The sequence below is a fragment of the Castor canadensis genome, chromosome X, assembly GCF_047511655.1.
Source record: "Castor canadensis chromosome X, mCasCan1.hap1v2, whole genome shotgun sequence".
Classification (NCBI taxonomy): Eukaryota; Metazoa; Chordata; class Mammalia; order Rodentia; family Castoridae; genus Castor; species Castor canadensis.
In genome coordinates, this window is record NC_133405.1 from 139615113 (window position 1) to 139687201 (window position 72089).

Genomic DNA, 72089 nt, shown 5'->3' on the forward strand with positions numbered 1-72089 from the left:
CAAGAAAAACTTAGAGTTAAATCAAAATATGCATGAGGGCTATCATAGAACTAAGGAAATGAAGACAAATTCTTAGTGTCTATTTTTATGGCCTTTCCAATTAAAATTGACTATCATTCAAGATTACAGATAACAAAAAGATGAATTAGTCTGTAATCATAAGCATGGTAAAAATGCCTGGAGGGATTCCTATGGCCACATAAGTTTCTGTCATTTCTCTTGATTTTCTATAATGACTCCTTAAATATTCAAACTTTATTTTCAAAAAAATTTTTGTGGTACTGGGATTTGAACTCAGGGCTTACACCTTGAGTCACTCCACCACCCAATTTTTTGTGAAGAGTTTTTTCAAGATAGGATCTCGCAGAACTATTTGCCCAGGCTGGCTTCAAACCATGATCCTTCTGATCTCTGCCTCCTGAGTAGCTAGGATTACAGGTGCAAGCCACAGGCTGCCATATCTTCTTTGTTATGTCATTGTTTTTTCAAAAGAAAATTTATGGCAGTATGCAACTCAGAAGATTTTTAGAACCCTGTATAATATAATATTATGTATGAGGCAAAGTCAGATTATATCTCTGAACTTTATCTTTAACCACAGCCAAGATATTAACATCTTTTCAGAAATGGGAATCATTTTAGGATAAAACATGAATTTTGGAGATGAGGATTCATGACAACCACTGGGGCACCAATTAAAAATGTAAATTAGGTGTCAGATATTTTAGATGCCTGTTATTAATAAAATCATAAACAAATTTAGACAATAGTTTTGACAAAGCCCAGAAAGAAAAAGAAACCCACTAATTAACCCATGCCTGAAAACACAGCTAATCAGGAGGAAGAGATCAGATGGATTGGGGTTCTAGGCTAACCTAGGCAAAAGCTTTGCAAGACTACATCTCACCCAATGGGTGGCCATATACAGTGGGGCACCTGGCATCTCAGCTATGCAGGGGACTGAAAATAGTATGGTTCAGGCCAACCTGAGTGTAAAGTGAGAAACTATCAAAATAATAAACACAAAAAGGGTTGGTCAAATGGCTCAAGTGGTAGAGCTTCTAGCTCACTAGCAAAGGTGAGGCTCTGAATTCAAACCTCATTATTTCCTAAAAAGCAAAAAAGAAAAGAAAAGACAAGAAATCCACAGACTGGTAAATATGCTAAGATAAGGGACATAAATCTACTTTATTCATTCTTTTTTCCAGTTAGTCTTTTTGATAACCTAGAAATTTTTAGTATATAGAAGATAAAAATAGATTTAGATCTTTTCACATATAGGACAAGGAATATAGGATAAGAAAAGAATGACGGAGAGTGAATAATAATGAAATACATCACACAATGAAACCTACTGAAACCTGTTGAACAATACAGGGTAGGAGGCAAAGGGTAAGGAAGAGCAATGGAGGGGATTAGACTAATTTAAGCACAATATATTTACAGGTAAGATACTAAGGCAAAATCCCCATTGAACAACGAAAAGGCACTTAAATAATGAAGGACAAAAATGTAAAACGGGTCATATTTAGGGGAGGGTACAAGTGGAAGGGGAGAATAATGGAGAAGATAAAAGAGGGTGAACATGGGTGATGTATTTTCTATACAAGTATGACTATGGACCATTGAAACTTGTTGAAGTCATCTTAAGAAGGGGCTAGTGTAGGAGAAAGAATTATGGAGGTTATAAAGAAAACAGATGTATAGTATATGTATATATGGAAATTTCACAACAAAATCTCCTGTGTAACTATCATAAACCAATACAAATGTTTTAAGAAGTAAGAGACATTAGGAAAAGAAATTAAGTATAAATAAAATACTTGTGTTTTTCCTTAGATAAAAAAGAATACAAAACACTTGCAGTAAGAAATCTGTCTAAACACTATACTATCTTGTAAAACTGTGACAGGTTCCTCACTATATATTTGACATATCCCTGATTTGCTAAATGTGCTTCAGTCCTGTGAATTTCCACAATTTTAAAAACAATGAAGTCTAGTTCATCTCAGGTTTCTCACACTGCCTGTTCCCATGCTCGAACTGTTATTTCTGCCTCTCATGATATAACTACATCTATCTAAGTGCTTAATTCTTGCTGTAAGTATTAGAGGTCTTTGGGATCACCTGAAACTCTGATCTGCTTCCTTTTCATTTACTTCTTCAAAGTTTGCGATCATATGTTGTTGACTTGTCTTTCTTCAAATTATAAACTCCCTTAGGCAAGAACCACATATATTTGATGTGTTTATGCACAGTCCGCCCCTGCTGCTACAATGTTTATGATTTACCGAGTGCTCAATAGGTATCTCTTGAAGGAGTGAAATCTGAAAAAAGATTTTCCCTCATATAAAATAATTGACTAATTCATAATATAATTCCTTATTTTGCCTTGGCTTTAATGAACTCTGGTATTCAATATAGCCATAAGTCCTAATTAATTAATTTTCACTAACCTGTTCAGGCTACTTCAATTTAGTTGTCTGTCCTAAACATATGCCTTGGCTGGGAAAGTGAGTTTTAGTTCCCTTAACTTATTAACCTAAAAACTAATCTTGTTCTTTTTTAGAAGGGCCTTTATGTCATTCTTATCACTAATGTTAATACTAAACTCCAGTGGACTTTAGGAGGGCACTAAACACTGGATTCATATCTTTTAATTGAAAAGATGCAAAATAAAAAAGAAAATAGGTCAACAATACTCTGCATGGAAATGTACCCCAAGTAGACACTTACAATCCTCAGCAGCAGACAGCATCCTATACTAGGCAATTTTCTCAAAAACCTAGAAACAGGCAGATGACATTGAGATGTAGTCTATCAAAGATGTCTCCCTTAGAGGTTTCTTATCTTCCTATCCTTGTCATTTTTTCTAATCTTTTTAGCTATATCTCATCTTTGGTTATCTGTATAGATTCTGCCATATTATTCTCCATAATAATATATTTAGATTAATTAATCCTTATCATCAATAAGTTGTTTATAAATTAACAATTCCTCCACCTCTTTATTGAGTCTCAAGTCTATGATACTTCTTCATACAATTCAGGTAACATTCTCATAATCCTTTGCTGGTTTTTTATCACCTTTTCTGTGAATATCTCACTTCACCTCAAATTTTTATGCTTGTCTCAAGATAAGGGTATCGTTTGTTTTTATATTCACTAGGCCTTTAGATTTTCTTTCTAGACTTCACAAAAGGACCTCTACTAACTTTATTCCTTATCAGAAACAGCAATCTTTTTTCCATTGTAACATAACTAAAAACTATTTTAGGAGTCTAATTTTTCTCAGATACTTCATTGTCAATACAAATATTTACAGTGTTATTATAGGGGGAATGGTCCATACACTTTGCAGTATATTTTATATAAAATATATATGTATATTTTATATACATAAACTATAGCCAAATAATTATTATTTCACCTTTACTTGTTAAGGTCTGTCCTGTATCCAAAAACATGAGAATTGTCTCTTCCTCACTTACATGGACATCTAAAATGAAAGGACTTATATAAATTTGGGAATTTAAATTCATGGGAAAATTATCTTTTTATCAGTCTAGATACTCCTAATAGGCATATTTTTTAGAAAATTATGTCTATTAATATTTGCCTATTAATAGGAATAGATCATATTATCAAGTTAATAATTATTTTAGTGTCTGTGAGATACTTTGCCAGATTTCCTTACTTTGACAACTAATCACAATCTTTGATTTGAGTTTTTCAAGTAATAATTGCAACACTTATTAAATGCATTATAGCTATAGCTTTGGAAACAAAATTCTACGCCCTGCAGAAGGTTGCAATGTTTATATATCTCCAAGTTCTAAGGAAGCCTTAGAATAAGATGCTAAGATGTTGGGAGTATAATATATGTTATAAATTCCTAAAAATATGAAATAAAATAAATAAATATATAAAATAATAAATGGGCAACAATTGTCCTTGGTGATGCAAGGACATCAGGAAGTTCATTAGAACTTCTTTATTTTCATGCTCTCATCTGGGAAATAGCTGTGACTGTGGGCATTTTATTAAAAGCATCAACATCATTGCCAGGTAATCATCATTCCAGAACTCCACTGAATTGTCCTTCATAATTATTTGGTATTGTATGTGATTCTGGTTTCTGCAGAAGACACTTTAGGATTGTAGCAGTTGCTTTGTGTGATTCCTGAGACCTCTTTGATGTCTATGTCATAACCAAAACATTTAGCTTACTAACTGGGAAAATCATCACATCTGCTGTGTTATATTAATTCTGCCATAAAAGGATGCCTCAGGCACTCTCTCCTAGAATTTTCTTAGCTGGCTTCCTTCAGGCTCAAGTGTTGATTTTGGCTACTTCTCCAAACTTTAATAATTATTCTCTCTTTTATGTTTTAGGCATAGTTTACATCAAGTTCTTCCTCTAAAATTTCCTCCAATAGTTGTCAATTCAATAACAAAGTAATTGTCTTGAGGAACAAAAAAGAATATGAAGCCTGTTCTTCATACATTTCCCTGACATGCACTCAGATTCTTATGTTGAATATGGCTAACTTGGAATATGTCTTGAGCTCTATAAAAGTGTTTAAGTATCCAGGAAATAGGGCTGTTCTCAGCTGAGATGGGTTTCTGAATCCCTTTGTGAGTCTAGTGTCTCCTGAGGTTAGTTAATATTGACTGAGAAGAATAAAAGTCCCCTAAAGTGCATTTGTATTCCTTTGAATTGGGTATGACATGTAGTGAAGTAATTATTGGATCTTTTGAGCTGACTGATGGATATAATGTCCCTGGTATTCCTGAAATGAGGCTGGATTTAGAGTCTCTATACCACAGTAGTAGATCTGAATATCTTGAGGTAGATTCCAAAATCATCTAATTTCTCTCCTCAGTGGAGGCTGCAACTCCTGAGTTTAATTTGACATCTCCTGTCATTTCCCTAGTTTAGGTCACTGAAGTGAGTTGTTGTGTGCAAGTGTTGTCTTCTAAGATGATTTGCACACTGCCTGTGTGTTTAATGTCTACAGCCCTGTGATAAGTGTCTGAGGTCTCCTATTAGAATATTGACCCCTGAAGTGGGTCTGCGACCTCATGATGTGGGTTTGGGATCACAATTCTGTTGTCTAGGATAAATTGTTTTCTAAGATGAATATGCATTATTTGAGCAAATATAGTGTTACTATAGTCAGTCTTGTTTCCATGGTGTCGTTTTAGTAGGGTCAGTGGGAGCTAGCATAGTCTGTGACTCAGCTATGTATGAAGTCATCTAATGGGAATGTGAACCCCAGAAGTAGTCTTGATTCCCCAACATGTTCTAAAGTCTTGTAAATTAAGACAATAGAATGGCGGTGTTTCCTGGAAATTTTTTAGTAGTTCCTGCATCCTTGAGGTAGATACAGGGTTTGAGAAGGTTGGGCCTTGTGGTGAGAAGGTGAGGATGGCAACAGCTTATGGGGCTATTTCTCTACCTGAGTGTTTTCTATGGACTCTTGTGCTGAGTTTTGGCTTGCTCCCTGATCTAGAGATCCCATAATAGTTTGAATTTGGATCTTCTGAGTTAAAAAACTATCTTCTCTGGTAGGTTTGGACCTACTTAGGGCTACTGAGGGAGGTCACTGTCCCTAAAAGCATTTAGTGGACGTAATACTTAGATAAGGTGATTAACTCAGGTCAGGCAAATGCAGACCCACCACAATCAAACTAGACTCATCTTAATTATATTAAGACAGGAAACAAACAAACAACCTTGTTCAAATTACACCATATGCATATATGGAATTGTCACAGTAAAATCTGAAATCTCCTTTATTATTAATGTATGTTAATTCAAAATAAAAATAAATTAACTTATACTATTCCAAGGGACCACTGGCCAAACTCAGTGACTCTAAGACACATTCACAAACTGTAGTTTCTGAATTTTTGATCTGGTTATATTTGAATTGAGACTGGATGGTGTAAAATATATGTCTGTAGCTACCTAAGTTGTTTCTTCTATTTCCTATGAGAACAGTGGATAGTTCTGGCAATCAGAAGGACTGTATATGGATGCCTGAAACGAGACTGTACACTGTGAGGTGGGAAATTCCTAGTAGGTCTTGTTCCATTTTCTTTAACCTGTGTCTATCTGTTCTTTAATATGAGTCTACATTGGTTTGTGACAATTATTGGATGTCAAGCCCCTTGACCTAAATCTGGAGACTCCTGACATATTGTTAGGAATCTCTGAGCTGATCCCCTGAAGGTCTGAATATGATCTGAGTTCCCTGTATGTACCCCTTACTATATTTTCTAGGATGACTGGCCCTAGGTTTCAAAGGATAGGGTACCCTAGAATGTTCCCCAACTGAGACTCTAATGTGGATCTGTGGATTGCTGGAATATTTTCTGCTATCCCAATAGTATGTGGATTATGATTACCAGAGGTTGATTGGCATTTTCAATTCTTAAGTTTTGTCTTCGATCTTTTGGCTATGATACTCCTTCATATAGTTCTGTGATCTAACTAAGGTAGCCAGGAGCTTCCTATGGGGCCAGGATCTTCTGAGCTAATTGCATGTGAATCTGAGGTACTTTAGATGAATGGTGTCTGGGTTTCACTGGAGTGAGTAAATAGCTCCGACTTGCCAGTTTTCTATCCCTCTGACAAAGAAACATTTATTGTGTCTTGAAGTTTCATTACATAGAAGGTTTTCTCCATTATTTTGTGTCTTGTGGTAGGATAAAACATCATTGTAGGGAAAGTATGTTGGGGGCAAAGCTGCCCAGTGCACGACAACCAGGAGCAAAAAAGTAAAAGTCCAGGGTCCAAATACTCCCTTCAAGAACACACTGTCATGATACAACTTCCTTGCTTTAGGCTCATCCTTCTAAAACTTCTATTACTTCATAATGCCACAGACCCTTGAGCGTAAAGGTCTTTCGGGGACATTTAGATATCCACATCATAACAAGTCCTAAATTTTATATTATATTATAGAAGTGAAGTATTCTCTTAATATAGGCATGAATTACATAAATTTGAGTGCCCACTGAACTGATTCTGGATTTCCTGAGGTTGTTAAGTGATGTTCAGTAACTTGTCTATGCATTTTTAGTAGTATATAAAACTGCATTATATCTAGCTATGCTCCAGCTGAGTCTCTGTCTCCTGAGATAGGTTGATGGTCCAGTGAGTGAAGTTAAACCATCCTGATATTGGAATATGGGTACATCAGGGTCTTCTTTTGCTAACTATAGATCAAATGTATATTTTTCTTTAGCCCCAAGTCTTACCTGTAGGACAGTTTGAGGAGCCTTTTCATACCTGAGATGTTCTTGGTCCCCTATGGAAAGTTTACAGTGTATCTTAGTACACTGTGTGTCGATAGGGTCTTCTATACAGAGTACAGTCACTTGTGTAAGGCTGTGGTCTATTGGCACATTGTCTTTGGAGGCCTGAGTAGAATTTGTCCTTTGAGGTGGGTTTGAGTTTCTTGGTTGTATGTCTAGAATCTGCTAAACTGAGTCTAGGTACCCAGAAGTATATCTGGGTTCTTCCAAGCTGAGTCTTGTATCCCATGATATTAGGACTTGAGATTGGTTTGGGCTTTAGTGAAGAGAGTTGAGAAACTGAGTCATCTGATATCTGAGTCATCTTATAATATTACCCTGAGTAGGAGAGTAGAGACTAGAAGACTTGAAGTAGGGAGAGGCCTTCTCATTCAAATCTGTAGTCTCATGAGTTGATTACAGGGTTCTGTCTCCTTCTCTCTCTCTCTCTCTCTTTCTGACATGTGTGTGTATGTCTCCTTTTCTCTCTCTGCAATACTGGAATTTGAACCAAAGATTTCATACTTGCCATTCACACTTGTGAGGCTGCACTTTGCCGCTTGAGCCATGTTTCCAGCACTTTTTGCTAGTCTTGCTTTTTGCCTGGGCCAACCTGGATTGTGATCCTCCTATTTTATGCTTCCCATTATAGAATGACAGCCACACATGATATTATTCCCAATGTTTTTTCCTTTGAGATGGGGTCTCATGAAATTATTTTTGCTTAGGCTAATCTGGGAACATGATCCTCCTAATCTCAACTTCTTACATAATTTGGGATGACAGGTACACATACTGCCCAGCTATTGGGTGAGATGGGCCTTACTACTTTGTGCTGGAAATGGCCTCAAACCAAGGCTCTCCCCATCTCACCCTCCTAACTGGTTAGGATTACAGATGTGGGCCATTGGCATCTGACTGGTTTTATCTCTCTTGAGTATAGTTTGATTTACTATCTTGATTCTCTGATCTTTTATTGTAAGTCCTTGGTCTACTAAGTTTGGTCTTAGACTCCTTGTGGTAGGTCTAGAGTGCTTTGGTCCATCTCGTCAAGGTATGCACAGAATAATTTTGGATTTACTGAAATGGTTCTATGATTAAGCTAAATCCTAATCCCTAAAATGAGGATGCTGTTGTTTGTTTGGTTGATTGGTTATTTGTTTTAGGGTATGTGGTATCTTCTGAATCATTCATTGGTTTCTGAGATTGGTCTCCCAAGATGAGTTAGGGTCATTTGAAGTTGTTGTGGAACTCTCTGAGGTTTGGGGACAGTATCTTATGTGAATCTGAGTTATTCCAGGTAGGTCTGTACATCCTTAAATTGGATGTAGGACCCCTGAAGTATGTTGAGATTTCTCTGAGGTATGTCCATAAATCCACTTGGGTAGGTCTAGGGAGTGCTGGTAGGAGACTAAGTCCTGTGAGTTGCAATTCCAGCTACCTGCAATTATTGTTAAGCTAACTAATTATGTCACAATTGAAACATATCTTGTCTAATGTGAGCCAGATTCACTGAAGTAGATCTGTGATGTCTTATGCCGAGTATGAGTACACTATAGACAGTATGTATGACATCCACTGAGCTGTGAAGGGTTCATTAAAGTAGTTAGTGGTTACCTGAGCTGAGTTTGGGTCCACGAATGTGTGTTCCCTGAGGTAGCAATCTGAGCTTCCAAGCTCACTATTAATCTTCTGAACTGAGTTTGTCATTTACATTATTTCTGGGATTCCCTTAGGTTATGGTTTCCTTGTGGTATTTTTCAAGCTGTTTGAGGATGACTGAGCCATGTGTGTATGAATTCTCTGTTAGCTTGGTGTTTTTGTGAACACCAAACCTAGTCAATGAAAGAATGAAAGCGGCTCTAACTCCCAAGAAAACTGTGGCTGGAGTTTTGCCAGGTAAACTTGAACTGAATCTGGGTACACTGATGTAAATGTTATCTCCAACGACATGAGTTGAGGCTTTCTTGTATCTTTTTTCAGGTATGGTATATACTGAATTGAATATGCAGCTAGCTAGTAAGGGTTTTTTTAGATTTAGGACCATAGGAATGGTGTCTAAAAGGAAATCCTAGCTTCTCAGAAGATAGAGATTGGGAGGATCACAGTTTGAAGTCAGCCTGGGCAAAAAAAAGTTCATGAGACCCCATCTCAAATTATGGTTAGGCATGGTGGTATGCAACTGTCATCCAAGCTAAGTGGAAAAGCACAATTAGGAGTTTTATGGTCAAGGCCAATTTGGGCTTAAAGTGAGACCATATCTCAAAAATAGCAAATGGAAGCTTCCATAAGCATTGAAGTTCCAATAAACATTATTTTAGAGTAATTTCTGTAAATTTACCTTTGTCCTAATAACTTCATCTTTGGTATTTGCTTTTGAACGAAATTACCTAGATAAATTCATTTTTAGTACTATCCCTCAATAATGTCAGGATTTGCCTAAACAGTTCTTCTTTCCCTTTCTCTCCTCAGACTCTAGGTAATGACACATTCATCTATTTTAGAAAGCATTTAAAATCCTCAGGTTAATTAATTAATTTATTTATTGAGACAGAGTCTCATTATGTAATCCAGGAAGTTGCTAAGTAACTCAAGTTGGTCTCAAAACACATGATGTCCCTGCCATTTCCTCACAAAGGTTGGGATTGCAGATATTCACCACCACACTCAAGCCCATTTATCTCATATATATATGTTTAGATAGTAATATATTTTAATGTATATTCAATATTTTTATTATCATATATGTATATTATATGTACATGTGTATATGTATTATACAGGTATGCATATTCAAGTACACAAATATGTATATATAATAACATATATGTAGAAAAATACATGTACATATAGGCTTTAAAATGCATTCAAGTCAAAGCAAATTTGCCTCACTGAAAATACTGTCTCAAAAGGATGACAAAAACTTTTTTTCTCTGTTCAGAGACTCTCTTCTTTTTCTACAACTATGAAACTCTAAGCTTAACTAGATTATTTTCCCCAAATTTCTCAACTGCTAAACTGATTCTTTTCCATAATAGCTATTTTTATCTATACTGAGCTTTAATATAAAATACAGAGAAATGACAGCAGGAAAATTTCCTGTTTTATATATAAGTAAAGCCACTTATAGTTTGTACTATTTGTATAAGCAAAATATAAAATTACAGTGTGCTACCAATCCTCTGTGCTAGAGGATGGATACTAACCTTATTTTCAAGGACAAACAGTTGAGAAGAAGAGAATCTTGTTCAGACTTTGTTACAATTTAGTCAATTGTCTAAATTGACTAAATTGTACAATTTAGTCTTTGATTAAATACTGTTTGTGTAATCCATCATATTGGTAATTGATTCTGCTTCTTTGGTATTTCCACTTACTTCTGAGTGTGCCTGTGTGAAACCTGTGTTATAATTTCCTGTTGTATACATTAAGTTAGGATTGTATATGTTATACTGTGTTTACTTCTTTCACCAAGTTCTGAGCCTGAAAGGCTGCATACCCAGTCACTTTTGGGCATAAAGATAGGTTATTAAGAGACCTGACAAAATACAGCAGAAAATATTTAAAATATGTGTCATTATTAGCTTGCCCAGATTTCTACCTGTAGTGTCAATTTAACATTAACATGAAAGAGCTTTTTTAAATGAAAATTATGAATCCATTTTCCCTATGTATTTGTTTCACATCCATAGAAATATATGTATCATGAATATATATTTTCTACAATTGATTTTTAAGAATTCTATATTTATTGATTTTGAGGAAAATGGGCACTACTAGGATAAGTAGACCTGAATTTGCTAAATGTATGTGATAATTAATCTACATTCCTCTTTATTTGAATGAATCATGAATACATTTTGCTAAATAAATTCTGTTAAAATTTGGGTAAAGTAGAAATAAAAATGTCTTCCCAATTGTTAAAATACAATTGATGTGCTGGCCAGACAGAGTGGAATTTGTCTTTACTAATGTTTTAGGTGTCAGGATTTGACATAAAAGTCATTAAATCTTGGTATATGGGGTAAAAGTTTATGCATTAGCTTTCCATATAATTTTAACTTTTCAACTTACATATAATTAAGTAAAAGATATTCAGAAAAGGTGAAAATGAAGAACATTTTATTTAATAAAATCAGATACAGAAAATGAATACTACACTGTCTCCCTCATATATGGGATTTACACACACATACATGAAGTGCAATGTGCTATCATTGATCATTAAAAAGAAGTTCCAATCATTGTCCACAACATACATGAAGACAGAGGGCATCTGCCTAAATGAAACAAAAATACTTCATTATCTCATTTCCCTGCAGAATTTAATAAATAAAAAAGTTGAATAGATATAGAACAAAACAGTGAGTACTTGGAAGATGTAGATGGAAGAGGATGTCAGGAGATATATGTCAAAGGGTACAAACTGAAGCCTATAGGACAAGTCTAAAGATCTAAAGTATAATTTGAGGGTTATAGTGAAATACTGCATTTAGCATGGATATTTTAAAGAGAATGAATTGTATGTTCTCTTATCATAGATTAAGGTAACTATGCAAAATCATGGATATCTGAATTCGATTCACTGTAATAGCCATTTATACATACATCATACATACATACATAGGAACATGTCTGTAATCCCAGATATATGGATGGTAGAGGCAAAAAGATGGTAAATTCCAGGCCAGTCTGGACAAAGTTAATGAGGCCCTATCTTACAAACAAAATACAAAAGAAAAACAAAATTAAGTCTGGAAAAATGCTTGTCTCATATACAGGAGGCCTTGGGTTCAATACCCAGTGCTACAAACAACAAAGATAAAAAGAATGAAGCACATTAATTTGTTCAGTGTGTCAATGTATGTACATATAAGTATATGCTTGTTTAAAAACTTTGCCTTCATTTATATACATGCAATATACTTTATATGAAAGTCGCCTAGTAAAACCTGTCAAATACAGTTTGTAAAATGTGGGAGGAGAGAGGAAAGGAAAAATGATGATTTTGAAATATATGAACTTGTGTCTGCCATTTTTTCATTTTCTTCTAAATGTTTTGAGTATTCTTTATGCATTTCTTCTTGCCTTACTCATCTTTATGGTATGATGGATGGTTATTGCATTAGTAAATTTTGTTTTTTCATTTCTTCCTTGTGAATCTGTTCTTGTAGTGGGATTTGAACTTTCACATGCTATCATGATTATAGTTAAATTTCTCCACTTTGGGATGTAGGGCTACTTAAGCATCTTTTGGAAGACTGGTGATGTTATCATGATTACCTCCAAGGTTTGCTGATTTTGTAAGTTCTTTATTTCTCCTTTCATTCTGAATGGCAGGCTTGCCTCATATAAAATTTTTGGTTAATAATCATTTTCTTTTAGAACTTAGAGTTTGTCATTCCATTGTCTCTTGGTTTATAAGTTTTATAGATCTGCTTATCACATTAAATGTAGTTTGGTATTTCCTCTTGCATTTTCCTCAACTTATCTTTGTCTTGCACACAATGATGTAACACAACTCCCTCACTTAAGTGTGTATATGTGTATATCTATCTATCTATCTATCTACCTATCTACCTATCTATGTATCTATCTATGTGTGTGTGTAGCTGTGTGTGATATTTCAAAAGAGACTGTCTTCAAGTTTAATTATTCTTCTTACTTCATCTAGTCTGTTGTGGGGGCTTTCATCTATAATACTTAATTTTTATTAATTTGCTTTATATGCTGGTGATTGATAACAGGATCTTACACATACTTATCAAATTCTCTCTCAATTGAACCCCAGGCCCTAAACTCATGTTTGTTTGACTCATGGAGTTTTTCCATTTCAAGATTTCTAAACTCTCCCTAAATCAATGAACCAATAAAGAAATGGGCAACTGAACTAAACAGAACTTTCTCAAAAGAAGAAATTCAAATGGCCAAAAAGCACATGAAAAAATGCTCACCATCTCTAGCCATAAAGGAAATACAAATCAAAATGACACTAAGAGTCTATCTCACCCCTGTTACAATAGCTATCATCAAAAGCTTAGAGGACTATCAAAGCCCCCCAGGCCTCCTCAGTCCTCCACAAAGTCATTATCGATCCCTTTGATATCTTTCCCCACCCCTCCCCTCATCACTATTGCCAGACTGAAGAGAAGCACAGAAGGAAAGGTGGGAGGTAGCTCCACATCAGCAAAGGCTTTATTCGAAGAGAGCCTGTGGAGTGCATCTCTAGCAAGAGAGCTAGAGCCCACTGCCACATACAGGCTTTGGACGGATGTAGCGGGCTAGTGGAAAAGAACCAGGGAGGTCACTAAGGAATACCATTGCTGGGCAAACAGGAAGGTAAGCTGTGATGAGGCCACTGTCTGCTCAACTGACCTGGGCACCCACCTGGAGGTAAAGGTTGACAACTATCCCTTTGTCAGTCTTTGGGGTCAGATGGGGAGTTTCCAGTAAGTCATCAGAAAAGGGGGAAGAGGTATGGTCCTAACCTGTCTGTCCTCTCTGTTAACACTACACTACTACCTGGGGCTTCTGAGGGAAATGATTGAAGCCAAGAGAGCTGTGGAGGCCCCCAGACCTCCTTAGTCCTCTACAATGTCATTATCAATCACTGCCTTCTGATATTTTGGCTAAAGTCAGTCCATTTTATTTAAGAGTTTGGAGCAATAACTTTTCCAAAGTTCATCTTTATTACAGTAGGAACATGGATTCTTCTCAAAGGCCTCTTTCCTTTACAAGTAGGGCCACTCCTTCAAGGTTTCCAACCCTGGGAATTTGGATGAAGATGGTGGCTTGATCATCAAAAACACCACCAACAACAGGTGTTGGCGAGGATATGGGGAAAAGGGACCTGCGTAAACTGCTGGTGGGAATGCAAGCTAGTGCAACCACTCAGGAAAACGGAGGCTTCTTAAAAATCTAAACATAGATCTGCATATGATCCAGCAATCCCACTCCTGGGGATACACCCAGAGGAATGAGACACAGATTACTCCAGAGGCACCTGCACAGCCATGTTTATTGCAGCACTATTCACAATAGCCAAGTTATGGAAACAGCCAAGATGCCCCACTACCGACTAATGGATTAAGAAAATGTGGAATTTATACACAATGGAATTTTAGTCAGTCATGAAGAAGAATGAAATCTTATCATTTTTAAGTAAATGGATGGAACTGGAGATCATCTTCAGTGAGGTTAGCCAGGCTCAGAAGACCAAAAATCATATGTTCTCTCTCATATGTAGACTTAGATCTAGGGCAAATACAGCAATGTATTTGGACTTGGGTCACATGAGAAGGAAGAGCACATATGGGAGGAATGGGGAAAGGTAGGAAACCCAAACCATGAAAATGTTTGATGTCCCCACTGCAGAGGAGATAATACAGAAGACTTAAAGGGACAGAGGTCAATATAAGAAGGGGATCAGGAACTAGGAAATAGGTCAGGTAGAGATGAATCAACTTGGGTTGTAATACACTTGTGTGGAAGCAATACTAGGAATCTCTATAGCTGTCCTTATCTCAACTAACAAAAATGCTTTGTCTTTCTTATTATTGCTTATGTCTTATCTTCAGCAAAATTTGAGAAAAGGGCAGAGCAAGTTCTGCCTGGAAGTGAGGGGGCTTAAGGGGGGGAGAGAGTGGGGGTGGAGGATGGGGGGCAGAAATAGCCCAAATGTGAATAAATGGATAAATAAAAAAAGATTTCTATTCAATTATTTTTCTACATCTCTTATTTGCTGAATATTTATTCATATCATATATTTTTACTAATTTCATTGTTTTTGTGTTTCTTGAATTTCCTTACAATCATTTAAAAAATACTTTATCTGGCATTTTTCAATATCTTTTTCTTTGAAGTATGTTGATAAACAATTTTTGTTGAATAAATAGAATTATAGCTTTTACCTCTGTTCCCCATGCAAGAGTAATATCATTCTACCTCACTTTTTTCATATTTTTATGACTCTATATTCATATTTTTGCCTTTCTTGTTGATCATTTTTCTGTTGCTTTTATGTTATTTTCAATACACATGAATTTCTTTTGAAGAAAATATGTGGTATCATTTTGATAGGCTACATTTGTTTTGGATGTTATAATAAAGCCTTAGTGTATCTTTTCCAGCTGTATGAAGGAATTACTCTAGTGGTCCCGGCAGGTATCATATACAAGAAACAGTAAAAGTGACTGCCCAGTCACTGTTAATCACTCTGACAGTGAACGTGGTGATACAAGCACATCAAGCACAGCAGTAGTAGTGTGCCCTAGAGGCAAACGGTGACTGTCATTGGCAGCAGAGGTCATGATGCAGGGAATACACACTCAGGTCCAATAGTTTCTGGTGACATCTAAATAGCCCAGACTATTGCAGCAGCTACTCAAGCCAGTTATGAATTTGGTAAAGGAGGGCACACACTCTTGATTTATTAGATTAGCAGTTTAGCTGGCCCTGGAGTTTGATAGCTTATACTGGTGGTTTAGGTTGATTGGGGTGGCAGCTCAGCCAAGCAGTTTCTTTCAGATACACTGTGGTGGAATCAATACCAGCAAGCAGTATGAGACAATATTGTCATTGTTCTCCAGGGAAGTAAATCCCCTTGGAGTTGTCCACTTTATAGCAGCCTTAATTCTAGAATTTGAGGGAAGAATAACGCAAGTTCCTCTTTTTTGTGTGGACTGCACAATTCCCCTAAGTGGTTTTACAGGGTTGTCTGTTCTGTAGCTAGTTTCTGGTGTCTACAATGATAAAGTCTTCTGTAACTTTCCCATTTACCCGTGGTGGGTAATCTTTTGTGGCTCAAGAACAGAAATCAGTGTTCTTTATTTTACTCTCTATGACTTTGATCCTGGTCTCTATTTCTTATATGGCTCCTATCTCTTTCTCTCAATGATTTCCAGTTCTACCCATCTTAAAATATAGATATGTATTTGCTAGTTTTGTTTTGTTTTATTTTTTGTAGAGGAAGAGATGATCATTGAGTGTCTCTATTCAGGTAATATAAGGGATGTTGAAACTTTTATGGTAGGATATTTTAGTAAATTTAACTGGTTCACTAATACTTTCCTCTAAGTCCTTTTGTTTTTTGCCATTTTATGTGAGAGCATGAAGATTAATAAAGAAGTTAATTTGAAATCATTCTCAGGTTGCTTTCGGAGGAAAATGCAAAGTAGAATGATGAAATAAAATTGATCTCTGACATCATGACATTTCCTCCCTGTTACCTAATGACACACATCATATGAAATGTAAATTTACTTTTATAAAATTGATTTTAGTTATTCTAGGCTGTTTAGAATAAGTTAACTTTAGTAATACAATTTTCTTCCAAGCTGAAACTCTACTAGGACAAAGGATACTCTATATGAGACTATACTCTATATGAGTTTATATAAATGCCAACTGAACAGTAGATTTTTCTTATGCCAGATTTCCATTGGTAGGAAGTGAATTTCAACATAGAGATTGTTTCCTCTATATTGTATGTAAGTTTTTAATTGAGAGATGGTGGTGGATATGTGTGAGTAGGTGAATAAACATGTAAATATGGTTTCATATTGATCTATAGGTGATTGTAAACATTATCAACATTTCATTAACTTATTTTTAATCAGGTCACATAAATCTATAATTAGCTTTAATTAGTAGTTATTATATGATAAATAAAAAGTGTCCCAAAGGAAGGCCAAGTATACCATAACTTTTTACGGTATGTGAAACTGGGAAATGTTAATATTGAAATAAAGAATAAAAATTCAACTCAATTTTAATTTTAAAAAGCACCTTTTCCTTTAATACCATTTATTTCTTATGTGTATGTTCCATTTGATCATAATAAAAGGAATACATATGTCTCATAAATAGCTTTTATGATGTCAGACATTCTATAGCCTGAAATTTCAATCTCAACCTTTGTAGCTATCTCCTAGAAACTTACCTTGCATTCACACTTTCTTGAACCATGAAGAGAGCTCGACTTTTCTTCTATAAGTTTTGGGGATTGGTTTTTTACTGCTGCCGTGGTAAGTTATATGTAATTGGGAATTTTTTCATGACTTTACTAAGACTTTGTCTTAGTACTTGGTTTTTGTTTTCCATCCAACTTTAAAGTATGTTCCTTTTTCTCCCCTTGTCTTTGTCACTTAGCTAATTTCCTATTTTTATTTCATGATCCTATTTTATCTTATCCTACATTTTGTTCCCCCTTACTTTTACCTCTTCTCATTCTTCCTCCTATTTCCCTCTTCATCAAACAAAAAAAAATATAGGTTGACATTTCTCATTAATCATTCAACAAGATTTTTTCTATGGTATGTTTACCTCTTCCCCATCTGACCCTTTATAGTACCTAATTCTCAAAAGCAGTGGTTAAACTCATTGACCCCAATGATTGCCCCATTGTCAGCAGCCAGCAACATCCCATGGCTAGTGTCCATGGATGAAACTTGCCAAGGCATTATTCTGAGTCGGTGGTGGATCCTGTCCACAGCTAGCTGTCTGACTAAATTGTGAGTATAGCTAAAACCATAAGAAAAAGAACCATACTATGTACACATTTTAGAACTGCTTTATTATTATCTACATTCACATTGAACTTTAATGCAGTAAAGGGTTTTTTGTCTTGTGTGAAATTACTGTAGGAATGTTTGATGGCTTAAAACTTAAACACTATTCAAGGTAAAAGTACAGTAATACAAAGTAGAAAGTTATTGGATTACACTGTTAAATAAGTAAGAACATTACACTGGCAAACAGTTATGTTTAAATGAGACCTTATTGATTTTTTTTACTTTAATATTACTGTATTATTCTTCACCTTTCTATTCCATTAGGAAGCACTTGCTCTCTGATATTTCAGGAGTCATTGACCAAGAAGGTATTTTACTTGGCCATAAAATCTGCCTGCATCCCAGTTTTAATCCACAAGATGGAAAAGATCCAGTCAAAGGAGGCATAGGAGTGGTCCTCCTGCAGTACCCTATTAGGAGGAAAGAAATTCCACTTTCTCACACTCATAATATCTTCTGGAAAAGCTGTTATAACTGCCTGTACAGACATTGCAGAGTATACCAATATCAGAGTAAGCCACAAAAATCATATTCTGCTGTATCATGTCGTTCATAAAATTGATATTTTTTAAAAAACAAATTAGTGGAGAAATAAAACAAAGTTCATGAAAATCTTATAAACAGTTGGGTCCATATTACTCCACTTTGCAAGAGCAAACACAGATAATATCAGTGCTTAAAATTAATGTCTACTCACTATAAAGAAAACAGAAAAACAAGTATATGAGAAATACAAGTTGAAATAAATACATATGAAATAACAAGGAATTAAATGTCAAAGTACTTCACAAAATCCATGTAATGATTTAAAGATATACTCTATGAATCTTAGGAAGGTATGCTATAAAATGAGTACAAGACAGAATAACCCATATCTCACATCCTTCCATCTCTGCTCCTTCAGAACACAATAACTTTGGGACCAGTATCAGGAAGTTATCAGTTAAGCTTCTCGACCTCTCATTCTGCCACCATCAACATATCCACATGGCTAAACATAATAACTTATGTATCTGGAGTCAGCCCCAAGAAGATTGCTGGGTACTTACTGTAAGGGCAAAGTTACCATTGGGGTTGTTTATAGAAATACATGTAAAATTCTGTAAGGATTGATAGAGACATTTATACTAAGATAACAAAGCAGGAATATTTTCATTGAGAAAACACTGAGAAGTAGGGAACTTACAAAAATACCTTTAGAAACAATGAGAAAAATAAATTGGTGGTTAGCGTCTGGGATTGGGTTTTTAACTCTTTAGCAGGAAATCCATTGCCAGAGCCTTTGTCTGACAAAGTCATACCTTTTAGGTCCCAGACTGAATCTTCCTCAGTAAATCTATGGCCACTGATGGTATCTGATATAATCACACCACTACGGTTTCAGAGTGAACCTGTATCTAGAAATCTGTGGTCAGAATCTGTAACTGATACAATCACACCAACAAAGCTTCTTCTAGAATCTCCACCAGTAAGTGTAAGGACAGCGCCTTTATCAAATAGAATAAAACCACCTTGGTTCCAGGCTGAATTAAAAGGAGTACATCTATGGACAATACTTGTATCTGATACAGTAACAATACTGTGGACTCAGGCTGCATATCCAGGAAGAATTTCCTGGACAGAACTTATTGCTGATATATTCACAACATGGACTCAGTCTGAATTTCTAACAGGAAATCCCGGGATTCAATCTGTCTCTTCTGCATTCACACCGTGGCACCAGGCTGAGTCTCCAACAGTAAGACATTGGACACAACTAACATCTGATTCAGTTTTAGTGTGGAACCAATCTGCTGCATCTACACTAAATCACTGGACACAATCTAAAACTGATACATTTACAGAGTGGACAAATAGTCAATTCACAAACGTCAAGCATCCAACAGAAGCTGTATCTAATATATTGAATCAAGCTGAAATTGCAAAAACAAATTCCTGGACAAAACTTGAAGCTGATACTGTGTTACAGGTGGCTCAGTCTAATTCTGAAATCATCAATCCATGGATACAAGCCATAGATAATACAGTAACACCATTGGTTCAGAGTGTTTCTTTAGCAAAAAGTCCTTGGACACAGTTTGAATCTGATATAATCACAACGTGGACTCAGACCCTAATACCAGCTGTAAATCCATTGACGATGACTGTAACTGGTAGAGGTACCCTGTGGAGCCTAGCTGAAATTATGTCAGTAAATTCTCAGGTACAATCTGCAACAGAAATATTCACACAATTGATTCAAAACCAAACTATTGCAGCAAATGTCTTGACACACTCTATATTTAATCAAGTCATTCTTTTTAACAAGGCGGTTAGCCCAACAACAAATCACTGGACAAAGCCTGAAGCTAATACAATAGCAATGTGGACACTGGCTAAGTCTCAGAAACAAAAGGCCTGGACAAAAGTTAACTATGAAATAGTCTCATCATGGAATCCAGGCGAAGTCTCAGAAGTAAAGATTTGGACACTGCCAGAGGCTGGTATATTCAAGCATCAAGCTGCATCTAAAGCAGTAATTCCTATGATAGAGGATACAGCTAAAATTGTCAAACAGTGGACACAAGCTGAATTTCCAGCAGTAAATACTTGGGCAGAGTCAGTAGTTGATATAATTACAACATGGACACAGACAGAATCTTTAGCAACAAATCTTTACACATTTCTACTTGATAAAGTCACACTGAAGACACAGACTAAATCTCCATTAATAAATACTTTGAACCAAGAAGAAACTATAACTGCAGCCACAACTTTTAAACAGACTGCCTCTTCCACTGTAAACTTTTATGTACAGATTGGAACTGACAAAGGCACAATTTCAACAATTCTTGAAACTAAAGCCAAGAAATCTTGGCTATTGCCAGAAGTTAACACATTCAGAACGTCAGTGCAACATCAGACAGATAATACCAAACTCTTGGTTCAATCTGAAAATCAAGCATCTCTTCTGTGGACACATTCTGAAGTTGAAAACAGTAGTCCATGGACCTTACCTGAATTTGGAACAATCTTATCCTGGATAGTACCTGTGCATGCAGCAGCCATATCTTTGCTGCAGCCTGGCTCTTATATTAGCAAAGCTTCATTTAAAATTCAGGCAGAAAAACCATGGATTCAAACAACCTTTCAAACACTCAGTACTTTCACATCATTTAGTGACAAAGTACAGCTCCAGGCCACACATAAAATCGCTACAGTCATGTCATGGATCCAGTTCAAAATAGGTACATTAGACTACTGGACCCAGTCAGAATATACAGTAAAATTGTGGACTATTTTTGAAACTGGTACAATAAGACCATATAGCCAAAGTGAAACAAACACAGTCAACCCCTGGACCCAACCTAAAACTAGTACAATCAGAGCATTGACACAGGCTGAATCTCAACAAGTTAGGTACTTGTCTTTGCCAGTACCTGAAACAGTGACACTATTGTCACAAGCTGAAATGGAAGCAGCAAAACACTTGACCATGTCTGATATGAATACTGTTGCACCATGGTCCCTAACTCAGAATGATACAATAAAGCAAATGACTCAAATTGAATCTAAAAAAGTTCTTTCTTGGTTTCAGCCAGAAAGGACAATAGCTCATCCCTGGATCCACCTTGAAACTAATGTAGTCAGACCTGGATACAATTCTGAAGGCAATGCTGTCCAAACAAGAATCACTACTGAAACCAATACAGTCAGATTCTGGACCTCTTCTGAAATAAAACTTTGGACCCAGTCTGAATCTCAAGCAGTAAGTATGTGGCCTGAAGATAGCAGAGCCACACTTTGGTCTCTAACTCAGAATGATACAATTACATCTTGGTTCCAATTAGAATCTCAAAGGATACTTTCTTGGGCCCAGTTTGAAGGTGGTATAACCAACCCTTGGACTCAGCAGGAAACTGCTACAACTAAACTATGGACCCAATTTGGAACTTTAAAAATTCTTTCCTGGACCCCACCTGATACAATAATATACTGGTTCCATACTCAAATAGATTCAATCACACCCATGAGCCAGCCTCAAACTCAAAAATTCCAAAGTTGGATGCAGACTATAACTCAAGTATGAAAAATTTCACCTGTGACTGAAGTTGATACAGTAATACCTTGGTTACAGTTTCAAAGTAACACAGTTAGATCCTGGATTCAACTTTATTCCCAAACAGTGAGTCTTGGGACCCATACTGAAGTTGGTATAATTGGGCACTGGACTCAGAAAAGAATTGCTACAGATAACCTTGGGACCAACTCTGAAACTCAAGCAACCAGACCCTGGGACAAGCAGGAAGCTAACACAGTCAGAACTAGGTTCTACCTTCAAGTAAAAACTGTCAGACTGCAGACTTATTCAGAATTCGGTACGTTCAGTACTTTCATCCGATCTGAAATTGGCACAATTCATCATGATTCTTTTATGATCCAGTCAAAAACCCAAGAAGTCAGACCCTGGACCCAGTCTGAAATTGTTATGACTAGATACTGGGTTTTGTCTCAAGTAGTTAAACCACAGACAATGCTTAAAGGAGGAGCATTTACACCCTGGATCCAGTCTGAAACTCAACCAGCCACACCATGGACCAAGCCTCAAGTTAATATAACATTCTTTTCTATTCCTGTATCTGATAAATTCAGAACCTGGATCCAACCTAAAACAAAACTACTGCATTACAAAGCTGACATAATTGTATCGCTGATTTCTCCTGAGACTGGAACAACTGGAAAAACTCTGCTAATTGATCATTTGGATAACAAGTCTAAGCTTGTCACATTTTTACCTGTTGAGACTATTTCTACCGCACATCAGTATTTTATAACTTTGTCAACAGAGATAAGTACCATAGAAAGAAAAATTAAAAGCAGTTATCTCCAGCCAAGCCAGCTCACAAGCATTTTCCTTCTTACCCTGTCAAGCAAGTGGTTTCCTAGTATAATTGGTCACAAGAACTTTGGCAGCATATTAGAAATTATTGACACAAAAGGAAGCCTTGATGTCCTTTCTGTCTCTCTTAGTTATCTTTCCCCAGGCTTTTCCTTCCTTGTTTCTTGTTCTCTTACATATCCATGTACATTGTTCCCTTCCTGTTTAGTCTTTTCTTCTTGTCCTTATCTTTCACACTGTGTTTTCCCATCTTGCTTCAACTTTTCTTCTCTGGCCTTCTCTCCTGTGCTTTTGCCCTCAACCTCTTCTGATAATCAGCTCCAGGAACTGTCTTTCTCAAAGTTTATTGAAGATACTATTTTTTCTCACACTTTCTCATCCCTGCATGCTCCTCCAGCAATAAGTTTAACAAAAGAGTTTCCCCTAATGCCTGGATCTCTATCTGGACCCAACTATAAGCATCAGTCTGGACAACAGCCTCTCAATGTTTCCCTGGCTGAGTGTCGCCTAGATATGATTTGGAAAGACAATCTCCAGGCTCTCTGGCTCTTCAAGACAGCTGCTGTTTCTCACGAGACCACAGGCAAGTTAAATATAGTCATCTGTTTGACTTACTACCTTAGATAAACAGTCTTTTTGAAGCCAGCAACCAAAATTTCTGAGTAGATCACAAAAGGTTTTCATAGATTTTTGTAGGATTAAATTGAAGATATTTTTCTGAACCAATAGTTAAGAGATCTCTAAATATTGAGAGATTAATACCTTATTTTTCCAGTAAGGGCTTATGAGTTAAGTTTTATAAGTACCACTCCTTTCAGAGCATAATATTACAAAAAATATCTGATTGCTTAAATAGATTCTATTATTCTACTTGAGGAACGAACAGAACAAGTCAAATTATCTTTATCAGGAGAAGTATACAGATACCCTCTGTTACTATACCTAAGTTTATTGTGAATTAGGAAAATAATCCCAAGCATTTCCTCAAAGTTCAGGACATCAAATTTTCAAACTCGTTCCTAAAATAGAAAGTCAGGAAATTCAATGAAGAGGATAATAATACTAACTTTACTCTGCTATACATGTGGATTCATTCTAGAGTGCGGATTACGCCCTGGCCTTGTCTCCCGTTGTCCCAATTGCTGGGAGGCAGAAACAGGTGAATTTCCCTGGATGGTTTCTATGCATCTCTCTTTCTCCCATTTTTGTGCTGGCTCTATTTTGAATGAACAGTGGATTCTTACCTCAGCAAGATGTGCCAATTTCATGTAAGTCTGGGTAAGCCATCTCAAGGTTAATGTATCATAATAAAGTGATGAAAAATTTATGATTTTTAATGGATACATTTCTTTGAACAAACTAGATGTTCTTTATTTATATAATCAAATTTGATGAGTCTCCTTTTCTATAGAAATGATTGAATTGTTTTCTTAACAACCATTTCCGATTTTATTCTTTTTTCCTCATATACCACTAAAATTTATGTTAATATGTTTCTTGGGGTTAATTTTAGTATCCAAATAAAAAACATTGTGAATTGTAAAATTATGTCTTGCTTTTATATAATTTCACCTATCTAGAAGATGGCAAGCATGCTATTCCTTTAAAGCATGCTATAACCTTAAATTATAACCTATACTTACACATATTACTTTTTGATTTTATAAAGAGGCAAAAGCAACATGGATTCAGTAGAAATCATACTTTATATTTTGAACTTTGAATATTTAGTATGTATTATGATATTCTGTTATGATACTAGTCAGTAGTAGTGAGTGGTAGCTCCCAGTAGGCCATGCAATCACATAGTCATTATGACAAGCATCTGTGTTACCCACTGTGTTGCTAAGCTATGCATGTTAACAACCACTGCTGTTAATTAAGTTTGGTGTATGACAGTATTTTCAACTTACAATGTTTTCAACTTAAGATTGGTTTATCAGAATGTAACCTCATAACCAGTGGATAGGCATTTTATTAGAGTTTCTGTTTAGCTTTTTATAACTCCAGATATGCTGTCTTAAAAATTCAATTTATCAATCTATATTTTGATACTATTTAGCTCAAAAGATTTCTGGCAAACATTTTATTTTCTTATTTTAGCGTACTGAAGTAGAACTATTAATATAGATAAGAGAAACAGGGCTCATGTAGAAAAAGTGGTCGAACTCTCACATGTTCTGTGAGATATTTCAGTTCCTAATTTTCAAAATTCTTATGAGTAAGTATTAAGCACTTTAAATATTAGGGAGTACAATAGTGTAGGTTAATACTTTTTAATAAGGATACTGACAAAGTAATTTACTTCTCATTTCTTTTTTTGATGGTATTGGGATTTGAACACAAGGCCTCATTCTTGCTAGGCAGGTACTCTACCACTTGAGCTACACTCCACCAATACTTTACTTCTCATTTCTGAAGATGTTCATGCCTACTGAGCCTAGGGATGACCTAATATCATTAATAATGCCCTAGTGTTAAATACATGTGCTTACTGAATAGGGAATAGGAATAGTATTTTGGTGCTTACATGGACCCTATCTGATTCATATGATCTAAGGGGTTTTTTTTCACATTGAAATTTAGAAATAATAATATTTCTAATGAATTTTCCTTCCAGAAAAAGCTCCGAAGCTCTGGCCTTGGTCCAAGTGGGTCTTATTGATCTACAGGATCCTACCCAAGCTCAGACTGTTGGTATTGATCGTGCCCTGCCCTTCTTAGGACCCAAAGGACCTCTTGGACCTGGGCTAATCTTTCTGAAGCAGCCACTACATTTTCAACCCCTGGTTCTTCCTATTTGTCTGGAGGAAAGTTTGGAGCAAGAGAAGAATATACAACTGTATGACTGCTGGTTACCCAGCTGGTCCCTCATGAGAGGTGAATAATGAAAAAGGCACTGGATTAGAATGGAATGATATGTTTGGAAAAATAGTAATATCCTTTCTTGAGTAACTGAGCATTTATTATATTTCTCTAATCTAGTCTAAAGCAAATCAACAAAATTCACAAACATTTCTTCTCTGTTTTCCATCAGGAAGTCCTGGAATTTTGCAAAAAAGGCACCTAAACATCCTGCAAGCCAGCACTTGTGCCCAGTTTTGGCCCAAGCTGAATGAATTTACTTTCTGTGTGGAGGCCAAGAAAGCTATGGGGGAGGCTGGCTGTAAGGTGACAATTAAAGGGAATGTGAAAGTCAGAAATAAAAAGGATTATCCTTCAACACCAAGATACCTCCTACCATCCTTCAGATAATCAATTGATACTCTGTTCTGTTCCCTCTTTCTTACAGGGTGACTTGGGGGCACCTTTGGTGTGCCATATACAACAAAAGGATACATGGGTACAGGTGGGAATCTTGAGTCACTTTGATGAACATTGCACAAAGCCCTATGTCTTCAGCCAAGTGAGCCCTTTCATTTTCTGGATCCAGGGAGTTACACGGCTCAGCCATGCACCATGGTCCCAACAAGGACCCATAACTACCTCTGCTTCCATCTCCCTTTCAGTCTCTCCTGCAAGGAATGCTTCAGTTTTAACCTCTACAACTGCTTCTATTCGACCACACTTCATTTCTCTGCCACAACCTCAGAGTAAGGCCCAATAAAATTATAGTAAGAGAAGTATAAGAAGGAAATTAACAAGGGATTGGAAATACAAAAGAGTGAAAGGAGAAGAGAAAACTCTTTTCTTGAGAAATGATAAATGCATATTTTTAAAATTTATGAAATCTTTGGAGTGATTTATTTATTGGTCTAAAAAGGACCGTCATAGTTAACAATACTGTTTAACTTTCATAATGTTATAGAATATAGATGCCAGTGGTTATTAATATAATTATCTTGATTGATTATTCTGACATGTAGAATATTGCAATAACTTATCAACTTCTCGGGAGCAAAAAAGAGTAGGGCTAACAATGATACTCAAAAACTTATTCTTCTAACAGAGAGTACTCTTCTACTACTATATAGCACCTTGCATATGTGTTACAATAATTTTTATTAAAGACGTTTTGTTTTGTTGTCAGTGATAAATAATGATTTGTAGGCTCTTGTGTGCATTTATTTTACATTAGGGTTATTATCTTTCTTCTTCCCTTGACTATTCTGAAACCTATCACAATATCATCAATGACTATTTCTCATTGTTTACTTGATCTTACTGCCTTTGAAAAATATTTCAGTCCCAGAGTCTGTGTTTTAATCTGCTTAATAAGTATTTACTAGCTATCTCAAGTTGCCATATTATAGTGAATAATGATTTTTAAGCATAAGTGAGGCCATATCATTTCTTTGGTGATATTCTTCAAATCCTTTCTCACACAGATGAAGAAGTCTACAATGAGGATCTTATTTATGATTTTACCTTCATCTTTATCACTTTATTCTTTTTATAGTCAGATTGTTTTCATAAATTTTCTTTTTATCTAGGATTCATTAATCGTACAAGAGGATTTCAAGTGAAAATTCCATATATGCATACATTATATTTTGGTCAAGTTCTCTGTGCCCCCTTCTACTGCATATGAGTGAAAATGTGATACTTGGCTTTTTGAGAAGGGCTTATTTCACTAAATGTGATGAGCCCTAGTTCTACCCATTCCTACAAATAGCATAATTTCATTCTTTTCTATGGAGCAGCAATCTTTCATTGCATATATATTCCCACTCGTTGACTAGAGACAATTTAAAATTGCTCTATAAATAAACAATGGGTATAGAAAGATAAGAGGAACTTTTTTTCAGGGAAATATCATAGCTGCAAAAGATACAGAAGCTCATGTTTCTAAGTCAAATTTTGAAATGTCAATGTGTTTTAAATGGATTGAAACATTTAAAATTAGAAAGCTATAACATTCTATGAAATTTATTCTTACTGGCTTTTTTTGCTTCTTTTTTTTCATTTGTTGGTTGGTTGTTTTTGCTCAGCTTCAGCAGACCGTATTTCTCTGCGATATACTATGCCTTGGCAGGTTATGATCATCAGTTGTGGCAGTCAAATCTGCAGTGGCTCCATAATTAGCAGCTCTTGGGTTCTCACTGCTGCCCATTGTGTCAAGAACATGTAAGTTTATGTCCTGCTTCTTCAAATACTATATAATCCATTACCACCAAGTCAGTTTGTTTAAGCCTTCTTTGGGCAAATTTTACTTTCTTTGTCCCCAAATCACCTCTTAGGTCCATTACTTATTTGTTTCAGGCAAACATTGAGTTGATTTAACATGTACCTCTATTAGTATTTTCTTCCGAAATCCTATTTCCCAAGTACTAACTTCTTGGTATCTTGATTTCTGTGGAGGTGAAATGCAAGGCTCATGTACCATATCTTAAAAAGACAAATGTGGTTTTTAAGAGTACAGGTTCTGTAGTGAATCCATTTTAAGTAATTTCTATGTATCCACATAGGAATCCAGAAGACACTATAGCGATACTGGGCCTTAGGCATCCTGGGGCACCTCTGAGAGTTGTTAAAGTAACTACGATCCTACTTCACGAGAGATTCTGGTTGGTGAGTGGAGCAGCAAGAAATGATCTGGCTTTGGTACTCCTTCAAGAGGGCCAAAATTCCATTCAGATGTTAGCACCATTGGGGCACTTGAAGAATCTAAATAGCTCAGAATGTTGGCTTTCTGGGCCAAGAATTCTTAAACCAGGTTAGTGATTGTTTTGCTCATTAGGAGAGTAGCTTTAAAAAAATAAGGATTATACTTTTAACTTAAAGTTTAATAAGTCTTACAACAATTGTGCATATACCTAATTTTAGGAACTTAATTCAGATTAGAAACCTATTTGTACATGTATTTTTATTTCATTCAATGATTGTTTTGATGATGATTCAATAGGATTTTAAGGATATCGTAAGAGGAAGTTTATATGAACATTCAAATGTTGTAAATAAAACAGGGATGATTAGGTTCCAAACTCTTCTAACTTTGGAAAAAAGCTCTGTTTTGTTTTGGCATGTTTAGGAAATTGAATATTCACTTGAATTGGAATTTGGAGGGCTTTTTTTGGGGGGTGGTTGCTATATTAGGTTGAATTCAGGGCATTCACTGTGAGCCACTCCACCAGCCCTATTTTTATAAAGGGTTTTTTGAGATAGGGTCTTGTGAACTATGTACTTGGGCTGGGTTTGAACCACAATCCTGATCTCTGCCTCCTGAGTAGCTAGGATTACAGACGTGAGCTATCAACACCCAGCTGATTTATAAATCAAAATATACAACTTAATTTTCAGGAAATGAAATTTAAAAGTAATTATATTTGCTAAAATGACTCAAAAGAAATGTAAAATGAATGGAATGATTTGAAGGTAAGAAGCTAATGGTAGTGATAAGAAAATCAACAGAACTTCTTAGCATAATAACTTAGAGGTACATGTTTAAATCATCTTCTTAGCTGCTTCACTGTAACCTATATATTTAACTATTTGTATATTCTATTTTCCTAGGAGAGACAGATGAGAACCCAGAAATATTACAGATGCAGGTTATGGGAGCTTCAAGCTGTGCCGACCTCTACCCAGACATAGGCAGTTCTATTGTTTGCTTCATTACTCAGGCCAAAGGCTATGACACAAATATGGTGAGCAGATGAGGTTTATTTTCTTTCCTTTTTTTTCAGAATCATGAAACTATAGCTTGTCCTTCTATAAAAATTTATCTTTGAATGATAAATATAAGAAAGTGAACACTTACTCAGTAAGAGTGAACACATGTTAAATAAATTGTAGAACTTCTAAATATGCTAATAATCTATATTATATCTGACACATGCTCTTTATAATATATTCACATAAAACAACTGTTGGACATTTTTGTTATACTACACACAAGTTAGACATTTTATATATTTTTTCTTATAATTACATTACCCTTTATCTTAAGGTTCACTAAGTCCAACATTTTCTATTTTCTCAATTGTACAAGAGAACTGTATAGTTTAAATATCAAATATCTTATTTGTCATAATGATTTAGAACATATTTGGGATAAGAACAATATACTTAATCATCTATATTACATCTATAAATCATAAAATCTAAGATTAAATAATAAACTAGGTTAATTAATTAAATCTGTCTCTACATTTGACTTTACAGGAGCCAGTGAGTCCAGGCAGTGCTGTTATGTGCAGACCAATATCTGGCAATGGCAAATGGAGACAGATAGGCTTCACCAGTCTCAAATCTCTAGCTACCATAGTGAGCCCACACTTCTCCTGGATTTTATCCACTTTAGCAAAGGCAGGCCATCCCCTAAGCCAGGACCTTATGCCTTGGATAGAAAAACCTAAGTCCTCTGGTTTCCTTAAATATCCATCCACACTGCTACTTTCCTCAGCAATTATTATTGAAGCACAGATGTTTTTGTAGCCTGGTGACTAGAACAGGTAGTATACATCTGTTCATACTATGATAGCCAAGATACCTGAGGAATAAAGAGAAAATATTGATTTATGCCCTATAAGCTATTCCTACATATTTCTTTTCATCTTTCCCTGCATAATAAATGACTTATGCTTACTGCCTGAGTTAATGACTGTTCTTTGATTAACTATATTCATTTCAAATAAATCAAAGTTGTTATTTAACAAGTAAATGACTCCAGGTATGGGTTACCAGAAAATAAAGTTTTTACAAAGATAGGGAAATCAAACCTCAAAAAGACATTTGTAAATCTCCTAATCTACAAATTTATAATTTACAACTATTAACATACCTGATCTATTTTAAACCATCTGCATTTTCTTTTAAGACACAAAACAGTGATTATCCCTTTAGCAATTTATAAGGACTTGATTTGGAAAACATATAATGTTTTATCCCAACAAAATAGCACCTTTAATGAATAAACATAATTAGTTTGCATACTGTTAATAAATAATGCACACATGAATGAATACTATGAATAGTTTTAGTTACCTGCACTCAACCATGATCATTCATAGGAAAGAATACTACGTTTACATACTGTGCTATTGTGAGCAGCATGAAAAAATTGCCTGGAAACATGCTTCAACCTACCTAGGAGGCAAATTATCCTTTAATTCAGGATATATATGTGTATATGCTACTTGACCATTAGTCTCTATAGGAATTATCTCACTAACCACAACAAATCTAGTAGTATCACAATATAAATCATTCCTATTTAATTTAATAATCACCTCAAAGAACAGACTTTAATTATACTGTATGATACTACATTTAATTATTTTATATTTTATTTAGTTATTTACAGTGCCTGATGTATTCATTACATTTTATACATATTCATGTATATAAAATAATAGAAGAATATAAGCTTCACCATTAAGTACAGTTGTACATCAATGAATAGTATCAAAGTAAGTCTCCATTTTGTAAAGAAAGGAAGGTATGGTGAATAAAGATAAAGAAATGATAAAAGTATTATATAACAATAAGGAAAATATGAAAATATTGAAAAATTAAACTTGTGTTTGGGAGGGAACTGATTAAAGACAGTTCCACATAAAAAAGAAGTGATGATTACAATGGGACAGAAGAGAACTTATCCAAATGAAACTGACAGATAAAAAATATATGGTAGAAATATAGGATTAAGAACACTAAATCCCACAAAGACAAACATTAAATATAATAAAAAATAATTAGCAACTATGTCTATTCCTACAGGAATCTATGCATTTCAGTTCTCATGTAAGCCTAATAATTTAGTGAAACAAAGAAAAGAACACATTAATAAACTGTGAATTTAAAGTGGCATAATTATGATGCTAGATTTAAAATGTGCTATAGTCTTAAACTGAGGGTCTCATCAATAATGAAGAGGAAGGGTGGAAGGAAAAAAATCCACCAAATGTTCAGTCAAAAAGACTTCTGAAAGTATAGTACATTCTCACTAATGATGCCAAATATGGGGCATCATGTTTGTGTAACTGACACAACACTGTGAGTTTTCAAATTTTCTGCCCAGTACATGAGAAACACTGACAATATTGATCTATGCAGAAACTACTTAATTCTCAAAGAGAATCCAAATTAGTGTGGCAAGATCCAGTGTACCAAGTTGCCCCTGGATGATACTCTACTCATAATACTGATCCTAAGCAAAGATATGTGTGACAAAAGCAAAGCTTGAAGGACCTGGTCTCAAAGATCCAGCACTCTAAAAAAAGGGCTTATTAGTGGCAGGTGTCCAGGATTTAACCCCTCTTTGTTCATATAAAGTGCAGCTGGGAGTGGAAGCATGAGATTCAGGCTGTTAGACCAGAGGTTTAGAGCCAAGTTGCTTTGAATCAGAGGTGGAGATCATTTCTAGCCTATACAAACATAGAACATCACAATTGTCATTACGTATTACTCAGATTCTGCTTTGGAGTAGGGAACTGAGTGGCAGCACCACACATATGACCTTCTGTAAGAAATAATTATGTAGGAGTCTTGAGGTTGAAAATAGAGAGCAAATATTGTGTTCCTGCAGAGAAAATCCCAGTGACATTGGCCAAATAGTGACTTTCTTGTGACATGTCACAATGCAACCTAAAATTAAAATTAATGACCTGATGTTTGTAGTAACATGGGTAGTTTTTACCATATAGGTTGTAGTTGGGCTCTAGGTTTCAGCTTTCTGCAGTGGAACTAAGCTGTGCAAAAGGTCAGATACCTGCCTAAAAACTTTCATATGGAGAGCCTTAATAGTCCCTTTATTAAATAGCAAGTGACCTAATGTCTCATGGGAGTTTTTGTCCTGCATGAGGTCATTGGGTCACCTAGTGGTTCCAGGGATTGGAGTTTGCTACACTGTTCGTTTCTGCATTGCCAACTCTGGCAATGTGTAGTATTTGCCCAGGAATCTGAGCTTCAGACCCTGGGGGTACTGCCTGATGGTTGGACAAGGCTAATGACTGGACCTTCTGTTCCTTTCTTACAGGGTCCTAACAGCACCCACACTTTCACATTGAAACAGTACCTTTCAGATAGAACCAGTCTTATATGAATGGTGGGGCCTGGAGGGCATCTAGGGTCACACATTGCTAATGTGCTTGTAACCCAGCAGGGTACAGTCATATGTACACATTGGTTCAGCATGAATCAGCCTAGGTGTATTAGGAGGCTACACAACCACACAATAGGGTACGTGACACTAACAGTGCATATTGTAACCCATTGCCAACAAAAAACAAGAAGAAAGATAGGGCTAGCTCTCAATGGCATTGCATGGCGTTATCCTGTGAGATTCCCTGCAGGATGTTTCTTTTCAACTCTTTCAGTAGACAGTCAATAATTTTACTACACTTCCTTTCCAAGCTTTCCCTTTTGTCTGAGGTCACTATCCCAGGTCGCAAAACAAGTACCAATCAAGAAGTTGTCCCATATTTATACCTAACATAACTATGACAATGCCATAAAACCACCCATTTTTTTTCTGATTGTGCATGCTGTCCAATAGAGTGCCTGCACACTCATATTATAAAGCCTCTGAGCCCTCTTAACATGAGAATCCTTGTGCACTGGTGGCACAGTGTGACAGTAAGAGAAAAAAAAAGAAAATTATCATCCAAAATGTAGGATGGCATGGAAAATGGGCTACCTGTGATCAAAGAGATGTCTGCACCTCTGGGCCATCTTCCCTTTCAGTGGAGACTATGCTTGTGCATTCAGTAAACTGGGCTGGGCTTGGAGTTCCTGCAGCTGCTTGATTGCCCCTTCCTTGCTGTGCCATGTGGTATTCCACACAGGGATAACTGACGACATACTCTTCCTGCTACTGCCCTGCTCCACTGCCGTTAAGACCTCCACCACCTCCATGACCTACAACACCACCAGCCACTTCCTCCCATAACACCGCCCACTCCATCTCTACCAAGGCTTCAAGTTGCATCAGAAGCTCTTCAGGAAACAACCTGTCTCATCTTGGACTACAGACATTAACTTCATTGCCTAAGGCTCCCACCCTGGGGTTCTGTTCTGTAGCTTGAGAAAGCCCACTCCAGATGAAAGGCCACTTGGTGGGCAGATCTTGTCCTGAGCTCCTTTGGAGTCCCACAGTGCTCATACTCCCTTCTTGGCATCATGCTAGGGTGCTAATCCTCAGCATGCACAACTAGTACCTAGGTAACAGCCTGAATTAGCAGTTCTCCAAGTCTATCACTCAATGGAGACTGCTTATGGGACATACCTTGTGAAATTTAACAAGTCTCTGTCTTGACTGCCTATATTCACCCATTTGTGAATCATCTTGTGCATGAACGAATTGGCTCTTGCTTTAGTTTAATGAATGGATGTGGCAGTGTGTGATGGTGTTACTCCTCATAAGTCTCTAACAAATTTCTACTTGTGTCTAACACACAACATACTGCATATTTGAAATTTGTGTCCTGATAAGAAGTTGCCACCAGGGATTGCTGTGATACTGACTGAGGTTCTGACTAGCAGCATTTCATAAGCATCATCTGGTGTTGACAAATATACATTGCTGACCTTCGAGATTTTGGGGCATATCTTAACCACCACTCCTCCATCCACTGTCATGGTGAACCAGGAAGATCCTGATGTTGAATCCTTGTTGATATTTCAACATGAATAGCAGAATAGTTGCCTGGTGAGCATTGGAAGACAGATTAAAATCAATAGACCAGGCAGTAGAAGAAATGGAGACTGGAGGAGAAGGGAACAGGAGAATGAAGAGAGCAAAAAGAAAACAATTGCAAGGCAAGAACAGGAAGGTAAACCCAGTGTAGTTGGGGAAAATTAAGGTTGGTAATTTGTGACCATCCAGAAGGATGCAGCTGGTTGTGATAGAAAGTGTGAAAACCAGTTTCAGTGTTGTCTTTATGAAACAGGAAGAGAAATAAATGCACTGTGCTTACCAGAGCTTTAAAATTACATTGCATGAGAATTTTGGCATTCACAACCAAAAGACCTGTCTTTTAGTCACTTTTGGGTTCATTGCCCAGTATGTTTTTCTTGTGCTTCCACTTGCTGTCTCTTTGCATTACTGCAAGTGTAATTAAGGGCTCAAAGGAAATAGGTTATATGTACACAGAAAGACCCTGATGTAAAGAAAGCACTTAGAGGATAAGTTTTGTGTTAGTTTTGGAATTCCATTTACTTTTGTCTACTGGAGAATTCCACAGGGAACATACAAAAACCTGATCTGTTGTCTGGAAAGTGTGCTTTCTCATAGTGGGAGCTGCATTCTTCTACATTTCTCAGTCTAATTCAATGGAATCCACACACCAACAGAATTACCCTTCATAGAGAAAAGGTGAGATCAAGAAGAATTAACCTAGAAGGTAACACACATGCACAGGAAATCAATGCGAGTCAACTCCCTGTATAGCTATCCTTATCTCAACCAGCAAAAACCCTTGTTCCTTCCTATTATTGCTTACACTCTCTCTTCAACAAAATTAGAGATAAGGGCAAAATAGTTTCTGCTGGATATGGAAGGGATGGGGGGGAGAGGGAGAGGGTAGGAGGGGTAAGGGAGGGGATGGGGGCAGGGGGGAGAAATGACCCAAGTGTTGTATGCAGATATGAATAATAAAAAAAAAGAATTACCCTTCAACAATTCCATTGGCACAACCCTTATTTGTTGGATACACACACACACATACACACACAGAAAACATTCCTGTTAAATCACCTGCTGTGACCACAACCTCCATTCACAGTAAATCCTGAAGTCTCCCTAAGGATGTAACAATCTTCTAGGTGTTCTACTCGCCACACAAAAACTACAAATGAAAGTGTTTGTGAAAATTCATCTATGCTTTGTCTTGACCCAGTGATGGGAGATCAGTTTTGTTAAAAAAATATGTTTCTGCACACACTGATGTTTTTTCTTTCCCTTTTTTTTTTGTGTGTGCCTAAAGCCTTCACTTCCAGGAAGTGCTGATCAAATAAAATGGGCCAAAAAAATTGTGATCACCTAGATTTTAGGTTTTAGAAAAAAAGAACTTAGTGTGCTTCTCCCAATAAATTGGACCGTGACAACATTTTCCTATTTCCAGTTAAGGGGAGTCATGGGCTAACTCTGAAAAGCACATAGAGGCATGGAGGTGGTAAAGCTGTAGCAAAAAAGACCTATCAATTCCTGTACATGTGGAAATTGGTATTCTAAGAAGACAGACCATATATCTCATGCACTTCATTTACCTGCCTGTCTACTTGCCTCGTGTCTGAGAGGATCAGCAGTGATCAGTATTCATGTCAAAGGTTGCAGGACAGCTGCTTATCACTAGTGAATTGACTGGAGAGGATAAATATGCAGCACAGGAACTACCAGTTAGGTGATTTGTGTCTGCTTTCATAGATTTTGTGTGCAAAATATGTGGTTAGAAGGAATTCCTCATGGTGACAAAGTAAACATGGAAAGGGAAGGAGTTTAACACTGGTGTAAACACATCTTAGTCCAAAGCAAGAAGAAATGTCCAGCCCATACTGTGCAAAGCCCAGCCTCAGCTGTGGTGGAGGAAATCCCTTGCCTGGTGGATTGCTTCTCCCAGGATCACATCTGCTTTGGCAAGGCAATTGAGGGTTGCCAGGTTTAAGTTTAGTCATGGTATCCCTAATCAGTATTCACATTCTGCAGTCTAATGCAAATTGACATCAGTGACAGGGAATCCACTCAACATTACTGGCTTGTGGTACTTCTGTCTTCCTGACATTTCACAAGGGGAAAAACAGGTTAGTGCAGAATCCACGTGACCCAAAATCACTGAAAGCTACCCACATATTTTTCAAAGCGGGCAGACAGTGTGTCTAGTAGAGCAGTGGCTTAAAAGAACACACATCCTGTTGTAATGTGGAGGGAAGCATGGGTTCCCCACAGACTACCCATGGGGCAACCCTCACTTGATAAAGATTAGCCAAGTTCTTTTTCTTATGTCCTCCCAATACACTCCATGCCTGAACCTCAGGTTGATTCATGACATCAAATCCAATGAGCTAAAGGCTTATCACCCTTATAACTGGCTTCTTCTCGGTAGTATCCCTTGTAATCCTTGGACAGAACAGATACTGCAGACACCTCTTTCCTTCTGAGAATAGATGTCACCATATGGTAGTCTCCTCTTCTTGGAGAGAATCCTGATCTGTGACCCCTACACTGTTACAAAAATCAGCTTGTGCATCCCTTTCCCAGGCTTGGAACTCTGCACATAAGGACTGCCATGCAGTAAATAAAACAACCACAAATTGTGGTCTTTATCCTGTTGGTCCTCTTCATTTCTCACAGAAAGTAATAATGATGTAGATGCATTTATCAAGGACTCAGGTCATGAGAGGTGGATGGTATAGTCTCTGTACACCATTTGACAAGAGTGTGACCTTCCTGCCATCTTGTCTATGCTTGAGAGCTTTGATGCCTGTGTTGTGCAGCTATTTCAGAAGAACTGATGGAGAGTATCCAAAATTGTTGCAATTGTCTTTATTGAGAGAGCTGGTTTGTCATGTATGGGAATCAACAGAGCAAGGTAAAATATAGACCTACTCACAGTTACAGTGCCACACAACTAAAAACTTCATTTAGCTTGATTTCTGATTAGAGAACAGTGATACTACTCTTCTGCCCAATCTGGGCAAGGAGGACATACCAAAATGTGTTCTCAATAAACATTCTCATGAGCAAATTTCAAATATACCCCAGGCTAAGGAAAGAATTCCAAGAGTAGAGTGCATTTTGTTGGCACTGGCAGGATTCAGTTGTTCTCTCACAATGTAATTGGGACACTCTCAGAGAATGTGAAGACTCAGGGTACTATCTTTGTGGCAGTGTGTAAGTAGATATAGTAAGGGCCTTGGGGAAATCATATCTACAGTGAGGTAGGTCTTGCTGTAGATCCTAAAGCATCTTCAAATGGAGTTCAAAATCAATTAGCATTCATGCTAGCCCATATCACAGTGTGGTCCTTTACAGTGTATGAGTTCCAAATAACTCCCAGTTCAAATCCCACTGCACTTCCTTTGGCTACTGATTTTGTGTCTACACACAGTGCATGATTTGGGGTCATACACAGGATGTATAGTGGGGCCTTAATGATCATGCTGACAGGTTTGCATGCCCAGCTTGTTTTTCACCTCTGTTGCCTTCCATTGTTTCTCAAGATGCCTTCTCCCTATGGTTGTAGGCAGGGTATTGAGCCACAAATAGTTGATGATGATCTGGTAGGGAGTGGAACAGTGTAAAGGGTATGGGGCCCATCCCAGTGAGATTGGGAAACCCCAAGTCTCACAACACTACATCCAGAAACTCAACCTCAGCAATCCTCTTGGAGCCTGGGCCCTTGTGGGCTGTTAGCCATTCCAAAAAGGTCAGGTCTGTGGCATGCAGTCACCAGCTGGAACTTCACCAGATTATGCTTGAATTCCCAACCCACCAGATTATGCTGGAAGCCCCTTTTCACATCCTGAAGTGTCAGAGTTCATGCACTGTGAGTTCAGAAATAATACTCTAATATCTAGGAACCATTCCAGTAGAAATGTCTTACCATTGACACTTAGATCTTACTCTTTAATGTTCATGAGATTCTGGAAGTAGGTGTTCACAAGGAAGAAAAGCATCATGTTCCTCCACCAGTGAGACTGGGAAGGAATGTAGGAACGTCTTCTCCAGGTTGACTCAATGGAGAGCTTGTGTGCTGATACAGCGTACTTTGTATTCCCAGTTATCAAAGTTAAAACACAGACCTCCAAGATCCACATAAAATTGAGCAGGTCCTCATTTTGGTCACAGATGGTGCCTGACATCTCTGGGCAGTTCACCAGCTATAATTTTGATCAAAAGTCATGCTGAGATATGGGTGGAATTCCGTAAGCAACTGAGTCAATCTGTTGGGCAAGGAGCTATGGGGCCCAGGAGCTGACAGGCATTTAAAAGAAATTTGTATGCTACAAAGGATCTTCTGTGGTCCTTTCTTATGGAATCCTATGAGTACCTTCACTATCACATAGAAATAGACCCTTTTATGTGGAACCAATCCAAATTCCCACATGGTGAGGCCTTGAAATCATCTAGGGTCATGCATTGCTAATGTAATTACAATCTGGTAAGGCACATTTACATGCTTACATTGGTCCAGGCTGAATCCATCCCAGGCATCCTAGGTTGCTACACACCCAGGAAAGAGAGTGTGTGAACCTGACAGTGCAAGTTCTTGCCCATTGCCAACAATAAGGGAGAGAAAGATGAGATAAGCTCTCAGGAGTGTTTCATGTCAGAATAATGGCTATGCTTCTGAGATATTCCCTGTAGTTCTCCTTTCAAGTAATTATGCTAGGCTTCCTTACAAGCTTTATTTTGTTCCTGCATCTCTATCCCAAATCATAAGACAGGAACTCACCCCAAAATTCTCACATACTTTCTCCTCATAATTATGCCAATGCCATCAAACAACTGGTTGTTTGCTCTGATTGTGCATCATGAGCAGTGGAGCCTTCTAATCCCAGCACTGCACTGACCCTCAACAACACCTACACCAGCAACCTTATGCTTGGGTTTGTAACTGAAAAAAACTTTATGCTGAGTTTGTAACTGAAAAAAAAGAGCTCTCTTCTAAAATGCAGGGATGTCTTGGATAATGGGTGGTCTGTGACCAAGGTGACAGCTATACCTCAGGGCCATCTTCCTCTTCAGCAGAGCATATGTCCTGTTGGTTTTTGTATTCTGTGTTCTGATCAATGCTTGGAGGTCTTGCAGCTTCTCCATGGCAGAATGGAATTGGGGGAGCCCCTTTCTTTGTTCCTAGGATCACTGAAAATATGCTCCTCCTACTGCTGCCGCAGCCAGCTGTATTTTGGTTAGGCTCTCCACCATCTCCACATCCTCCCTTAGTGCCACCCTCTCTATCCCTATCAAGCCTTTCAGTGCATTGGACCCACATGAGGAAATGCAGGTCCTGTCTCATTACAGCCTCCAGACCCTGAATGCATAGCTCAGTCCTCCCCAGCTCTGGGGTGTTGCTCAGCAGCCTGAGTATGGCCACTCTAGCATGACCACCAATGTAGAATTCATTGCTTGTTTCCTCTGGAACCCCACAGAGAGAGTCCACATTTCCTTTACTCACCATGCAGGGATACTGACCCTGAGAACAGCTGTGACCAGGGCAACAGGCTAATAGAGCAGTAACCCTCTGGAACTCCTGGGAGACTGCAGTGGAGGTGGGTCTTCAGGGATTAACCCCTCTCAAATGCACTTAAATCACCAGTTGGGTGATGGCAAGTCCTGCAGGCTGTCACACTTGTGGTTGGCAGATGAATGCCTTCTTAGAAAGGTGGGAAGTTTCTTTAGGTACCAGTCAGCCTCTGTTTTGGAACAGGATGCTGAATGACAGTACCATGTCCAGGAAATGACACTGGTGGGTCTGCACTGAATAAGAAACTGTGAACAGTGGGTCTCTGAACAGTAAAATTCCATGTGTCTGGTCAAATACATGTTTTCTGTGTCATGTCACAGTGCAGCTAATGGCAGCCTAAACAGTGTAGAACAAGTTTGAAATGACATGGTTAGTTTTCACAGGACTGCCAAAGAGAGGGGTTGGTGCCGGTTTCAGCTTCCTACAGTGGAATTCATCTGGACAAGAGGGCAGATAGCTGTCAAGACACTTTCAGGCTGAGAACCCTAATGGTCTTAGGGACTGTTCCCTTCTTTTGCAAAACCAAGATCCTCATGCCCAGTGATCTTAGTTGTTGCTAAGTGATGATGGAGATTCTTGACTGCCTGTGTTCACTTCACTATGAAGCACCTTGTGGATGAGAAAAAAGGACTCTTGCTTTTGATAGAATAAATGGATGCGGCAGTGCCTCCTGGGACCCCTTCTCATGGGTTTTGACCTAAAAGAAGTGTTCTTGTTCATGTCTGAAACAACAGCATACTGCATGTTTGTAACTTGTGTTTCCATGATAACATGTCACCTGGGATTGATACAGATACTGACTGAGGTTCCAGGATGGTACCTCATATCCACATTGTGTGAGCATGGTCTGGTGCCATGACTCCTGCATGGACTACACATATGGATCAGACACTCTGTCATGGCCAACCAGGAAGATTCTGATGGTGAGTCCAGGTTGATAAACAACGTGAATTGCAGGAACCTTGTCTGGAAGGCATGACAGACAGATGCAGATACAGATTAAAATATCATGCGTTAGGAGAAATGAAGAATGGAGGAAAAGGAAATGGGAGAAGCATGGGGAGACAGCCCACATAAAAACTCAAGGTGGTCTGGATTCTTGATTGGAAAACACTTCTACTACCCTGACTTCCACCATGGGCAGAAAGGATATAACACCCAATGATATCCTCAAACACCCTCATCGAAAAACTCAAAATTTCCCAACCTAAAGGAAGAATTCTTGGAGCAGTGTGCATGCTGTTGGCAGGGTTCAAATGTCCTCAGAGAAAGAACATTATACACCCAACTACTTGAAGTCAGGGAATAGATAGAGCCTTTGTGGCAATATGTGTAGTGACATAGTGACAGAAGGCTCTGACTCCAGCATTTGCTGCTCACCCATATTATTCTCTATTGACTCTGAGGATGATATCATCTTCCCTAGGATAGTAGTTCAGGGGATTAAGCCACAAGTCTTTGGTGATGTTCTTGAAGGGAATGGTTGTTAGATAAAGGAGTTGGCTCATACTCGTTATCTTGGGACTTCCCAAAGTCTCACAAGGTTACATCTAGAAGCCCAACCTCAGCAATTGTATTGAAGCCTGAAATAAAGGTGGTGACAGTGTCAGAGTTCATGCACTGTTAGTTCAAATACAACCCCCAATAGGTAGGCATGCATGCAGGGAGAACCCTTTTCCTAGTAATGCTGAGATTATACTCCTCAGAAATCACAGGGTCCAAGAAGTAGGATTTGTCACAGAAGAAAAACATCACCCTTTATAAGTGGTTGGCCTGGGGCAGTTGTTCTACCTGTGAGACTAGAAAAGATGCAGGGCAGTCTTCTCCAGGTCTACTCTGTGGAGAGCTTGTATCCTGGTAGGACTCATTTCCTCTTCCCAATTCTCCATGATCAACTCCTCACCTCCAAATTTCACATAATGTGAGCAGCAAGTCTTCATCTTAGTTGATGACTATGGCCGACATCTCAGATTTTTCGACAGCTGCATTTGGTCAAGGAGCCTACTGAGTGAAGGAAGGAATTCTAGAAGAAACTGAGTCAATCTGCTGAGAAAGGAGTTTGTGGGTCAGATGTGCTCCAGAACTGGTCAACAATGAAACTTTCCATCAGACACCAGATCATTGAATCACCTCAGAGCTACAGGACCTTAAGGACCAATGTTGCTATTATGTTTAACAGTAAGGGAAGCCATGTTAGGTCCAGACTCCCTCCCACTACAGGTGGTTTACTGGAAACACCACAATGCACACAAAGGACTAACAAAGGGATTGTTGTTAAACATTGTCTTTGGGTGGCTAGGACAGTTGGGTGGACTAATGATCTAACCATAGCTTATCTCCTTTAGTTGCACAGGAACTGCATTCTTTAATGACCCACAAGAAAATTTCTCCATACAGCATCCTTCCTCTTACTTTTCTACCTGATTTTCCTGTATCTAATGTAACCCTGTACACAGCAGTGCATTCTAGTTAATGCTGGAAACCTACCTCAGCAGGCTGAATAAAGCCTGTGCTGATGTTGAGCCATCTACTGATGCTCCTTCTGTGCCTCTCTTTCATCTAACATTTGGTGACAAAACCTGGGACTGATGTGTGGGTCACTTGTCAGAACTTGCAGTGGGAAGCAGTTGGCAGCAGTAGCTTGTCCCATACAAATTCCAAAACCTTGAGCAGAGACTGGTGTCATCCTCCCCTGTCCTCTGATGCTTCTCCCTCTCTTTTCATCACTTGATCTCTCCTATCTTTTTCTCTGTCTCCTTTTTTGATGGAATGTCAGGGACCACACCCCATCCCTGGACCCCCATCCAATACCAGGCAGCCTTCAATTTGGTGAGTTTTCCCTTTTCCAGGTTTCTCTCACACTGACTCTCAGAGTCCAGGACTCTATCTCAGAAATCCCAATGCTGGACAAGAGACTCCTTCCTTACTTGGTGTACTTACCTGTTATTTTTGAAAGCCACTCAAAAAATTCAGGGGAACTCCCTCATAGGCATAGGTTGGGAGGATATTCTGGCCCTCTGATATGTCTGTCCTACTAAGTAGGACCACTGAGGACATTACTCACTGCTTTTTCCACAAAAATGGGCCAGAACTCTGTTTGTGATGGACAGTCTGCTGGGATGTCTCCTCAAAAGCCTCCAAACCATGGGTCTCACAGAAATAATTAGGCACAAAGGGCTGATTTTGTACTGCAACACAATGGGTCCTGCTATAAATTAGACAATTGTAACTATTGACAAGAACAGAACACTTTCAATTTCCAAATTCAGTGCAATCTCAAAAACAACCTCCAACATTATGGGACATGGTCTAAGGTTCACTTCTATACAGGCCTTCGTTTAACTGCACTCTAGACCCTTCACCTGTCTTTCTTGTGTTTCTTATTATATTCTCTTCCTAAAGAAAAATCCTTCTCTGCTTTCTCCATCTTCCATTAAAAAACCCTCCTCCTCATATTCTGACTTCAATCCAGTTCTATATTAACCTTTCCCTTTCCGTCGTGTCAAAAAGTATGAAAAGAGTTGAACTCTAAAACACTTCTCTCTAAAGATCCCTTAGCCATGATGAAGGCCTCTTTCACCACTCCTACTAAGTAGCTTGTTCTTGTCTCCTCCCTGGACTGGCCATTCCAGTCAGGACAACAGAGACAGAGAAGGTTGGGGAGAAAAAAAAAGTCCTATTTGAATTACATTGTCAGTGTTCTCAGCCTCCCCATTGACTCACAGCATCCCAAGTTTAAAAACATAAATTCAGTTAAAAATCTAAATCTCAGCATATGGCTGAGGATTGGAGCTGCTTTTCTGTCCTGATCTACTAAACTTCTTGTACCTAACTCTAAACTTCTAAATCTGACTAAGCACTCTACTAAAAATTTTTTCCTGTAAGTTTTGTCTTTTAAGTCTTGCACTTGAGATGGGCTGTTTTCTCACTGCAGACCTGTCAAGATTGGGAGATGGAACAGATCCTATCCAGGTCACTGCAGGTGGTGACCCTGGAGTGGCAAGCCTGCTGTCTTGGCCAAGGTACCACATAGTTATGGTTATGGAACCATAACCTTTAGTGATACCTATACACAGGCTACAGAACCAAGGAAAATATTTTAATTTTCTGTCTAAGCTTTTGTTTATCTCCTACAAGTGACCCATGTATTTAAAAATTGGGAAGACAGTCTTACAGATTATGGCCTTAGCTAAAAAGCAAAAGGACAGTATTCCTGGCTTCTACTATGGATTCAGTAAGGCTTTGGGATTTTGTTGATATTTAAAGACCCATTCTCTGAAATTAACTTTTTTTTGGGGGGGGTGGCAAAAAGGTTTTTATTTCTGTTCATAGGGCTGGAGTTACACTGTGGGGACACACCAAGGCCAAAATTCAGCTGCATCTTGAAACCCTGCCTGGTGGGGGCGCTGTGACCTCGGACCAGTGACCTATCCTCTCTGGGCTTCATTTCCTCTCTCTCTTTTTTTTTTTTATTCCTATGTGCATACAATGTTTAGGTGTGGTGGTTACACAAGAGACCAAAAGTAGTAGGCTCATGGTCCAAGAATGGTGTCAGGGAACAATACAACATCCCAACTGAAAACCGCCTAATGTCAAAAAGGGCAGAGAACATCGCTCAGGTGGAAGAGCGCCTGCCTAGCAAACTGGAGAAGACCCTGGGTTTTTTTGGCAGTCTCAGTACTGCCAAAAATAAATAACCTTGAATATAAATTAGTAACTCTGAATATAAATGTTCTTTATTCTCTGATTAAAATACAGAGTTTTCCTGAATTCTTCATGGCCCGTGTATCCTGGGTGCTGCACAGCCACTGCAGATGGCCTTCCCAAGGGTATGTGTCTTTTTGCCTGAATTTACTTAATTCAGTGTCTGAACAGCCCTTGATGGCTATTTCTGGAACCACTCTGACACAAAGATCTCATAGCTCCTAGACATACATTCATGGATGCTGCCTTTAACTAGGGCCTACATATCTAGAGCACATGCCTTGAAGCTGTGACTCCAGACTTGACCAACTTTCTTTTTTTGGCATTAGGTAATAGGACTAGAACATTTACAAGAGTATCTATGCAGACTGCTGTTTGTCTTGGTCAATCCAAAGAACACATGCCCTTCTAATGTATGCACTGAATGAAGGGTGCTTTATATTATACTTCCTTTTGTGTTTGACCTTGCCTGCCAGTCTGCATCCACAATTGCCTATTACATACAGGGCAAGAAGATCCACACACAGATTTTGTCCATGTTTTTCTAACTTTGTTTTCAGCCCATCACTATTCTCAAACACCTGGTTTTAGGAGACCACCCTGAGCCAACTAATATTCTTCCTCCTCCAGGATCCTCAAATCCCCCTGCCTGATTTGTTGCCATCATAACTACATTTATGTAAGGATACACTTTTGCTCAGAAGCCAGTGATGCCCTGGAACATTGCCCTTCAGGATTGACTGTGGGCCAGCTGCCTCTGTGACCATGCATTGAACCTGCTGCGATGGGCCTTCACCCAACTGAGTTCCTGCTGTCATCCTCTGCTTCTTGCTCCAATTATGTGTGTCCTCAGCCACTGTCAATATGTTCAACAATAGTACCACTTCCTATTGCACGTTATCGCCTATTCTCTCTCTATCCAAGCCTCATGAAGCTATGGAAACACCCCAGTAAACACTGGGCCCATGTTATATCATCTGCAGAGACTCAGTCTGTACCACCCAGTCTTTAGGCCTTTGGTGTTTCTTCCCTCAATAAGGTACCTTTCCAGGACTATGATGTCCCAGAGTTAGTGGATTGTCCAGCCACCCTGTTTGCTTGTTACTGTCCATGAGGGCATGATCCAAAGCAGGAATGGCTGTGACATGACCAGGAGATGGAAACTGTAGTCTTTCAGACTTGCTATGGCAGATCAACACCCCCATGTGTGGTCAGGTATGATGTGATTTTCCTGAAGTCTCTTGGTGATGGGCAATGGTATATAGGAATTTGTGTCCTTGACTAAGGACACAAATTTGGTTCAGTCATACCTACCAGCCTCCCCTTGCAGTCACAATCAGTGAGTGTGAGATGGACATTTCCAGCTTTTGATAGAGGGGTACAGAACTTGTGTTTCAGCAAGCAGAGTAGTTGAGTTCTCTAGGGATTCTTCTGATACTCTGCCTAGTGCCTTGCATTGGGAGGATAGATCAATGGTTGTGTTTTTCAACTGGGGTGAAATCAATCATGAAGCAGAATTTTATTGCTCATGTAGGAGCACATTTACTCTCTACAGGTATAACCCTAATGTAACCATGTAACACTATTCCTGAGGAATGAATTCTAGACTGCATGCCCCAAAGCCTCACTTCTTCATTTATCCCTTTAAATTTCCTTTTTGTTTTTAGGCCACTTACAATGCCATAAATTCAATTGCAGTATTTTATTTATAATGTAAATGGTCAACATAAGGATGTTAGGAATGAACATACACTGAGGAAGTTTGAATTTAATATAAGACCAGTGATTTGAGTGCTGATTCCCTCTTAAGAATGGTGATAATTATAAAAGACAACAGAGTGCATATGTACCTTCATTTTTTTGAAATCACAATCAGAAGTAGGACTTCAAATTTCCATGTTGGAGTTGAAATGTCACCTTGTGGTACTATTCTATGATGACCGTATTCAGAGTGTATATATTCTTGTGCATGTGTTGCCATTGTAGTGAGTAGTGAGTGTGCCCCTTCAGCTTCCTTTTAAATTCTCTTTCTGTCTGTGCCTTTGTTATATGTGCCTCCATGTTCTGTAGGACATGATATGTATTCATAACACTAGCACCATGTGCTTGTATAACCATTCATGCTTTTTGGGCCTTGTCTGTGATTTTCCTCTTGTATGTTCATTCCAAGAGCATAAAACTCAATTTATACAGTACATGATGTAAACTGACATATCAGCATCACATATTTTTGTGGGAGTATGTACTCTTCAGTCTAAGTGGGTTCCTTTCTGTTTCTCTCTCTCTGTCTCTCTCTCTCTCTCTCTCTCTCTCTCTCTCTCTCTCTCTGTGTGTGTGTGTGTGTGTGTGTGTGTGTGTTTGTCAGTGTTACCTAGTGATTCCCAGTACCTGAATAGTATAGATATTAATGACATCATCATCCTTTGTTATAGTGATCTTGACTTTGCATCAGCCTGTCTAAGATTGTGTTTTGTTTTTCTTGTCTGTAACTGCACAGCTCTTAGGCTTTGGATGGATATTAACAGAAGTTCCAGTGGTTGATAACTCAGAACTAACATAGACCGAGTGTGACTTCAAGTGGTTTTCATTCTTGTGACTATCATTTGTGTTTCTGTTATGACGATCAACTGAGTACATGTGCCAGTTTTCCTCAAAGAGATGTACAGATTCATTGCATTGGATAAAATTTAAAAGACTTTCTGTACCTTGTTCTAACCCCACAGTATAATTTATTTGAAAGACAATGGAATTATAGTGACTAGAACACATCTATTCTTTTAAAAATAAAATTTATTAGATACAATTTTACCACTCAATATATACATGTAATGAGATTAAGGAGTTTAAGCAATTTCAAATGGTGAACAAAGGTAGACAAATAGTACTACCCACTGTAAAAGAAATATTGTGCATCTAAAGTAAGTAATAGAATGTAGGTGACAGAGTCACTGTCACATAGAATAGAATATAAAGGAGATAGGTAAGTGCAAAGGATAGAATCTTTGGCATCACCAGTAACTTCTACCAGACATTTGAAGACGTATGTATATCATTTCTCTAAAATTTTCTAATATGGAACTCTTATATAAGGTTAGAATCATTTTTATTCCACTGTAAGAAAAGAAATAAAATGACCAACATTTATAATAAATATTGATGAAAATCATTACCTAACATCTAGCTAAACCAATACATGGCATCCAAAAAGTGTACTTAAAATTATCAAAGTGTCCTTATTTCTGAATTTGAAAAAGGCCTCAATAGACATAAATTAATGCAATATATCATCTGAACAGCAAGAGAAGGGGAACATATGGTTACATTATTTGATGCCAAAAAATTTAACCCCATTTTAGAATAAAAGTATTTACCACAATAGGAATGGAAAGGAACTACCTCACTGGACAATCACAAACTATAAAAAAACAACTAAACTCCACAGCTAACATTATGCTCAATATATGATACTGAAAGATTTTTCTGCAAGTTAAGAAAGAAATTCTGGATATTACCCTCCACAGACAAGAGGCTTAACATTGGTGAAATGTCTGTGCTACTTAAGAGGATTCTTTAAACAGGATGCAATATTATTCAAAATCTCACTAATCTATTTTAAGAAATTATAAACAAATTATAAAATCCATTTTGAATTCCACTACCACCATAAAACCAATCAATCATAAATATAACAAACTAGAGACCTCACAGTGTGTAGTGGGAAAACACAACATGGCACTGTAATAAAGGAAACAGCTCATCACTAGCATAAATATGAATGTAGACCAGTGGGATAGAGTAGGCCAACTGTAACTACACCCCAATGTATGCTTAGGTAATTTACAAATCACAGTGTGTACCCCACTCAATGGAATATGACAGAACTTTGTACATATTAATGAAAGACTGGATATTCACAATTAAAAGAATAAGAATATACCACAATCTTCCACTGACAATAAAAATTAACCTAAAATTGATCAAAGATTTAACCACACATGGTGAAATAATAATTTTCATAAAGGAATGCTGGGGGAAAGCTACATGACATTGGATTTTTCTATATGTCCTTCAAAATGAAATAGAAAATCAAATTCAAGTTACTCTCTGCATCAATGCTAGTCTCAAAGTGGACATAGGGCACTCAAACTCCTTCAAGGACTCTGAGCAGGTACCTGCAGCTTTTAGACTCGTGTAAAATACAGCATCTTCTGGGCCTCAGTAGCCAATGGACAATATCTGCTACTCAACGCTAGCCTCAGGCAGTGCCCTTATTAACAGACAAATATTCACGCATGCAGATCTAGAATTTCCCTGGCCCAAAGGCAGAAAACTGGGCATCCATAAAACTGACTTATGTTGCATCATTTACAAGGACTTTGGTCCCCCTTTGGGACTTCATATCTAAGTTATTTTGGTGTAAATCAGCTTAAAATTAGCCCACATGGCCCCTACCATCATAACTCCAAACAATGAGGTGATAATTGTGGGGGGAAAATACTATATTTTAAGAGTAGGACATGAAGAACTAAAAGCACAAGGCTTTGCGCTAACTTTAGTGACTGCCTGGTGAATGCTAAAACTGGGCAGATCCTATTGACCCCTATCCTGCCTGGTACAGAGCTTAAAGTATACCACTGGTGGCAGAGGAAGACATGCAACTCTATTCTATCAGACTTCATTTTCAACCAGAATCATCTATGGATGTGTCAGTAGTCTTAGGCTACAAGGACACTTCAAAACTAGGCAGCAGTGGCATTAATCTCCTCCATTGTAGTACCTAATTTGACAGATTATGGACTCAGGGTATGTCAATGCAAGATTGCTGGCTGCAGACATGATATAATATCCTAGGCTTATCTGTGTCTGGTAATTCATGCCAGAATCAAGAAAAATCCTGCAGTAGTGATTGTATGTAGTGAATCTGAGCCTAACGTGGCCTTAAGGAGAGGACTAGGGAGAACTAGTACCTTTTCTAGGTCCTCTAACTTTCTTTCTGAGATGTACATCATCTCTGAATTTGAGGCAAACATGCAATTAGGGTGCTCTCCAGTAGCCAGGTGTAGTAGTTCATTTCTGCTATTTCTTGCTGCTCCAGAAGAGAGACAGGAAGGATCAGAGTTGAAGGCCAGCAAAAAAATCTCTGATACCCTATTTCAACAAATAACACCTGGGCTATGCAGGAAAACTAAAGAGGTAAATCATGTACAGGTCTTCCAGGACACAAACATCAGCCCCTATATCAGAATACCGAAACCAAAGGAGGACAAAATTATGCAACATGCAGCAGGGCAACCTAAGTAAAAGATGAAAACATTTTTTAAAAATCAAATCAAACACAAATTCTTGAGATTACAGATAGAGGCAGCAGAATTAAAAATGTCATAGGTAACATCCATAGTAGGATAGACCAAGGAAAACAATCAATTAATGAATTCAATGAAGGACTATTTAAAAATACACTCGTCGATGTGTGAACAGGAAAAAAATGTGGTAAACAAGAATGAATAAAGCAGATGGGCATTTTGGGTCATAAGTAAAAGAGGAAATATTTGAGTCCTTAGCATTTAATAGGGACATTAGGACTCTAAATTTGGGTAATATGAATCAAAGTAATTCAGAAATAAAAATAGAAGAATGCAAATATCCATGTACAGGAAGATTCAAAAGTCTGCAGTCTAATAGTAGTCAACCAAGAATGCACTTAAGAACAACAACAATAACTTACTAGGAAGCACTTGGAGGTGAAAGAAAGAAAATACCCTCAAGGCTGTGGGAGAATATAAGCAGATATCACATAAAAGGTCCAAATCCACCCTTTCTCTGCAGAAATCTTATAGTCCAAGACTGGCATGATCTTTCCACAGCATTGAAGAAAACAGAATGCCAATGGAGAATACAACTCCCTGCAAATCTATGTGTTAGAAATTAAGAATAGAGAAAAACACCCTCAGACACACAAAATCTCAAAGAATATATTTCTCCCAGACTTCTCCTACAAGACATGCTAATGGCATTTTATTCCAATCAAAAAAAGTGGTCTTTATGACAAATCATTACAAACGTGTAATAGAACTCACTAGTAACCGTAATTAAGCGCACAAATTCAGTGTATTTCATATTGTAAATATGGTTCATAAACTATTCCTATTTCTCATAGAAGCTTGAAAAGAAGACAATTAAATCAGCAATAGCTGCATTGATGTAAATAGATCATTGATATTTACAGTTGTCAAATAGAATAGGAAAAAAGCCTAAATGAATGGTGGGATGGAGTAAAAGCTTAGAGCTTTCTGATTAGTATACATTATTTTTTATTTTGTTGTTTTTACACACATGTTAACTTTGTTATTATTGTAAAACACACTGATGTATTTCAAAGAATTTTTGAAAGCCTCATGGTAACCACAAAGCAAACACAAAACAATATATAAGTTATTAATACACACTACTAAAATAGTGTGTTTCTTCTACTATATCATACAGTGAGGAAATGAAAAGAACCACCTTAAAATGAAAAACCAACTTAAATATAGTTGTGGTAGTTATCCTTGGCCCCTTACACATACACACTCACGAGTAAGCAGCTTTACTTTACCATTAGCTCCCACCAATAAAAGATGAAAATAGAAACCTGACCTGAGTTTAATTATTATAAATCAATTTTTATCTGAATTAAAAAAGAGAACCCCCAAATTTGCCCTGACTCTGGGTGCCTGGAAATTCAGGGTGGGTTCCAAACATGAAGCTAGAAGCCCAGACCTTAAATCCATGGCAGCAGTGCAGTACTATTTAATTAATACTTCTCATTACAATGAAAATTCTATGCACAGTGCTGAGATTGGTAATTTAAATAACAAATCATAAGCTGAATGGTAAAACAGAAGGTGGAGTGTTTAAGTTTTGGGTTTTTTTTCAGAAAAGCCATTCTTTTTACAAAAAGCAATCTTTGTTCAGGATTGTATGGCATGTTGCTTTTTTTTGAGATATGCCTCTGATCTCCTTCTAGTTAACTCACAATCTACAGGAAGTGTGTAAATCAAGAATGAAGAGGAAATTTGCCTTCAAATAAGATTGTGATTTATTTCTTAAAAGCTTTGCTCGTTCCACAGACTGCACATTTTTTAACCATTTCTCTGCTTGGCCTAATAAGTCTTTCATTCTAAGCATCCAATGCATAATTTATGCTTTTTTTGGCATCCAGGAAAGAATATTCGTTTTTAATTTTAGCGTGTCAGCTCTGCAGGGCATTTGGATTCTCAGCAATATGAGAATCTGAAGTTACCCTTATCATGAAAGTACCAGGAGGAGGGGGAGTGAGCCCAAGAAGTAACATACAAATTTCTTTTGGGACACCAACATGGTAATGGTGTGTTATTAATGCTCACAGAAAACACAATTCCAAGGAAGAAGCATGAAACGATGTTCAGTATACTTGGAAACGGTCAGACTAGGAGAAGAGCAGATAAATTATTTGTATTATGAGAGCAATATGTTACCCAGAGAAAGGGGGCTGTATCTTTACACTAATAGCTTATGTTTCTTACATTGTAAGAACATTTGTAAATACCTCAATGTACCCCTACCTAGCACAATAATAAAGGAAAAAATATGAAACAAGGTAGAACAATGTTGCTCTCACGGAATAGTAGCTGTCTTGCCTGTTTGACCTTCCCTGGGGACTTTGACATGGGCTTCACAGTAGAGAAACTGAGGCAGCCCATGGGAGGCAGGCCAGGTGCACTGGGCTCTGCAGACAGAATCAGGGAACTTTGCATCATATCCTTCACCTGTCTTAGAGGGCATCCCACTATATATTCTGCTTATTGGTTTTTCTAAAAATATCCCTAATAGCAACTGATAAAGGTAAATATCAAGGAAACAAGATAAAAAATTTTTATCACTATTCGTCTTAAGTGTTTAACTGCTAAATCAGACAAATGAATAATATGTAATCTGAGAGGTTTAAATGGCCAGTTTGTAAATTCAACACATACTCTGATCTCTTGAAAAGAGTTGGTTTTGTGTGTGGAATTGTGTAATGTAAATCAGGAAATGCAAGGTCATGATCAGGTTGGGATGTACTGCCTGAGGTAGTTACTGAACTGCTGCCATGACAATATCCTAAGAAGGTGAACTGGCATATGTGTCCACTTCAGCAATGAAGTACATAAACACAAAGAACTGATTGCCTTCATGGAATCCACAGCATTTACATGAGGAATGAGTGAAGGAAGTGTCAGCAACCCCAAATCGTCCCTATTTCTAATGCTTAATTATACATGTACACATCACTAAATATGTAGTTAAACATAAACATACCTTTATATAAATATGAATGTCATCTAGTCAAGACCTTTATACATACATACATGTATATGTCATACATATGTGTGTATACATGTACATATGCATATATATGTGTGTTATATATACATATATATGTGTCATCTGGTCAAAACAAATAGATGTAGTTCAGACTTCCTGTTACAACTGTCTAACTGGTAGACCTCTTAGAACCCACCAGAAGTAGAAGATGTGAAAGGTCCTATTGACCACTTTTTAAAATTACAATATGGGGGATTCGGTGTGACAATTCCAAATAGACTGATATTGAACATTGGTTAAATGGCTTCCACCTTCTCTCTCCTTAAAAGCAATCGCAAGAGGTTTCACTGTTTTATTTCATACAAGTACATGAAGTCCATGTCTTCATATGAAGTTTAATGTCTTTTGTTCAGTATAACAAATATGTTCCACATATGAGTTTGAAAGTGATCATGTTTGCTTTTGTGTATTTTTTTATCTTTTGGATCTATCTTCCACATATGAGATAATACATACGGCCTGTATCTTTCTGAACCAAGGTTACCTCACTTAACATGATATCTTCCAATTCTATACATTTGACTTCCAGCCACATTGTGTCATTTTTCCTTATGACTGAGTAAAACTTCATTAGATAGATAGATAGATACAGAGATGATAGATAGATGAAAGATGGATAGACAGATAGATGGATAGAAGGTAGATGATAGATAGATGATAGCAGATAGATAGATAGATGATAGATGATAGAAAGATAGATTATAGATAGATACATAGATAGATAGATAGATATGGATATGGATGTAGATGTAGATGTGGATGTAGGTATAGATATAGATGCAGATATCACATTTTCTTGATCCGTTGAGCAATTGTACACCATCTTCATTATTTCCATTGCTTGTTTATTATGAACAGTGCTGTGATAAACATCTGTGGCCAAATATCTCTACTGTGGGAAGGTATCTTGGCTTATGCTTTTTAGGATACCATTGATATATGGCAGTTCTGTTTTTCACTTTTTCAGGAGTGTCCATACCTGCTTTCCATAATGGTTGTGCTAATTTGCATTCCCAAAGAGTGCATAAGGGTTACTATTTTACCACATCCTCACCAGCATTTGTTGTTGTTTTTGCTCTTGGAGACGGCCATTCTAACTGAATGAGATGAAATCTTAGTGTGGTTTTGATTTCCTTTTCTTTTATAGCCAGGGAAGACTATCACTTCATCATGTATTTATCGGCCATTTGTACCTCTTCCTTTGAAAATTCCCTATTTAATTCATGTGCCTGTCTCTTCTCTGGGGTGTTGCTTCCCTGGAGATTGGACATTCTTCCCTTATTGGCCCAAATCAGTTCTGGATATTATTCCCTTATTGGTCCATAGCTGGCAAAGATATTTTCTCATTCTGGGGACAGTCTGTTGAATCTCTTGACATTTCTTATGCTGTACAGAAGCTCTTAAGTTTAATGCAGTCCCATGTGCTTATTCTTTCTCTTTGATGCTGGGCCATTTGAGTTCTATTTAGCAAGTTGTTTCCTGTGTACATATATTACAGTGTATTTCCAACTACTTCCTGTAGTTGTTTCAAAGTTTCAGGTCTTACATTAAGGACTTTGATCCACTTTGAGTTGATATTGGTACATGTGGATATCCAGTTTTCCTAGTAGCATTTGTTGAAGAGGATGTCTTTCCTTCATTGTGCACTTTGGGCTCCTTTGTCAAAAATCAGTTGGCTGTAGATACGTGGGCTTATACCTCAGTCTTCTGTTCTAAGCCATTGGTCTGTTTTTGTGTCATTGCCACGCTGTTATTATTGGAATGGCTCTGCAGTATAGTTTGAAGTCCAGCGTTGTGAGCAAAATGCACATTTTGCTCAGAATTGCTTTGTCTTTGTGAGGTCTTCTGTGTTTCCGTATGAATTTTAGGATTGATTTTTCTATCACTGTGAAGAACACCACTGGAATTTTCATAGGGGTTGCGTCCAGGTGGTAGATTGCTTTTGGTAGGATAGCCACTTTTACAATGCTGATTCTACTAATCCACAAGCATGGGATACCTTTCCCTTTTCCAATGACTTATTTGATTGTTCTCTATAGTGATTCATATTTTTCATGCAAAGGGTTTTTGGTTTCCTTCATTAAATTTACTCTTAAGCATTTTATTTTTAGGCTACTATAAATGGGACTGTTTCCCTGATTTCTTTCTTGGTTTGTTCATTGTTGGAATAAAGGAAGGCTACTAGTGTCTGTACATTAATTTTTTTATCCTGCTCCTTTGCCAAGAGAGTTTACAATTTCTAAGTGTTTTTTGGTGAGGTCTTTAGGTTTAGGATCATGTCATCTGCACATACAGACAGTTTGGCTTCTTCCTTCCCTATTTGTATTCCTTTATTTCTTCCTCTTATCTTATTGGTCTGGCAAGGAATTCAAAAACCATATTGCATAAGAGTGGGAAAAGTGGACACCCCTGTTTGGTTCCTGACTTCAGTGGGAATGGTCTCATTTGTTTTCCATTTATTTTAATGTTGACTATAGGTTTATCTCCTTTATTATGTTGCAAAAAATTCCTTTTATTCCTAGTTTCTAGGGTGCTTTTATCATGAAATTGTGAAAAACTTTGCCAAGGCTTTTTTTGCATCTATTGAGGTGATCATGTGATTTTTGTCCTTGTTTCTGTTTATATGCTGTCTTATATTTACAGACACTGTGTTTGTAGAGCCATTCTTGCAGCCCTGGAATGAAACCATCTTAGTCATGGTGCATGATCTTTTTGATGTGTCATTGAATTTGGTTTGCCAGTATTTTGTTGGGAATTTTTGCCTCTCTGTTCTTTAAACATATTAGTCTATAATTCTAGAATTCTCTTCTTTTGCCACATCTTTGTTGAATTTTGGAATAAGTATAGGAGTTTCATATTGTTCCTTCCCTCTCTATTTCCTGGAAGTTTAAGGAATATTATTGGCATTAGTTCTTTTTAAATGGGTTGGTAGAATTAAGCTGTGAATCCGTCAGGTCCTGGGCTCTGCTTTGTAGGGACACTCTTTATTACTATTTCAATGTCATTGCTTATTGTACATTTCTTTAGGTGGTTAGTATCTTCTTGGTTAAATTATGGTTGTTATATGACATTTGGAAACTTATCCATTTCTTCTATTTTTCCAGTTTACTTGAATATAAGTTTCAAGGCATTCTTTGCATTTCAATAGAATTTGTAGTTATAGCTCTTTTTTTTCATCTTTGATTTTATCAATTTGGTTCTTTTCCCTCCTCCATCTTGTCACGTTGGCTAAGTGTGTGTCAGTCTTGTTGTTTGGTTTGTTGATTATTTGTATCGTTTTTTTAGTCTCAATTTCATTGATCCTGGCTCTGATCTTTAATATAAATCTCTCTGTCTGCTAGGTTTGGTTTTTTAAGGTACATCATTGGTTTTTTTTAATTTGAAAGGCTTTTTTATCTTTAATGTAGGCACTTATAGCTACAAACTTTCCCCCTTACCATAGACTTTGCTATGTATCATAGATTCTGGTAAGTTGTATTTTCAGTTTCTTTAGATTCTAGGAAATTTTTGGTTTCTTCCATTATTTCTTCAGTGACTGACAGGTCTTTCAGCAGTGTGTTGTTCAGTCTCCACGTGTTTGAGTATTTTCTTTTGTAGTTACATTCTAGTTTTATTCCATTGTGATCTGGTGTTTTACCAGGGATTATTTCAATTTTGTTAAATTTTCTGAGACTTGCTGTGTGTCCTAAAATCTTATCTATTTTGGAGAACGTTCCATGAGCTGCTGAAAAGAAAGTGTATTACATAGCGGTTGGGTGAAATACTCTATAGGTATTCATTATGCCCATTTGGTCTAACCATGTATATTAGTTTCTTTCTTGAGTTTTTCACTTAGACAGTGTGACAGTGGGGTATTCAGGTCTCCCTCTAAGACTGTGTTGGGGTCTATCTGTAGTGTTAAGTTTGTTAGTGTTTTATTAATATAGTTAGGTGTCGCATGTTTGGTGCATATATGTTAAGAATTGATATCTCCTCTTGATGAATTGTTCCTTTAATTAATATGAAGTGACCTTCATTGTCTCTTCAGACTGATTTTAGTCTGAAGTCTGCATTGTCAGATATAATTATAGCTACTCTTTTCTGTTTACGGGGTTCATTTGTTTGGAAAACCTTTTTTCCATCCTTTGACTCTAGGCTGGTGCTAGCTTTTCTCAGTGAAATGTGTCTCTTGTAAGCAAAATATGGTTTGGTTCTTGTTTTTAATCCAATTTGTTATTCTATATTTTTTGATTAAGACATTGAGGCTATAAACATTCGGTGTTAGTATTGAGAGGTGTGTAGTGTTTCCAGTCTTTGTAATCCCCTGATGTGCACTTTTCCCCTTCTCCTTGTTTTCTAGTCTGCTTGGTCAAAAGTGTTTATTTTTTCTTGCTACTTTCTGTCTGACTTTAATTTCTCCTGTGTGTAAGAGTCCTTTAAGTACTCTCTGTAGTGTTGGTTTGGTGGTCATGAATTCCTTTACTTTTTGTTTGTGGTGTAAGGTATTCATTTCTCTTTCAACAAGGAAGGATAGTTTTCTTGGATAGACAAATTGAGGTTAACAGTTGTTTTCTTCAGAGCCTGAAACATGTCTTTCCATGATCTTCTTGCATATAGAGTTTGTGTTGAGAAATCAGCTGTTATTCTCAAGGTTTGCCTTTCTATGTGACCTGTCATTTTGTTTTGTGAAAGATTGTATAGGGCATGGTGGTTGTTGAGGTCTCGTGTGGGTTTGTTATTTTTTTTGTCTCTAGATGGGGTGAAGGAGTGGCTTACTATTAATGTCTTCACCTTATTATTCTGAAGGTTCTAGATTCTGCTGCCTGTTACACATAGGGCAAGGAGGCTTAGCTACTAAACTACAGCCTTGAAATTACAGTAATCCATAATGAAGACCAATGAATGCTATTCTTCCAGTATCTTTGGTTTCTTATTGAAGCAAAGATGAATTTTCCTTGTTCTGGAATGCTACAAGTTGTAAGGATTGTGGTGGAGGGAGACAGAGGGAAAGATCTAGTGGGCAATATGAGATTTAAAGTTTATGTAGCAGAAGGGATGGTGGCTGAGCTAATGTAAATGTTAATTAGGAGTCAGACTGGAATAGGTGGAAAAGATCAGGCAGGTAATAAAATAGGAGAGATTGAGGGAAGAAAAATGAAATGCAAACAGATAGACAAGCGAATATAAACTCCACAGAACTAAACAAAAAAGAGAGAATCTGGGAATTGGTTTATCCATTGGAAGTATTGGTAGAGAAGGAGGATTGTGGGTGTATGGACAGCGGGCAAGGAAAATAAGAGCTAGAAAATTGTTCTGGTAGTTGACAGAAAGTATGAATTGGGGAGGGTGGTGTAAAGGAGAGGAGAAAACATGGTTTAGGGTTGCAAACTTAAAGGGGCTCTGGTATGATAACAGCAATGAGAGGGGAAGGAGGAAAGGAAGGCTAAAGAGAAATTTGTGTGAGAATGCAAAACCGCTGTTGGACTTAGAAAAGAAAAGTTGTGAGTGAACAAGTAAAAGACCTATATCTCCGTTTTATCAGCAGCAGGCATAAATTTTAAATAAAAATTGAGAATTTTGTTCTGCTATTACTCTTCCCCCACTAATCTGTTTCTGAGTCTTTCAGTCCACTAGATGGCAGGCTAAATTGCCTGCCTCTGGAATGATGCCTGATACTGGGGAGAACGGGTCTTCATAGATCTAAATAGGATCTCTGGAGTTTGTACTGACGACTTGCCGGCCTCACCCCATCCACAGTTGATGGGGGACATTTTCCCCTCTCTCAAAGTCTCTCAGCTTAGTCTGTGTTCATCCACAAGCACAGGGTTTAAGCCAGATGTGCTCTCTGGTGAACGTCTCTGGCAGGGTGTAGCTCAGCTGTTGGTAGTGCCGCCACACTGTGCCGTGTTCTGTGGGCTGCTGCTGGGTCCCAGTAAATTTTCCCTGGTGGGTAGCTATTCCTCACATGCCCTTATTATAGATACCACTGGTTCAGTGATCTCCAGTGTGTGTGTGGATGTCATGCTGGCACCAGTGGAGGTTACATGGGGTGTGGGGGCAGGGGTAGGAAGAGGGAGGAATCAAACCACTGAAGGGAAGTTCACAGACAGATCCAGAAAGGGCTTTTGTTCCAGGCCCACAGCACAATGTGACTGTGTTTCTACTCACTGAGTCCCAGCAGTTTTCCTCAGCAGATTGCCCACTGGGTGCATTTGTTGCTTAGGTACCAGCCTTTTTTTTCCATGCAGTTCTTGAGATGAGGGTTTCAGGTCCCCAGCCTCACAGTGGATGCCAGTTCGGGCTTCTGCTGTTGTGGGAAATGCAAACCTGTAGATGTTTCTCAACATTTTCTGTTGCTTCACTTATTTTAGGTTCAGGTAGAGTTCTTCTTCTCACTATGAGATCTGGAACCATCCCCCCAGGACCCTCAATTTCCATATTCCTTCAGGTTTGTGAGAATTCCAGAGTTTGGAACTGTCAACAGTTGGCCATCTTGAATCTTCCTATTTTTTGACCACTTTTATGTGTAACAAAACTAGATACAATGCACATTAGATAAAAGAGAGCATTAGCTGTCTACTTTACACATACTAAGGTTATATACCTTTAACTCTGTAAATATTTTCATACCCTTTAGAGTGTTAAGTATATAGCTCTGTGTATCTTTAGTCACAGACACATGTAAAGCTCTAGTTCTATCAGTCACACATAAAGAATAGTTTTCTTAAACCACAGTTATGAAGGGATCATTTTTGTTTTTCTTATAACAGGACGCTCAAAAGAATTTTCATTCAGTTTAAACTCAGTTTTCTCAAAAATATACAACACAAGCAGTATAGATGAGGGTTAAGCATGGTGTGAAGAAACCTGATAGCTGAGAGTTATGGATTGGATGTTGATAAGAAGTCACATCCTAGATTGCTGATGTTAACAGAATGGCTAGGGACACACAGTAATACAGTAGGTAGGGTCTTGCTGACCTCCATGCAGACCCCACAGCCCAAAAGAATAACAGGCTCAATCATTGGGAGTTAATGACAAGCAACTCAATCTTTTAGGACTACCCATCTCCTTTTCTACAGACTCCAACCAAAGCTTGATGCCTGAGTAATCCCAGTGCAACTCCCATGTTCAAGTATGCCCACCCTCCTAATGGATGTATGTACCCTTCCTTTGCCTCTGTTTGTTTTAATGTAATTAAATTCACTTTATCCCAGTCAGTTACCTAGATAAAACAAAACCCTTTTTAAAATGTTGACTTTAGATTTTGGCTTTAGAAAATTCTTTAGGCAAATTTTCAATTACAGCCAATTTAATCATGCGCAATAACTAAAAACTTCTTAATTTACATCTTCAAATAAGCTTTACAAAATTCAGAATTTAAGTAACATTGCTTGTAATAAAATTGTTTTAAATACTCAGTAACCTTACACATTTAAAGAAGACTCAGGAAGAAAAGCAATCTTAAAACGTGTTTATATAAAACAGTAATCTACAAAAACACATTTGCTAATACAGCCAATTACAAAAAAGAGTTGAATGTAAATTACCCTTATAACAGAACGAAACAGATTAAGGTTACTGTCCATAAAATCTGTTTCTTTAGTCTGAAGGTAGAATATAAAATTTTAATGTCTGCATTTAAGCTAGACCTTCATTTAGTTAGAACATTAGTCAGTATTTTGAAGAGACAACAGTTTGGTATATTAACTTTATAATAATTTGGCAGAGAGGATTACATACGCAAAGATATGTTTGAACTTAGGTATGCTCAAAATGTCAATTTAGGTGAGCATAGACGAGCTCAAAAACATGTAAAAAATTTTAGTGGCCACAAGTATGTTGGTCAGTTGTTTTTAGGTTTCCTAGACTAATAGGCATACACAAAATGTGCACAATGACACATAAAAATAATGAGATTACTTCAGAGTTCAGTTTTAAGCAAATCATCCTTTTGCCATTATTGTTAGCAGTAGGTTAGTTGACTATGTTTTTCCAGAGGCATTATAGACTTAGTGCTTTTTCTTAGTAGTTTCTAACACAAACATGGATGTTCATGTCCAATCGTTGAGACACTAATTCATTTAACCAACACAGATAAAAGACAAATTGAATAAGAGTACTCTTGAACCTTTTCACCAAAGGTTAAGTATGATTTTCCCAAAGGGATAGCAAGATGGCGCTGACCACATGTCTGTCATCCTAACATAATTGTAAAGATGGCTTCCATGGGGTCAGGTCACTTGAAGAAGGCTCCATCACAGTGGGAGAGCCTCTTGCCACCCATCTGGCCCTATTCAGACAAAGGGTGAAATCTCCAGAGAAAAGAAAATGAGGAGAGAGATAAATTCCTGACAGATCAAATGAGAGTGTCAGACTTCTAAATCTGGCAATCTGTTATAAATTGTCCACATAGGCTTGGACATATGCCAGAGCTGGCTCTTTTTTGATTCCCCAGTTGATGTGGGGACCAGACATATTTCTTTTGGGTAGATTATCCCAATATGACAGAGGGGACCAGGGGAGGAGGGAGCTCCCTCTGGAGGTGTGAACTTTCAGAGATCCTTGGAGCATCCTGTTTAGGTCAATGAAAGTAATGGAGTTCAAATTGCCTATTCCAATTTCATTCAACTGTGTCAGACATCTCTGCCTGTAGCTCAGACATAAGCACCTTTCTTTCTGTCTGAGTTCCTCCAGAGGACCATGTCTTACCCCTGCCGGAGGGGCTCTGGAGTGAAGCACTAACCCAACTATTATCCTGGTGAAGAAAAACATCTGAGAAATATGCCAAATGACACAAGCAAACTAAGGTAGAGTTAGACCTCTATCAACTTTCCTCAAGGAAGGAGGCTTAGAAATTACTTTTAGGATCTAATCTTGTCATCTTGAATGGAATCCAAAATTTATCTCCAAAGCATCCAACCCAAGGTCATTTTGTAAGATTGGGAGAGAGGGGCAGGGGCAAATGTCCTGGCAGGGGGGAAAGCAAGGCTATGACTGCCTTTGAGAGAGCCTGTAGCCTTTGCATCATCTTGCAAATTAAAACTTTTGCTGTTAATTAGTCTCTCAGTTCCACTGAGAAGCAGGGGCTCCCAGGAGCTTGGCATGCATAATCCAGCTTCCTGGTGGGCTGCCTGTGTGCACATGCATGTGCAGATTGTATCCCTGCAACATGACCTCAGGCCTCAGAGGGGGCTGGTACTCCAGTGCAGTGCAAGACACCATTCCCACACAGACCATGCGATGTGGGAATCATTATGCACTCTTCAGGGTTGGGGATGCTACCTCCTGATGGTAGCCATAAAAGAGGAAAACGGATAGTAGAGATGGGATTTTGCAATGTGGAGTTTTATCTTAATTATCTTGTGGCTAGCTAGGTTTGCCAAATGTTGAAGAGAGTATCAATTCCTGATGAGCACATGGAAGGATTCAGCAGGACACATGAGTGTATTAAGGGAGAGTATAGTGTTCATTGTAGGTGAGAATTGCTACATGGTTCCTGACAGGGCAGAGAATGGAGAATGACAGGGTAAGAGAGACAAAGAGAGAGAGAGGTGGGGGGAGGAAAGTTAAAAAAAAAACGTGGTTGGCTCTTTGTTTCAAGAGACAAGGTTTTTGTCAATAACCTCCAGGTGGCGAAAGATCTGGGCAATCTTTGATCACCAATAACCTGCGATTGGGGGAAAATCTTGGGTGATTCTGGTGGATTGGGATAGGGTGATTGACAATTATTCATGCACAGTCACTTAAGCTAGGTCCTAAGTATTTTAATTACATGCATGGGACGTGATCAATATTCATGTTTTAAGCAAAGGATTTGCAGTTGAAAATAGCTCTGGCACCAGGAAAGTTTACATTGTACTAGAGTCCCAATTATTTAATTTTCTTTCCCTATTTAGCTTGCTTCAAACCCATGGATATTAAGGGCCTACTGAACATGCAAAGGATGAAGAGACTAGTAATTGTGATGACTCAGGGCTCTCTAGAACTGGGAACATTTCCAGGGATCTGATGAAAAGCAGAGATAATGTGAGTGGAGTCCTAGGCCAGAAGCCCAACTCTGGGAGCTCCTACATGTAGTTCTGCTCACCCACCCCAACACACCCATTAAAGAAATGAATGCTGGTAAAGAGCAAAAAGACTTAATATGTGACTTATTGTGGGAAGAACAACAACAAACATGTCAGTCATGTTTGGGGTACAGACATGAGCTTTAGAGGAAGAACTGGGGCACTGGGAGTAAGTTATGCATAATTAAATAGTCCAGCTAAAGTGTGATTTGATTGAATTTTATCTCAGTTCTGGCTCTACCAGGGTTTCCTGAGAAACTGTTATCACTATCATTACTTGAAGGGACCAATTTGCTTCCCCTGCAGTGATTACACCAGCTCTAGGGTTCAGCTTCATAATTGTAGTTAATTATCATCATTTGGGAGGAGTTCTGTCCTGTGAGCCTCTGATATTCCTTTATTAGTTAGTTTTAGTCCTTTATCATACAGATATTATCAGTAAGTCCTGTCTTCCCTGGTGATTGCACAAGAGAGAGACTCAGAGTCAGGGAGACTGATCTAAAATGTAGGCAGCAATGCCAAGTTTTTAATCCTACTAAGTACCTATTACTGTGAAGACCTTCATCTGGACATGATTGTTTTCTCTGCCCTCCACCTGGATATGAGTCTCAGATGAGCTCATTTAGGCTTGCTACTTTTATCTGTTCATGTTCTCAGAGGCAATATCCTGCTATGATTTCTTTCCATCTCACTCTCTTGTCTATTCTACCACTTGTGCAGGGTCAGGAGCCCCATTTCTTCTCTCATTATCCCATGCATGGAGCTGCTGCCATTTTTCAATGCTTAGAAGACAAACACATCAGAGGATCTGCCATCTCCTGTGATATGTGACACAGACTCTGTGAGGGTACCATTTTCTTCTAATATGACGGGAGTTTGTTTGCCTTACTTTTTGTACTCCATCAACATATACAGATGAGAAGTGTTTAGACCTGCCAAAACATTTATGTTAATTCTCTCTCTCTCTCTTTCTCTCTCTCACACTCACACACACATACACACTCACACACACTAACACACATATACTCACACACACAAACTTAAGACCTTGTTCTTAACACATAATTGTGAGAGGATAATTTCCTATTATTTTCAGTCATGTAGTTTATGATAATATTTTTAAGCAGCAACAGTAAACCAGACTTTCTTTCGATTTAAATTTTCTATGTAACCAAGTTTACACCAGACAAATGCAGGCAACATTAAGTGGTATCTATGTAAACAGTGAAAAAAACTTCTGGAAAACGTGATTAGAGGGCCATGTTCTGTCAGCTCTGTATCCACCACTTGATAAAGCAAATTTATGTTCTCACTGCAGTGTTAATACATTACAATTCTTTAATAGACAGTGTAAGCTGTCTTTAATAGCAGCTTTCTGTGAAAGTTAACTAGAAGTCTCCCTTGAGAAGGAGCCATTTCTTCAAACTAGACATACATATCCTTTCTGCTTTAAACTACATCTGACAACTTAGGTTGTAACAAATCTTTCCTTCTTAAGCTAACTGGGCTATATTTTATTATTCAGAATTATAAACCCTAATATACAGAACAGAATGGTAACACACACTCTCTCCCTCTCCCTCCCCAACCCCCTATCTCAACTGGTTGAAATTTGTAACTCCTCTCTTCTACTAGGTTCAGACCTGGACATTTGCTGACTGCTGTTTATATCTATTCTTGTGCTGGAGTACTGTGGTTCTGCTAAATCAGGATCCTGTCCTTTCCTAGCTTGTAGGGAGGGATATGCTGAGGTTCCCCCCACAGTGTTTGACTTGCTCAAGCTAGGGCTGCCATGACTTTCTTGTCTCTGGGTGTCTTTGTTTATTCCAACAAGACACAAGATCAAAATTTGTAGAAGGAGAGTTTTATCAGAGTAAATCCAAAAAGCAAGGAATTAGAAGAAAGTGAGAAGGGGAAAGAGCTAATACATTTTGTACCTGGATGTCAGTGTGGAAAGCATTATGGAACTGCTCCTCAGGAAAATTGCTAAAATAAACAAAACAAAACAGAGCTAAGACATGAAAAATGTCTACCATTTACAGCCACTGGAAATGTCCACAAGATTATAGAGCAAGAAACAATAAGTCACCCATAAGGGAAAATAGAATAGTGTAAAAACACATAGAAATGCACATTGGTATTGTTTTTTTAACTGTTGCAGAGGGCAAAGGTATAAAATTATTTGCATAAAATAGAATGTATTCTATTCTTCTTGCAATGTAATAGAAGGTTAGATTTGCAAACATAAGCACAAATTAGGTAGAAGAAGCACAGCTGTAATGGGTTAAAACATGAATCCAAAATGAAATTAGATGAGGAGAATGATGAGTACTATTTATTACCAACTTGACTGATTTTGTTAGTAAAGCTAACAAAATGTCTAAATAAATATTTACAAATATTTATTTAGGCTCTTTCCTCTTTGGCTCACAAAGAGGAAAGCAATGGTATGAGATGTATCATAAGGCTTGTCATGTAAAGCAAAAAGAAACCAACACAAGCACATGCACACATATCTATCACATTTTCTTAATCCATTCATCAGTTGTAGGGCATCTGGCTTGTTTCCACAGTTTGATATTGTGAACAGTGCTACAATAAACATCAGAGTACAAATATCTCTATTGTATCCTGACTCACATTTCTTCAGGTATATGCCTAGAAGTGGTATCACTGGATCACACAGAAAGTCTATTTTTAGTTTGTTAAGGAGTCTCCATACTGCTTTCCATAATGATTGTGCTAATTTTCATTCCCACCATTAATGCATAAGTGTTCTAGAATATATACACAACTTTTTATTCTTTCTTGACTTAAAATGCATTCATCCTAGAATAGCAAATATACATTTTAATTGCATATGCTTACTATCTAGGTCAGGCTCCATGAAAAGTCAGTAAACAAAGTAGAATCCATGTAGCAGCATAAATATAATGCATTATGTACCAAGCACCATTGAATAAATATAGGAAATAATAACTTGAAGATTTGGGAAAATTAGGTGAGCCTTAACAACTAAGTTCAAAATTATAAAATCATCATAAAAGAATGCACTGAGAAGATTTGAAATGAAAATAAAGTATATCAGCATTTTAGAAGGTTAATAAAGCTGAACTTACTAGGAAATTGACAACTATAGACATTCATATTAAGAAAGAAGAATGTCCTTAACCCAATAACTTACATGCCTGTGTTAACACACTGTGTTAAGAATCTAAAATATGCAGAAGCATGGAAACAATAAAGATTACAGGTGACATGAAATAAAGATGAAAAATTATACTAATGATAGTAATAGGAGAGTCAGATTATATTATAGAATTTTTATAATTAAAAAAAAAACAACTACACAAAGAAAACGACACCTCCTGAGCACTACTGGTAAATTCTCTGAAACATTTGAGAAAAATTAGTATCATTTCTTCCCAAACTTTCCAGACAGCAAAAATTATGGATTTTTTTCCCATCTCATTCTGTGGAGCAGATACCAAATATGATGCTAGAACTACAAAGATTTCAGAAGAAAATAAAACTTCAGACCCATATACTTAAAAAAACAAACAAACAGTTGTATAATGCTCCAAAACCAAGGAAAAAGAACCCAGCACCTATACAAACACATAAACATCACCAGGCTTGATTTGTCCAAAGAATACACAGTGATTTTATAGTCAAATATCTTTTCATGCATAATACCATATAAATACAAAACTTTAAAAATCTACCCAAACATCTCAATCAATGTTGAAAACATACAACATCCTTTCAGGAATGAAAATACTTAGCCCAATAGGGATATCAACTGATAAAGGATACATGAAAAACAAAATGAAATTAGTATCATCCCTTAAAAATTAAATCGATATTTATATTTCCTAAAATTAGAAAGGTGACAAATATGTTCACCTGGCTACATTTGTTATTTACCATTGTATTGGAGTGGCTAGCCAAGCCAATTGGGAATAGAAATAACTAAAGGGCATATAGATTACAAGAGAACTGCCATTATTTACAATCAAGTAGAGGAGATATTTTGTATTCAGAAAAAAAATTTTAAACGCACTAGAAAGTATTAGAACTAATAAATTACTTTGGCAAGGTAACAGATACAAGATAAATATACAAAATCAATTTTGTTCTATATGCACTAGTCCAAAAATGAAATTAAGGAAATAATTCTAATGATAGAATGAAAAAAATCCTGGAATAGCTTTTAAATCTCTGAAAACTTGAACAGTGAAAACTTGAATAAACGGATTCTTCAGGGAATGTCTATGTCATCCTTGTGCCTCCTCTTATTCACTCAGGACTTAACCTTCTGGAGGGATGAAACGGATTTCGTACTTATCTTTTGTATTACAGTTTTGCTCAAGAGGAGTTTTCATATTCAAATGTGTTTCTCACCATTCTTGTGGATGGAAGACTAAGACACAAATAGTTTAAATGATAATCCCTATAGTAGAATAGGTATGCCAAGCACTGATTCCCCTCACACAATTTTGTCAATTAGCCTATATTTAAAATGTGCACAGATATCATACCAAAGGTGATTGTGAGAGACCTGTGATTCAGGGTTGTAAGGAAATGATGCCAGGTATTTCAAAGTTCTGACAAGAACCAGGCTCACATTCCTGACTCTGCAGAATAGAGCCACTATGGATTAAGTGTAGGATAAAGAAGGTACAAGAATGTGAAGGATGTAGTGCTAGCATTAGGAAAAGAGACAATCTTTGCCAAGATTCTAGATGCCCAACCCCCAAACCCCATACATAAAATCTCACTCCCATTTTTCCTCACCTCATTACAATAGTCATGCCCACCTCAGTCGTGTTACTCAACCTGGACATTTCCTTGCGTAAAGAGAAACTTCAGTTATCTGTGGAGCTCAGTGAAACCCCATGCCTATTAAAGAGCTGCCTATTGATAAACAGAAGCCAGGGAAAGAAAGGGAAAGTCCATGACCATGTCTGCCACACAAATATATAATTAAATACTTAATCAATAGAGGATGCAAACTCAAGGGTATCTGGGAAAATAACTGAGCAACTGGAAGTTTAATATTGCAGAAGGCTAATGGATTACACCATTTCATCTCTGTGATGTTTTACTCCATTATTTGGGTTAGACCCCCTTTTTACTATTATTTTATTGGGACATTGTTAAGATTAGTTTTTTAGAGGTATAGGTTGAAATAGCTGTAAAGCGTAGCAGGGCATTGTTTTTACATTGCATTACATCTGTAATTGTAGATGTACTTTCCATTACAGTAAAACATATTAAAACTAAAACAAGATGCTTATTAGTGTTAATAAGTGGCCCACTTATTTCTTATCTATTATTCCAAGGTTCAAGGTTTTTAAAGCACGATTTAAAGAACAAGAATTCCACATCACTCACATGACCATTCTTTATGCCTCAGGATCTTGTCTTTTACCTGCAGGTGGGAAAACAGGTAGAGCATCCTGTGTTATTTCCTAATGGAGTTTCACAGTATTATGGGAAATGTAGCTGTCCGTCCAATGACATCATGGACCCAGAACCAAGAGAACAGCTGTTCCCTCTGCACATGTGCAGCTCTGCTCACTTCATCATCACCAGCCCAGAAATTCCTGAGCTTTGTACTATGGATATGGTGGGAGCAGAAATGTTTACACATATCAAGGAGACAAAGAAACTGACCTGCAGTCTATGGACCTCTGTCATCAGATTGAGGAGCATTTCTGTGGCATCCTTTCATTCTCCACAAGTGGAGAAATGAAAACTGCTATTAGGAATGACCTTTTTTATCAGAAATCAGTGTAGCTAGAAGTTTGAGTGTGTGCTTCCATGTGCACAAAACTTGGTTCTAGAATCTCCAGAAATGGTGTAGCTGAATGCAAAAGGGCAACTGGTATATCTGGGGTCTGTGGAGAGCTTCAGTTCAGTAGGTGAATAACGTGTGTTCCGTTTCCAACTCTGCCACTGAAGGATCTTTGACTAATGCACATGACATTCAGTTTGCCCATATAAACTCAGAGCCTCTTTTAACTTCCACAAACGTTTTACCATTCATCTGGCATACATTTATCATGATAATGAAAATTTGTGTGCATGGTTGCGAATGTATGTTGATGTGTTTAGTTTGTCACTCATTTGTTTCTTCCCTAGTCAACAATATGTCAAAATGTTTAATAATGTGGAACTAATGTGTCAGTGTGTGATACATAAGGAATCAATACAAATGTGGGTTTTATAAAACAACCATTTCAGTAGTAGTGCTTTTTTATTAGTGTTTTACACTCAAATATATGGAAAATATCAATGATGTTTGTTGTCTGGGTCACAACTGAGGTTTCTGCCATCTTGTGCCTTGCAGGCTGCTTGTTGAGTATAACTTTATTCACATCTAGTGGTTCTGCTATGTTCGGATAAGGAAATATATTCAACTCATTATCCCCAGGCTTTGTCACAAGATGTCAGTATTCCAAGAGAGCAAATTCTAGTGGGCAAAGTTATTTTAAACCATGTTATCACGTTTTTGCCCTGTTGGTTAGCACAAGTCAGATAGGAAAGAACAAGGACATCGTGGTATGAAATTATGCAACACTATGAATACTGGGAGACACGTTTGTGTGAAGCACTGGTGAAAACTGTACTACCATAAATATATATATTATGTACAATTTATCTGAAAAATCATGGGCCAAAATATTACATTGTAAAATAAGTACCTTCAATGAAACAGGTACAGGAGATCTAAAGGTAAGGAGTAAGGACTCCTATGCTGTACATTAGCATCCCTACCATAATAGGTAATACTGCAAAGTATTTTCTATAATTTAAAATTTATTTACTACACAATATTTCTCCCTTTGCTATTCTGTGGTTTCATTAAACCACCACCCTTAAGATGTTGAATTATTTCTGCATGGTAACATTCTTAATAAATCTACAGCAAAAAGTAGTTTAATTCTCCTAAATATAACTTTATGCTGCTCTTTACCAATTAGTGCCATGTGGATTATTTTTTTAAACATTTTTATGGGTAAGAGTCATTGTGTTCACCTAAAAAATTAGCTACCATTTGTAGCCCTCAATGCAGAGAAAATAAAAGCAGATACCTTAAAAGCAACTGAGGCCAATAGGAAAAGGGGACCAGGAACTAGAGAAAAGGTGAGATCAAAAAGAATTAATTAATTAATTAATTAATTAAAGAAGGTAACACACACGCACAGGAAATTAATGTGAGTCAACTCCTTGTATAGCTATCCTTATCTCAACCAGCAAAAACCCTTGTTCTTTCCTATTATTGCTTATACTCTCTCTACAACAAAATTAGAAATAAGGGCAAAATAGTTTCTGCTGGGTATTGAGGGTGTAGGGGGGGAGGGAGGGGGTGGAGTGGGTGGTAAGGGAGGAGGTGGGGCAGCGGGGAGAAATGATCCAAGCCTTGTATGCACACATGAATAAAATACAACAATAAAAATTAAAAGACCAATAACTTAAAATAGAAAAAAAAAGAGTCATTGCGTTGTTGTTTCTAAGAAACTATGTGTCTCCAAAAGTAAAGAAAATGGGTACATCTCTATTCAATGGCTTATGTAATTTTCTGCATATTTCATCACATTTATGAGTTAATTAGTTAAAATGGGGAAGTAAAAATAAAGTATGAGTCATAGACATATACAAGCTAGATAAAGTTTGTATGTGATAAGAGCAATTTATGAGAACTTAAAAGCCATTTAAATTGGTGACTGATATTTCTGATACAATGGAAATGGATCTATTTGTTACCTTGCTTGACTTGACACTCAGAAGAAAACATGATAAATATTCCTAGCATATGAAGCCTAAAACAGTCTTTGTTGTTCATATAGTTGTAGTACAAAGTGTTTCATTACCAATGAAGAAATAAATATCCTGCAGTGGTATTAGATACTATTGCTAAAACACGAATTGATGTAAAAGGTTTTTTTCCCCTATACTTAGTAAAACCATGTGGTATAAGTTATGTCCATACTTGATGCGTGAATGGAACTTGGTTTAGGCCCTCAACCCGGTCCTTACATATTATCTAATTATGTATCTTATAATACAGGCTGTCCAAAGTCACATTTTCTGAGTAGTAGTTCAGCTGCCTATTTTCATGTTAACCTATTAGTTCAATTTGTCTATAGTTCAACAGGAATTTAAATTATAGGCAACTTAAAAGGCTATTCTGTAGTATTTGCCTTATTTGAAATTATTCTCGGTGATAGTCTCCTGCAAATTCTTCTGTTTGATTTTATGAAATGATCTTGTTGATTGCGGCCTTTCTTTTTTCCTGAATTACTCTTTCTCTCTTTAATATAGCTTATCCAAGTGTTTTATCCTGTTCTTCACTTATCCAAGTGTGCATTCTCACAGTGTGATTTAGACTTTGCATCTTAATGGAGTTACTTCTCTCTTGCTTGTATCTCTTCCCAACAATGTAGTCCTTTAAACCGTAGGTTAATCTCCTTTGTAGGTCTCCAAAAATGTACCTGAAGATTTTCATTTCATCCAAAATGAAAACCACACCTTTCAGTTTTCTCTTCTAGCAAACAGCCTTGATCTAAACACCAAAAGGTGATTTTTACCTGGGCTTTGCTGCCTACCTCTCAGATCTAATATCATCTCGTGTCCAACCCTTGTTACCATCTTTCTTCATCTCTCAGGGTTTATTCTAATGCAAACATGTAGTGCTTCTGAGAAAACAAGCACAGTAACATTTTTTTTTCCTTTGGAGATGACACCCCAGCGTGAGGAGTTTATTGTTATCGGTGAAGAGGTTTGTCAAGTAGCCAGCATGTGTAATGATAGATTTAGGACTCAGTGAAGTACAACATTTAGGAGACAGAGGGACATATTTGAAAGAGTGTTTAAACCATTCAGTACAGAATTTAAACCAGAGCATGTATTTTCATGATATGCATACTTTCTTATTCATATACATCTAATATCAGCAATTGCAACTACAGTGTTTTCTAATATAAAATTATGTGTTACCACAAAATGATCTACATATTTTGATACTCCCAGATTGTATTTAATTTTGTTATTTCAGCTAGTCA

General features: G+C 37.4%; 2 long non-coding RNA genes across 2 annotated transcripts; both read left to right on the forward strand.

The window, feature by feature from the left end:
* Window positions 1–23189: 23189 nt before the first annotated feature.
* LOC141419699 (uncharacterized) lies at window positions 23190–24022 on the forward strand. The gene is made up of 2 exons (XR_012444322.1): window positions 23190–23337; window positions 23854–24022. It is a non-coding gene; the product is annotated as an uncharacterized lncRNA (long non-coding RNA).
* A 1371-nt stretch (window positions 24023–25393) lies between these two features.
* Window positions 25394–26266, forward strand: LOC141419707 (uncharacterized). The gene is made up of 3 exons (XR_012444328.1): window positions 25394–25634; window positions 25792–25925; window positions 26047–26266. It is a non-coding gene; the product is annotated as an uncharacterized lncRNA (long non-coding RNA).
* The last annotated feature ends 45823 nt before the right edge of the window (window positions 26267–72089 follow it).